General features: G+C 37.6%; 1 protein-coding gene across 2 annotated transcripts; it reads right to left on the bottom strand.

The window, feature by feature from the left end:
* Positions 1-6,269: 6,269 nt before the first annotated feature.
* AGA (aspartylglucosaminidase) lies at positions 6,270-23,233 on the bottom strand. 2 transcript variants are annotated; one of them, XM_063402171.1, is made up of 9 exons: positions 23,041-23,232; positions 21,040-21,193; positions 19,772-19,884; positions 17,072-17,184; positions 16,164-16,275; positions 14,128-14,203; positions 13,303-13,410; positions 11,168-11,301; positions 6,270-10,352 (listed from the first exon to the last, which is right to left on the bottom strand). In XM_063402171.1, exons 1-9 carry the CDS (start codon positions 23,183-23,185, stop codon positions 10,252-10,254), a joined length of 1,056 nt encoding a protein of 351 aa, XP_063258241.1. In that variant the 5' UTR covers positions 23,186-23,232; the 3' UTR covers positions 6,270-10,251. The 2 variants fall into 2 exon arrangements, with proteins under 2 accessions (XP_063258241.1, XP_063258242.1); XM_063402172.1 differs by lacking the exons at positions 6,270-10,352; positions 11,168-11,301 and adding an exon at positions 10,378-11,147 and having other exon boundaries at positions 23,041-23,233.
* Between the last annotated feature and the right edge of the window lie 43,575 nt (positions 23,234-66,808).

The raw sequence follows: 66,808 nt of genomic DNA, 5'->3' as shown, positions 1-66,808 counted from the left end.
ATATTTTGACAATTATAATTTGTTTTTTGATAAACTAGAACAGGAATCATTTAGTTATAGATTGAAACAAGGAGGAAAGCAGTTATGGGACTGGTAGAATTCAGTAGAAAATAGAATAGAAGGTAGAATTCAGGTGAGGGGAATAAACTCCTGAAACTATAGTGTATATTAGGAGGTTCTCCTCCCCACACCCCCACCCTCCCCTCCCCCAAAAAACAAAACAAAACAAAAAACTGGCATGATTACTAACCTAAAACTTTATTTAGCAGATCTCAGGTGATGCTAGTTTGAATGTAATACATTAGGTACTACTGAATTCAGTCCCTGATAACAATTACCAGCTGCAATTCAAACAACTTTTGTTTCCTCCTCATTGCTCTACACAAGCTACATTTGGGTGCTACCTAGAACACATTACTTTCAAATTCACTTTGAAGCCTTAGTCATTGCACATGGTGGATTAACTTCATTTAATTTATTGTTATACCAACACATGAAGACATGAAAAAATTCAAGCACTTGCATTTTGTTCCCAAAATTTCTAGAAGCCAGATAAAGCCTACTTTTCATACATCCATTTAGCTGTATCTGTTGTGAAGTCCTAAAAATTGATACGGTATGCAGGACTGACAGCTTTAATGGTAATAAATATTGGATAAAACATTCCTGAGACAGCACTATTAATCAAGTTACATTCTCCTATATTGTCAAAAATATTAGTCATTGTGTTAATTGCAGTGTTTCAGGTGACAATCAGCTAGCAGGCTCTGCTGATTGAGATGAGTCTTTTAATGACAGTTTAGGTGATTATATTCACGCTATATTTAGAACTTGTTTGGGCTGCTTGATTGAAAAAGTAACAGAAAAAACCCCTTGTAACTGACGTTGGGATTGTTTCCTAGGAACAAGAATGACTGGGGGACACACAAAATCTGCAGCTCTTGGACTCTACTCCTTTAGTGGCAGAACTGCAGGCTCAGCCACCAACTGACAGGCTGCATCTGCTCACGATGAGTCAAGAACCAGCCATACTCAGTGTTAAGTGCTAAAAAAGCACAACCACATCAGCTTGGAAAATTAAAGTATACTCAACTGAAACCATGTATTTAAAATCAAGGGTATCTGTAATTACCTTGCTTTCTGAAAGCTGCTAAGTTAGAGAATACTGTACATACCCACTGAAAATATTGTTTCCTAGATATTGCAAATAATAAAAGGATTTTGCATTGCAAACAAAGAGTAAGGTCAAAAGAAATGACTTTCAATTGTTCTTTATGTCTATTCACATATAATTTTCCCACCATGATAAATACATTACAGGAATGGTAACTTATTCTATAATTTCTTTCCAGGCCTGCCAGATGGCCCTAACTCTCTTCTCTGGCACAAAAGCAAGTCCAACAATTTGTTTGGGTCATCAAGAACTATAATTTTTCCAGAAGTTTGGGATGACTTCAGAAAGGTGTGAGTTTGAAGCAGTCAAGATGCAGAGAAATATGTACTCAGATTGCAGAAGAAAATAAAACAATTCCCACTTACTCCCTGCAGAAAGAATGAATGAATAAAAGTAGCTGTTTCAGTTATAAAATATTCTGTAACATAAATTTCATGTGCTTGGCCATATGATTAAGACAGACGGCAGTCACAATCTCTTACCTAAATCAGTGGGCACTTTTCTCTTCAGGCTGTAACACTGCTTTACCAGATAGCTCACCCTGAAGCATCATTTCCAAACACGTTTCCATAACCCTGTTAAGTAAATATTCTTGGATGTAAGAAAGATTTACTGATCATTTATTAATTACTGAGATTAAAATGATATCTGCTAAATTGTTCTCCTGTGGACAGGTTGCTAACATTGCCAGAACATCATTACAGATACTGAAATTTGTCAACTGTAAATTCCACACACAGGGTGGCAGACCTGAAACTGCAACTGCATGAAGAAAAAATTGTGCCTAGGCTGGTAGTGTCACATATTTGGTTTGAGAATAAAATTTACTCATTCTATGAGAAAAGAATTACAAGCCTAGTTTGTACTTCTGAGACATGAGATATGTATGCTTGTATTAGTTGTTCACTAATAAGTCATAACATTATTGGGAACAGACACTTGTTAAAATGAAAATGTCACAAATGGGAAGTTAAAGAATCACACTGAAAACAAATTCTTGCTGTTAGAATTTTACCAGAAAGTTACCTTAGTGCCTTGTTAGTGAACCACTCAGGAACTTGGTCTGTTTTCTGAGTTCTGCTGGTATTCAAGGAATGCTTACCAGGTGCTTACCATACAGTACCTTTTGGGAGGAAAGGGTTAAAAACAGAGATGTGGTGAGGAGGAGGGAACAATTTTGCTCAAAGTGACCTTTGCAGCTAGAATTGCTAAAACTGTCAGCGGGGCAAAAATATGTTCATTTATTACGCCTAGTGTGGTTTATGCTCTGTTTTAAGTGGAATTCTTGTAAACATAACACACTCTCACAGACATGCACAAAGCCTTTTTCAGTAGTGAGGCAGGCAGAGACCCTCCTGGTGCCCACTAGGATGAGCTAAGCCCAAGGAGCCTGTGTCCCTGTGTGTCTCTGCTGCCGTGTGTTGTGAACAAGGTAATTAAATAAATCTACTCTGCATTTTAGCTGTGGCTTTGTGGTTGCCTTGGTTACCTGTATGTGGTGATTCACACATTACCTAACCAGCACTGACAGGAATAGAGATAGGTCAGGATGTGTATCCTTGTGGAATCTTCCATCTTCCTAAAGAAGCAAATCTTCACATGCTATATTCCTCATCATCTCACGTTTCTTACTGGAACTGTTCCACCTAGTATAAATGAATTGCTACTTATTAAAGGAAAATAGAAGATTCTTTGGCCTCAGCATTCTAGGATAATTAGGCAGGTTATTATTTGAACATGGATTTTCATGTTCCACACATAATAGCGCAGTCATTAGAAGAAATGCAACAAGCCAAAGATGCACAAACTCCCTGCCCGCTGAGCAGCACTCGGTGTGCCAGCAGGTCCATCCAACAAGGCCGTAGGGTTGAGCTTGAGGACCTTCTTACAAGCAGTGGGAGCTACTGGTTTTATGCAACCTCACTTACAAAATCACATACAGATGCGGGATACTTACAAAGACAGAAAGCAGCAGCTGCTACAAAGTACTGAGGGCTTCATAAAGCTTAAAATGTTGGACTCTGGTGTCTCTTTTGGAATTTCCCAAGAGAAGGCAACTTTTCCATTTTTGGAGCACTCTAATGCTGAGACTGAAGGCTTCAGTAGTAGTGTATTGTTCAGGAATTTGGTTATTTGCTGTGAGGCACTTATAAGAGATAGTCTACTGGATGACCACATTACCTCAACTTCCAGTATGCATCTGAAGTTTTTCCCAAATGCCAAACCTGGAAAAATCATAGGTACAAAGCAGAACATAATGGTTAAGTTCTACAATGATTGGCATATTATGAATAGCTGCCTGACCCAAGTGCAAAAAATGATAATTATAAACGACAGTTGGAATATTTATCTGGTATTAGCACTTCCATTTCTCATAGTGAGGCACTACATTATTGTTATAAAAGTACAACTTTATGCAAGATCAAACTTCTATTCTCAAGTCTGAAAGAGTCTTGATTTTTCAAATTAAGTTACAGGGTTATAGCTCTATTCTTGAGTGTGCCTGCAGATGCTATCTATCTTAGCTCCACTGAGCATACTGGTGATTGTCTCTTCCCTAAAACTCTTTGTTATTCAATAACCAGACATCCCTGTGACAGAACTCCCCAAGAATCCAATCTCATAGTCTGTCCAAACACAGTGGTGTTAACACAAAGCACATCTCACAGAGACTTTCAATTAAATAGCCAGTCAAGGAGACTGAATTCACAGCGCTCACATTTTCATAAAGCACTGTAGTAGCAGCGGCTGTTCTGGAGTTGTAAAGCTTCCTCAGTCAGCAGAAATTCAAATTCACATTTTAACAAAGAGAAGGTGATCCGAAAGTTATATGGTGAGTTCGTACTTTCCCATCCTAAAAACGGGAAACCTATGGTAGATAATTAAGTATTTACATGACAGAAGAGAGAATCCGGGAAACATTACAATAGCCTGTTGATAAAAAACCAAAAGAATAAAAGAATACTGGATGCCAATCCCGGTTCTTCATGTCTTTTACTGAATTTTATTCGGGGATGGGCTTCTAGCCTGAGGGTTGAATCATGAAACCTGCTGAGAGACAGGCACCTTACTTCAACATGCAGGAAAATTTAGAAGTCTTCTTTTGCCAAACTAAGAATGTGCTGTCATTAGCTGGATAGTTGCCCATGCTCCTCAGTGCCCTACCGCATATTCCTGCATTCTACCTTTTGGTGGTGTTAGCAACTGTGTGGCCCTAAAGTAAAACAGAACAGCTTGCTTACATTCTGAAAAAGAAAAAAGTTACTTATTTTTAGCCAGACCATTTTGTGGTCTGGCAAGCTGATCCATTTTGTGGAGCTGCACAATTACCAGAACCAACTGGCATAACTGAAGAGAGAACACATACTTCAGGATACGGGTAATACCACCCCTTTTGAGCAGCAAAATCTTTCTTCAGCTGAATCCATCCTTGAGAGATGGACAAAATATAACGTTGTCTTCAACCCTTCATTACTGATAACTGTTATTAACACTTAATTGTTCCTTGTCCAATACAGTTGCTTTTGGTGGATTTTATTAGCACTGCTGTAACTGTGATTCCTGGAGCTCAAATGCTTACAAGAATGATGATGGTATGATATTCATGCCTGATGCACACTCCCCCAGCAAGCCCTGCAGCCTTTCCTTGCAGCTCTTGGATCAGAAGTTATGAACCCCACAGCAGAGTCAATGGAATGGGGTGCAGGCAACTGCTGTTCTCAGTGCAAAGTGCAGAAGGAGGTCAGAGGCTAAACTGTTGGATCTGGAATGCAGCATGCACCAGACTGCCAGTCCAGGTACAGCAACAGTAACCTCCAGCCAAGAGCAGGCAGAGAGAAGTAACCCTGCAGAAATCAGTTAAAGGCTGGGAACACCCTTAAGCTCACATGGTAAAGTGATGTTACCCCTAAAGACCCATTTTGGAGGCCAACACTTTCACTGAGCAGAAACAAAAACTGTCATAACTCTAGCTGAGCAGTGAGATCACAGGACTGTTCATGTTGGCAGATTTGTAAGAATGGGTACAGATGCAATGTCAACAGCTACAGTTCATTAACACTGCAGCTACTCTAATGTAATTTATTTTCTACTCTGTAACATACAAATTAGTCTTCAGTAACAACCAGATTAGCGAAACACACTTGACTGCATATGAATTAAACTTGTTTATAACACCTTTTACATTCACCCTTTTAAACTATAATATTTTGCTATATCTGTTACTGTAAATCCTTCAGATAAAAACCCACATAGTTAAAGAAATGATTACACAAGGAAACTAAGAAACTGTCAGTTCTACATTGCTACTCAGTGCTCAGGAAAAATGCTGCAGATAAAAATATTAATTTATGGTAAGTTTCTGTTCCTTTGTACTTCTCTATGTATCAGCCTGCCAACTCAACCACAAATCTCACAGGTGATCCATGATAATCTGTCTTGGAATTTTTCTTGTAACAATGTCTATCCAGAAGCAGCGTCAAGCTAGGAGCACAATTGTTTTTTATTTTCAAAAAGCCCGTCACCCTGTATTTAATAAATAATCACATATGACATCAAGCATCTACTTATGACCAATAAGTGTTCATGATCTCACCAAGTATAATTCTAAACCAGTACTGCTGCAATACTGTAATCTACTGCTTCAGTAACTGTCCCACCTTTAAAAAGTCATATCATATAGAACTGAATCCTCCCTGCCAAATACTACACGACAAAATTATACGACACAGCCTACATCACGCGTGAAGTACACTTCCAAAATAAAATTAGCAACAGCTGAACCTGGATGGGTATAGCCAGAATGTGTCAAGAAAGCTGTTATGACAGGTCTTCTGACTATAAAGAAAGAAAAATTACTATAAAGAAAACATTTATAAACTGACAAATTACAGATCTGAAGAAAACACAAAGTGCCATTAATGGCAGAACAGGAAAAACACCACTGGGATTCTTCTGATTATAGGGGGAAAAGTCTTTCTCCTGTTTGGTAGGGTTAGGTCTATAACAATCTTTCTATACTTGTACTGGAAAAAATAACAAGTTTGGGTCTTCCCATCTGTACATAAGAATATTCAAATAAAACAAGGCCACAGGATTTCTCACTAAATTGAATTTATTTCTCTGATCTTTAAATGGTAAATGTTTAGAAATTAGAAGTATAAAATGCAACCCAACTTCAAACTACATTTAAGTGGCAAAGTCCACTGCTTTCAATATAATTACAAAACACCAGCAATCAAAATCATAACATAGCAACAAACAGAATTAGGTTCAAAATGTAATTCAGAGTCTGTCCGGCAAGTATGCAAAGGGTGAAAACATGAAACTTCCTGTTCATCTAACACAACAGTTTTTCTTTTATGCAGAGCACCAAAATCACCATTTCTAACCAATAAAACCTTATGGCATTTACAATACAATTGCTTTTGTAAAGCTCTACCTGGAAAAAGTATAATAAAAAACTTCTTGTCAAGTTTTTTCTCTATCTTATTAGCAAAAAGAAAAAAAAAGTCACCAGCAGCAGGGATTCCCTGAACTGGCAGCCTTTGAAGTTGCTGGTCCTTTTATTTCACAGACCACCATCTGTCACTGTAAAGATATGTGCTAATCACACCAAGAGAGCATTGCACCAGCAGCTGTATTTACTTACGTTGATTCCAACTGTCAGGGGAAAAAGGAAATGAAAACACAGCTAAGGCTGTTAAATGCACAAACATAAATATTTGCTTCTGACTCAGCAGCTTAAACAATAATGATAACAGTCACAAAATCGAGATTCAGTCATTTCTGCTCCATGAACATTTCAGTTTTTGCTGTAAATTTAACAGAATTTATGTAAAAGAATGAACAGACCCTCCAGTGAAAAGATTTGTACTTCAGTGCTTAATATATAACATACCTGCTCTATATTAGAGCTGGAGTAAATTTAACATGATGTTTCTTCATGCACACAGACTATAGATAATGGCACAGAAATCCTGCACACGTTCTGTGTTTCAAAACAAGAATGAACAGCACAGTTAATGAGTTACAACAGTCATGTGATAAATTCAAACAACAAATGCTGACAGATTCACTTCAGTTTAAAAAGTATTGCAGATTCCATCTAAAAATCAATCTCGAATTCTCTAAAACTCTGAATTATTCCTGACTGAGGCAGTTACAAATGAAAGAACATGTTTCAGTGGTAACCTACAAATGGTGAAATGACAGGGAAGTTCAGTAAGTGCATATGAAACATTGCTAGGGTACACATAGATTGCTTTATTAAGGAACAATTTGATGCCATGCAAAAACAGAGCATAGTTCACTTTTAGTCAGACTGTTGAGCAAAGATTCTTTTTCTGTCTTTAGAAAAAGAAAAAAAAGGCTATAAAGAAGCTAATGAACTTAAAAAAACCACAGAGCTCTAAAGACAGATGCATTCAATTGAACCACTAAATCACAAATCCTCACATTCTGTGTTGTAAAAATTGGATAGTAAAAACTGAAATCGAAAACAGTAAAATACTTTTTTGCAACCCCAACAGAAATTGTCGTAATTTTTGCGTACTTTTGACAGTTTGTACTTGATACTCTTTCCTAAGCTTAACAGAACACCATTAACAAGCTTTAAAGAAATTTTAAGGCAAAGTATCAAGTATGTTATTTTTCTAATTCTGAATTCTGTCCATAACATCAAATGGTACATTCTTAATATTATGATTTAATGTACTGCCAAATTAGTAATATATCAAAATAATTTACACAAACTAACCCTTTAATTTATAACTAATGCTTCACCACAAAGCAACCCACATTATCAAACCTCATGTATTAGTTTCTATGTCTCATGGAGATGAGTAATTTTCACAGAATAATAGAATCAATAAGGTTGGAAAAGATCTCCAGGATCACCAAGTCCAACCTCCCATCACCATGCCAATAAAACTATAACACAAAGTGCCATGTCCAGTCTTTTATGGAACACTTCCAGAGGCAGTGACTCCACCATCTCCCTGGGCAGCCGATTCCTATGCTTGACTACCCTCCTGATATCCAGCCTGAACTTCCCTTGGCACAACTTGAGGCCATTTCCCCTTGTCCTGTCACCGGTTGTGTGGGTAAAGAGCCTGCCTCCAACCTGGCTACACCCTCCCTTCAGGCAGTTGTAGGGAGCAATAGGGTCTCCCGTGAGCCTCCTTGTCTCCAGGCTAAACAACCCCAACTCCCTCAGCCACTCCTTACAAGACTTGTGTCCCGGACTCTTCACCAGCTCCGTTCCTTCTCTGGACTCACTCCAGACTCTCAATGTCCCCTGTGTTGGGAGGGGACCAGAACTGGATACAGCACTCAAAGTGTAGTTTCAGCAGTGTCAAGTACGCAGGGACAACCCCTGCCCTGCTCCTGCTGGCCACACTGTTGCTGGTACAGGCCAGGATGCCATTGCCTTCTTGGCCACCTGGGCACAGCTGGCTCACATTCAGCCGCTGTAAAGCAACACAGATAAGCTGACTATGTAGGAAGTTAGCACTGTAATGGTGAGTTCAAGGTACCCTGTTATAGGGCACTCATAAGCTCTCCTGGCATAGGCTAGCTAGTACAGAGTGACATAAGCACTCTAGAAAGCAAGCTATGGATGTTCCCAGATCTCTTTCAGAAATGAATCCTGGAGGATTCAGCTGCAGCAATTTGAGACATTACCATTCAGCTCCCAGTACTGAACCTTCTACGTTCATAATCTACAATGCAATCTTCCAAGTAGCAACTACCAGGGTTTTATTAATCTATTTGCACTTGACTGCTCAAGTTATCTGAAGATAGAGCAGCCATGGCAGAGGAACTGTAGGTAGCACAGGCAGAAAACTCATCTTAAGCCATGAGAGATGTGTTCAGTAGGAGTTTCTCTCAAAGAAGCTTTCTGTGGCCTGCAGTGAGTATTGCTACAACATGCTCTGAGGATCCAGTGACGGAAGTGAGTAAATCACTCTGTTGGATGAAGTTCAATAGCAGGCCATTAAAGACAGCCATTCTAGTTTGAATGGTTTATTCCCAGGTTTTAGAGATACCAGCTTGAAACAGAAAGCAACAATCAATCTAAGGCATAGTACACAAGCATCTAAACAACTTTACAAATACATTAAGGTGTGTTTTATTACCCAATGATTTAAGTAGACAGGGAATAATTATAAAATGACAAGACACACTCTTTTTACTCGCTGCCCTCTTTTGCCATTTCCTGGCTCAAATTTAGCAAAGATTCCATCAAATTATCAGCAGGTCACCAGCTTAAGAAAATGATCAAATATATCTTCAAATACCTGTGGAATAATCCTCATGATGCTGAAGTTCTATTACAAATGAATCCTGGTGTCTCTAGACACAGAAAGTGACCAAAACCAAAGCTGCAGGTAACTGTCACGCTCTAGTCATTCAACTGCTCCTTTGCAGAGGTTAATGTGCTGTAGGACAGCTGAGTGCACAGCGTATTACTGACAAGGAAATCACCTTGATTATGGTTCATAACTTAACTTGCACTACAAAAAACTGGTGACAGGATGACTTCCAATTGGCTTCACATCCAGTCAGTCAACCAAAATTCCCTGAAGGTTTGTACTACCAGGGATGCTTGCATGTACTCTCTATTCATATGCATTCTCAGCTGTTGTGGAACAAGTTAGAATGGTCCATAAGGCCTTTTTATCTCTTCATTAAAGCTTTGAAACAGTCTCCACTGCTCCTCAAGTCCCTTTCCTTGTGTGTCAGCATTTTCATAAAATTCTCTTTTCAAGAGAAAAGAAAATCTGGACTAAATCTTAGAAAGACAATTAAATATTCTCAACATAAATTTTATGTGTTGTGTCATAGTTCCACTTCCAGCTCATTATTCCAGATGTCTGACAAATACATTTTTAAATGGCAAGGCAAAGGGCCTGTTCACTTGGTTACTATTTATCATTTCTGGCAATTCAGTTCTTAGGAAAACAAGTAGATCATAATAGCCATTGAATGCTAGAAACAATCATTTTAAGAAGTAATAACTGGTGGAACTTGGCACTGTCCTCTTCTAAGTTGAGATGCTAATAGGACAAAAGTAATTAAATGCAGTCTACTACTTGCTCAGTTGGTCGACTTAGCAAAGGGCTTGAAACCATGAAGTGAAACTGAGTGAATCCTGGAATTTTATTACATGCAGCACCTAGGAAAAAAAGAAAAAAAAATCTAATTTGCTACATCTGGGATTAGTGTCTCTGTCATTGTATTTTATCATCTAAAGATCCAGTTATTAATTCTACTACAGTGGTATAATTATTCTTTCACAATCTGCTTAACCCAAGACATCTTAAAGTATTCAACTTTTAAGTTAAAATACAGTACTGCTGTAGCACAATTCATGCCCTTATACTACAATTCAAAACAGTAACACAAGTCAGGAAAATCTCTCTCTCTTTCAATCCTGATTAATTTAATGAGTTCCTTCCACACTAATCTCTTAAACACAGAACTATAGGAAGTAAGAGATCAAAGAATAAGCAAAGCAGTCTAACTAAATAATCCACACTGATTAGCAAATTGTACTTCCTACTGATCTAAGAGTTCACTAATGAGATGCCTGGCACAATGACTACTCTTAGATCACTTTGAAGCTATGCTTAACATGCATATTCTCCCTGCCTTATGCCATATCTAGGGAAGGCAAAGCAGTCTTTTTTAAAAAACCTTTGAATTTATCGTATACAGCCCAGGAAAACAAATGAAGGTTGTAAATATTTTTGAGTTTTGCTACAACTTCCATAAATTTTGTGAAAGTCTAAGACATCAAAACACACAAATTATCTCCAGTCTGCACTAGGACACAACTGCCCTGCCCACCAGCATTCCATACTGTGAATGGCCAGTACTGCTGCAGTCTTCAAAGAATAATTAAAGACTTCTTTTAAATCTACAGTCAGTTTTGTATATCTGTGACCTAGTTAGGGTCAAGCACCTTTGTCTACAAAACAAAATACATACCATAACTTCCAGTTGTATTGGCACAAATGATAGCACCAAAGAACTTTGGAGCATACTTCTGGATTCTGGAAATAACTTTCTGACAGGCTACTGTTGGATCTGTTCCCATCCTCATATATTCCACAGCTTGATAACTAAAAAAAAGCCAACCCCATACTCAGAAAATTAGCCATACTTGGGTTATATAATTTAAAATACCACAGAAGCGACCCTGGTTTCTTTGAATAACGGAAACACATGATAAATAATTTTTAGGCCAATTTCATATTGGCAATTATTACTCAAATTCTACATAAAAAACAGTTAAAAACCAGTAAAAGGGACTACAAAATGACATCTATACCATGTATCATTCTACGGCAGGCCAAGCCAAGAGAGAACTCTGATCATTTGCAGTAGAAGAGGCTAAGCAAAAGATCAGTTAAAGAACTGTAAGGCGCAGTGGCTTAGAAGACTTAGCGGCTTTTGTTTCTCATTACATGATTGACATTAGACATTGGAAGTAATTGCTAGTTTTCAGAAAGACTAATGTCAAGATAATTTTTTGAGGAAAACTAAATATTACATGACTGATAAATTATTGAGATCAGTAAGCATTAAAAAAATCTTTCAGAAAAAAATTAAGTGTCTGAAAACATCACAATTGACACATTTTCTTTATTTTAAGAATATGAAGGTACCATGATCAGGACTTTGAACCACTTTCAAACTTTTTGCAAAGTGATTAAAACCCCCTTATCCTATGAGTAATCAAAATTAATATCCTTTATATCTAAAGGAATTGCTTGAGATGAACCAGTTGCACTTCCAAAATGTCCTGAGGTAAAAAATTACTTATGTTGCCGTCTTCTTTCAGAACCTCAAGATTAAATGATAACTCATGGCATAATTTACAAGCAACATTTTTTCACTGTGATGAAAGATGCATATACCAACACCAACCTGTTACACTAAGACATCTATAGATTGCATTAATTACAGATGTTATCAAAGTACCACAGAAAAGAACAACTCTTGCATTTTGAGACTTCCTATTATCTTTGATTTCTTCTAACAATCAAATAGGTTCAAGTTATCTAAAGATAACTATCTGAATACAAAGCTGTATTTCACTGATCAAAAACTCAACAAGAAGCTACCATCTCAAGGAAGGCATAGAGAAAATATTAGCAATTTTGCCCTTTATTTGACACTTCCTTCACTTTAAGGAAGTTAATTCTTGTCTTTGTTTTCACGTGGGAATATCTAAATATCACAGAATTAGTAAAAATCTTTATCTGTAAGGAACCAGTAATTAACCACCTAGTCTGGCAGTTAACCCACTGGTGCCAACATGAAACACTTCAAGCTGTTTAAGTGCAATCTAAGCTTCTACTGACTAACCTTATCGTGGAGATCAACTCATGACTTATCTTGGTATCTCGTATGACAAGATAGATAATTCATGAAGTTGTCAACTGCCTTGTATTTGAAAGACTGACTCAGAACAGCTTGATATTCACTGACAAGATCTGTAAATATGTAACAGCTAGCAGGCTTTCTTGGCTGCTAGAGTTTCAGAAATATTGCCTGAGCAAAATGAAGGCCACTTCTATATTATCCTTCAAGCATCAGTGCCCATTATGTTCAGCATTGACTTCCATAATTGATTCCTGCTGAGACTGAGGAGAGTCTTATCTTACACAGTTTATGCAACCACAGTGACAACACTAAAACACCTCTTTCTGTTTCAGATTGCATGCAATTACAGAGGATTGCTGCAGTGATACTTTCTGAGGGAGCTGAGACCCACACCTCATCCTTTCTACAATTTATGACACTTTTCCACACAACGAAATGCTTTGGAGAAGAAAGCTAGCTTTTTAGCAGAACTACAGATTGGAAATATTACCCACTGCCTGTTTGCTCACAGCTTGGCAGTATTAAGGGATCTGTCATCAGGACATTTAAGTTCCTTCTTTTGAACCAGATCATAAGGGTAACTTGGTTCTGCTACTGTTCTTTTCCCTTCCACTCCTTCCTTTTCTCCCACTTCAGCAATGACTAAGTAAGACCATATTTTTAATCAGTTTTTTTCATTTGCTGAGTCCACATTTTTCAGCAGAACTCTAGCAAAGTCTGCCCTAAGGACAAACCTGGGTAAGAAGCGCATCATGATGTCTCCATCCCCAGTGGCTGCAGCTCCTCCAGCTGTACTATCCGCGTAGGATCCCGCTCCAGCTATCGGAGAATCTCCAACACGGCTGTAGTGAACAACAGAAAATAAAAACCAAACTTTGTCAGCCTTACTGCCTCCAGCTGACTTAGCACTAAACCCACAGGAGAACAGAACAAGAGGTCAATCCACTGCAGTCAAAAATCTTGTCTTAAAACTACCTGTAAAGTGAACTGTGATAACCTGACTGACCTGAGGCTTAATCCACCTTCAGTGCATAACAGTCTGGCATTATACTGACTATAGTTAAGCCAGTGAGGTTTAGCCTGTGGGCAACAGTAGGCAGCTGGGGACATTAATATGTTCAATAACTTGTTGCTAAATCCAGAAGTTGTCTGACTTGGTTGACAGACAATAATCCTAACTATGTAGACCAAGTATCTCAAAGACAAAACACAAGCCTGAGGCTCTGATTTTATGTACATTTCTTAGGAGACTGTGCGCCTCTCTAAACTGCTTATTTGTCTCTGGTGCTTTGCCTTACAAGTTGTCTCACAACTGTGCCAGTTGTTGGTGTCTTCATATGGTGAATTAAGCAAGCTGAAAAACAAGCATTCCCTCAAATAAACACACGTAGTCTTGCAACTGAATCAGTTTCTCAATATCAGGATTTATGGCAAGTGCACAAAAAAAAAGCAAAGCCATTTTGTGATCTAAAGGTTAATACTTTAAACCCCAATGACAAGTTTAGCATAGGAAACAAGACAGGGAAAAAAGCTTTATTTTTTAAATCAGAGATACTAACCCTGGAAGTTTGTGGATTGCACCATTAGTAGATGTCCCAGAAGCAACGGTTCCACTCACACCAATTACAACCATACCTAAGATTTTCAACAGGGACAAAACATATTCAGAAACACTACTAACATATTTGTTTAGTTGGTGCTACGCTATCAAACAGAACCACAACGCCCAGACTAATCTAATTACTGATGTTCTGAAATACAAGAGTTGTACTCTTTAGGAAAACAAGTTATTTTTAAAAAAAATTTGAAAATCTTTATGGTCTATTATAAGACCTCAAAAAAAGAGTGTGAAACGGAGACTGCCACACTGTTCAGAGCTATGTGTTACTGCTGCCCATGCAGCCACGGCCTCCTGATACACACCTTTGTTAACCAGTAGAGAGTACCTGGTGTCCCCAAATCAAGCACCAATACCATCAGAACAACAAAGTTTAGAAAGTATAAATGGTACTTGAAGGAAATTTAAAAAAAAAAGTCAGAAGCCTGAGCTTACACTTGGCAGAAGATGACATCCTCCCTACCAAAGTAACCAGAATTACATGACAGAAAACCAAATGTAGGGATGAGCCTACCCCTTGCTAATTTTGTGCTGGTAAGAAAGCCACTGCCTCATACTAATGAGGTTTAGATTGTCACTTGGAACTGGACTTGGGATCAGTTGCTTCTCCACAAAACAAGACGTTACCTCCACAGAGCAGGAGAGGGCATGAATTGCTGCTAGCATAAAATTCCAGTACAACCTGAGCGCCAAGAAGCAGAATTTGATGAGCTGAATTCTGTTTCTCTGACTTCACTAAGCAGTATTTTCTTCATAGAAAAGTTTCCTGACCAGTAGGAGCTGAAAACGTAGAGGCACAGACCAAATGGCCTCTGCAAAAAGACTGGAAGGGCATCAGTTCCTACCAATGTCCTAAATGCATGCTGATTGAAGACTCTTCTCAAAATGTGCTACTCACAGAGATATTTCATGGGGTAAAACAAAGGGGTGGGAAAACGTAAAATATTAATAGAAAATACGATCATTTACTACAAAACAGCTTAGGACTATTTAATGATAGATCAATTCTTGAATTGTATTTAGCAGATTCCTCTCTCCTGACACTCCACTGTTTCTAAGTTTTCCAGCACTTACTGAATTACCCAAGTAAGCTAGATACCAACTTAAGAAATTTGCAGGTTGCCTGACTTTTGCAGACTATTAATTGATTATTAGCAGGATGAACTAGAAACAGAGAAGAAAGATTCACACTTGAAACAACTTGTTAATTCATGATATTGTAAAGACCATCAGACAAAAAGTTCTGGATTGCTAAACTGAGAAAAATCCAAACTATACCAAAAAGTGCAAGCTTCAAGACTACAAAGTATAAAGATTTGAAAGACATGAATCTGTACATGCTCTAGTCCTTTGTCTGATCTGCTCATTAATCAACTTATAGGCTTAGCAATTAACAGTCCTCAATCAGTAAACTCTTAGAAGTTTTTGAGACTACTACTGCTAACCTGTTTTAATGTTAGTTTCTGTAGAAATCTACTGACTTAGAAAAAAGCCAAAATAGAAGAAAAAATGAAAGCAAACTTTATTTTATAAGCTTAAGGAGTGTGACAAACACTGCTTTTAGCTGGCAACAGGACTAATGGTATACTCATTTCTTCTACCACTGCAAGGCCTTTTAAGTTGGTCTGACACCACACCATAATCAAGATAATTATTCTTAACTTAGTCAGTTTTCTAAGCATCCACAGTTGCCCAAACAATTATGCCAAGGTATCTGTGGAAAAGCAGCAGGGCAATGAACAAGAGTTAATGGCAAAAAACAAAGCAAGTGTCTGTGCAGCCAGTGAACTGGAAAAAAAACAAAAACAAATTCTGCATTTAGGCACTCCATCCTAACATGCAAGTAACAGAATCTTGAAACCACTATAAACAGGAAATAATTCCTATATGAAATACTTTGCTTTAAATAAGTATGATTTAACCATTAGAGGAACGACAGAAAAAAAGACCAGCATCAGAGCTCCCAGAAGTTGTTACCTATAGTATCATGGTTACGAACACTTCTTTGTGAGCTGGTCTGTTCTTGATAAGTTACTTCTTCACGCCGTTTATATGGTCCACAGGATGTTGAAGAGTCTGGCACTACATTCTGTAATTAGTTTGTGATTTGCATGAATAATATAACACATTCAATACAGATAAATTAAAAAAACACTCCAATCAATACCTATAATCTACCATCAGGGCATTAGATGCCCAGTATTTAAACCACAGAGACGTACTAGGATCCCACAAATTGTTTTGCATAATGAATAATGACTGATTTCTGGTATTATACAGTAAAAAGACTGTCTTTGAAAAGTTACGTTGTTCAAATTAAAGACTCTCTTTTGCTCAACTGACTGGTCAAAAAACCCCCAAACCACTGTATAAACATGTAGAAATCTGTAACACCCAAAGCAAAAAAAAAAAAAAATCCTCATTCAAACAACAAGCCAAGCTCACCACAACAGGCAAGTTTAATGGACATCTGTACTAACCTGATGTATTCATAGGTCTGCATAAAGCCTCTCAACTAACTATTTAAAGACCTGAATTACTACTTTAAGGTTTTCTTCCAGAAATTTATACATGCATCAAAAAATACATGGACTGCTTTGTTTATTTTGGTAAGTCCTGTCCCAGTTAAGAACTCAAAAAAAACCTCCCACACCCAAACACTACTGCAGCAAGGACAAAGGCAGCAGGATCTAAGAAATAATAACTAGACACATACACTCCCAAGTCTAGCAAGTACTTAGTAATATCAAGTTTTTTCTGACTAATAAGCAAAACTTTTTTTTCTTCACATGCAAAGCATAAATTCAATATAAGCTGAAAGGAAGAGGCAATGCTGCACCACTGATTTTCTAAGTCCCCGCTTCACTGCCGTCACTGCACTGTACCTTCCAGTAGTTTGGCTGACAGCTTTGATTCAGCCACTCTGAATACAGCGAAAGGGATTTCTGGGTAGTTAGATCTTCATATGGAAACCCCATTCTTACAGCAAACAGGGAAGCTTGAAAAGCAAGAGCAAAATAAAAAAGAAACACTGATTTATTCACTCTTTTATGGGTTTTATGATAATGCATTCATGTTACATTCTTTTTAGAAATCAAGAAATTCTACATCCTTTCTGGAGATGAGAAATACATCTTCAGGGAGCAGTATCAGCCATTAGAAGGATGTACAACTGCAGTAGCCAGCTCTTGCTTCACAGGCAGTGACATAAAAGTTTTCCCATGAAGGAAACAAATTCAACTCTGTTAATCAACTGGACACAACTAAGAGTGTAGAGCAAGAATGGCCTAGACTGTGCAGGTCACAGAAATAAGTCATACAAGTATAAGTATATTTTCCTTAAAAAACCAAGGTTTTTTACCAAATATAAATAACAGAGTAGCACAACATTTGCCATTAAAACTGATACTTGAAGAAAGCAATCCACCAGCTTACATCACACTCTTTGCAGCTTTAAAAGTGACTGCTTCCTTGTTTTGAAAATATTTAATACAGTACAGGCAAGAGAGCAAAAGAAATACCAACACAAGCAATGAAAGAAAGCTACACTTCTAAGAATGACTTATCATTTGGCACAGGGAAAAGAAAAAAGATCAACACTTCCTTCAAATTTTAGTAGATACCTTTGACATTACCCAGTAACAGACACTGTTGCTGGGTTGAGATGCTTGAATTTATATTATCAATCCTTGGTAATAATATCACTGAAACACATAGCTGAACAAACTTATCCAGCCCAAGAATTAAGAGAGGCCTTCAATTATTTCTGGACTGCTTTTCTATGTTTTTCTTAAAAACTGACAAAAGGAAAGCATTAGCGCTCAGAGGAAAAGAAACCTGACAGCTTCAATTAAATAAATATTTTCTCACTTATAGAACAAACAGGCAGAATTCAGGGTTTTTTTGCTTGGTTTTTGTTGTAAGATAAAATTGTGCTTGTGTATGTTTGTGAGGAATTCTTTTATATTTTTTGAAACATTGTTTCTATTCCAGGCAGCAGAGTTTCTAATTTTGCATCTTGAATAAAAAATGCCTGCAGAGATTATATGCATTTATATGAAAAGGTTTTTACTGTTCTAGCTATCTTTTCTGTAAGGCAAGTATTTCTATTTTGAAAATAAACTTTGCTCTCTCAAATGCCAGTTTGAAGGTTCAAATGGGTTTTCTTTTTACTCATCTTCATCTGGTGAAGACATCCAGAGTTTCTCTTATTCAAGTTCCAATTCCCACAAAAAATACATTTCTTCAAACAAACACTCTTTCGCAATTTATCCACTGCTTTCATTAATTCATTAACATTAAACACCATTTCAAATCCTTTACTTAGATAAATCTTCAGCTTTCACATCTTTCTTTGCCATTACTGCTACACATTTTATTCTGAGCAAGCCATCACTGGGAGATGAGAAAGGGCTCAGCATAACAAACATGCCTCCATTAGGCAAAGAGTGATCTTCTTAGGTTGGAAGATGTACTTTAAATCAGCACTTTAGCCCTTCTATTTCTTCATTTTCCTTATCCTTTCTGCTCATTCTCCTGATTAAAATTTAAAAATTCTATGGTAACTAGCAATGAGGGGCAAATGAGTATTAGGAGTATTTCTCCCTCCATTTAATACCTGACCAATTTCTTTTTCTGCACTGCATGTGAAGTATCTCTTGGAAAAACCACTCATAATCATGGTCAATTGCCTTAAATTAAATAGAATCTACAGGTTTCTCTGTTCAAACCATCAGTCAAATTGTATCCTCACCTCCAAAAATTGTTCCATCTTACTCCATCAAAAATTTGCTCATGCACTTACTTCTGTACATGCTAATTCCTTCAAGAATATTTTATCTGTTCATTTCAAAGTGCACCTGAATCACTATTAATGCTCAGATGTCATTTTCCACACTTATCTCTCTCTTTCTAAGCAGGTACAGGCTCAGAGCAGGCTTCTTAAAAGCCACAAAATTTGTTCACCACTCACATACCTCCAGGGAATGAACATCTCTTTTTGAAACTGGTACTATTCTATCAGCAGCAGCCTGTATTTAAAAAGCTCAGCTAAGCCTCCAATTTGCTATTGCTCTTTTGTTGTGCCTGGGAGTACAGCCTTAATGAGCGTTTTTACATTTAGGTTCTCATTAATACTTTTAAACTATGAAATACACTAACCATATTCAATATATACCAAAATATTAGAATTTAACTCTAGTGTCTATTAATTCTGCCATTCATTACAAGAAGTTACTTCATAGTTTTAAATGCAACATTTACATCTAACAGTTTCTACAGTGTTTTTTAATAAACCATCTTTGGTAACTTGGATATCAGTGATATTAGCAAAGCCTTGGGATTAACAGTCAATATTTGCAGTTCAGATGATGAAAAAAAATCCATAAAACTATTTTTTCCTTCTAAAAATAAACCTATTTCATAGACACAGAATGAAAGAATAAACACTTTCGAACTATTTGAGTAGACTGATTTGATTGCCAAGGATTCTTCCACCTATATCACCAAGATGAAAACATGGCAATTTAATTAGGAAGTGTTTTGAGTTGAGGGTTTGACTTGGAAACAGTCAAAGGAGTAATTACCTGACTCTCCCACTAGCAGTGTATGCTTAGTGTATTGAATGACCTTTCGTGCTACACCAATTGCATTTTTCACATGCCTGAGATCCGCAACGGCCCCAACTTCCATGGTGTTGCTGGAAATAAGGAATATTTAAAGCTTATTAAAACGACAAGGATAATTGCACATTTTTTACTAGACAAAATCTGTTCTCATCTAAATCAAAAAACTTTCTTCTTTAACATAATGCTTTAATTGTTCTATGCCACAGACAGATGGCAGCACATCAGCAGGAAAAGAATTACTACATATATTGTTTCCTTTCACAGGCACGGAGATGTTGCTCAAGAAACAATACTTCAATCACAGTAATATTTTCAGTAGAGTAACTGTTTTATTACATAAATTCCTAAAATAAACTACACACTTGCAATTACTTTCTAATCAGGACAGCTTTAAACAGCAAATAAATTATTGAAGACAATTGCTCCAAAAGTGAAATATTTATGGACTGAATGAAAAGGGAAAGCTACCAATGCTACAAACCATCTGTTTCAACTGCTATACCTAGAACTGGATTAATACTCTACAAGTGAAGAGTCATTTCCTACTCTTCAACAATCAGGTATGGTATTTTTCCTTGTTCCACAAGCTTGTCCCATAGTCAGCCCCAATGCAACAAGATCTTACAATGATTCTTAAGTGTGCTAAAAATGGCAGGTGTGCGAAACACGTTAATGGAAGTTGGCTTTCGCTGGGTATTATATGAATATTATATTATTAATTGTATTGTTGATTAAATATTATGATGTCAATATTGAGATAGTGACACGTGTTGTGGAGTGGTTGATGTTGTTGCAGTGGCCAAGGTGTGAGGCTGGTTTTCGCGAGGATGGCTTTGAGTGTTGTGGCGTGGCTTTGTGAGTTTACACTGGATGGACTGATGCTAACCAAACCTTTGAGACACGATCTTAAAAGGAGCAGAACTTCATCTAGTGATGCCCCTGAGGACCACAGTGAGGAAACTGCGCTGGTGCTGAGGAGAGTGACATGGACTGAGACTAAGTAATATCAAAACAAATATGCATCAAGGTGATTCAACACCAGGGGTATAAAAGGCACTGCCACCATCTCGTGGATGAGACTCTGGGAACACACTCCCAAGCCCTGTCCCTTTTGCTTTGTGAACTTTTTTATTGTTCTCAATAAAACTTTAATAACTCATTCCCACTCAGGGTCTGAGTCGTTTATAACAGCAGAGATCATTCTTTTCTCCATACAGTTTCCTTACCCATCCATAATCATTGCATCCAGGGTTGTTTCTCCACTTTCATCTGGGCTTCCTCCGTATCCCACGCTCCCATCGCACTGATCGATTTCACACTGACCACAGCCTCTCTCAACTGCATCCAGCTCTGAACCTCCCGACTCCAATACCTTCCAGGCTGTAATCAACACAAGTAATTAAATGTCACTAGGAAAAAGTTTCCACTGCTGTCTAAAGATGGACATGATGCAGGTGCACTAGGTAAGTGGATGAAAATCAGTAAACTATAAATTACAAAGTCAAAATATAGCCAAAAGAATGTAAACCATCACTTTTCTAAATATTCTTTTTCTTGCATACCTGGTTAGTATTTCTAACTGAGAAACAGAGCTTTTCTTCTGACTGAGGTATTATTTATTAAAAATTATCACAAATTCTCTATATCAAATCCTATTCTCTGCCCAGAATCAATCATTACTTTATCACCACTTGTTTAAAGCTTTCTTCTGGGAGAAGAAAGAGGAAAAAGACATCTTTCAACCCAAAAAAAAAAAAAAGCCAAAAAAAGAGCTGCCCTCAAAAGCTTCATATGAGAATATTAAGTGTCCAACTGCAGAATAAAAAGGTATAAACCTACATCAGTAACTATGTAAGCAAAAAAGCAAAGTGAAAATTATACATAGGAAACTATGTCTCCACATTCTTCCGTTCAACCCTTGGTCTTCTATTCCTCAGGATCTAGATCATGGTGCAGCTTTGTAAGACATTACAGACGTGTCAAACAACATGACTTGAATACACTGAGCCTGAAGGCATTGCACGCAGGAGATTTCACAAGGATGGACCTCAGGCAAGAGGTGCTCGAGCTTGCTGCCACTGACAATCAATGACAGTCCTGCTTACTCCTATTTGTGCTGGCTATGGCGCTCTGTCCCCTGACAGACCCAGCACAGGGGAGGCAGCACTTGCACACAGGCCAGCTCTTTTTGCCAAAGTAAACCACCTCACAAGAAGCCTCATCGTCCAGGATGCTGCATGCCAACTACATGAAGTTACCTGCAGCAGGGAAAAAGTGAGACTTAAATAAACACCATGCATCCAACTCCACATATGCCTGCTTTTATAACAAACTTTAGTGTGAGGAGTATTCTCTGATTCCTATTACCTTTATTGTCATGAGTAGTCTTAGCACAGACTTTCAGAAGCTGCAAAGCAAGGGCCTTGCAATTTTCATGCGTGTATTTCACTTCTGACCATTACAAGGCTTTATTGGTAACTCGTTTCACAAGCAAGGGTTCTGTAGTAAGGGTATATTTACAATACGGCTGTAATAAAATAATCTGCAAGTCTTTTAAAATTACTATTCCCAGGTAATATGTGTTGCCATAGGAAAGCCTTCTTTGACAGTCAATAACACGTAACAAAAAAAACAGAGCTTCAAAGTAATAACTACCTAATTCTTTGAGGGTCAAGAAGGAATATCAAAAAAACCTCACCTTAAAAAAAAACTGCACGAGAGTGCAAACCACATTATTAGCAAAAGCATGTCTTTGATCTAGCTTTTCCGCAGTTCATCACTACCCTCTCTAGTTTTTGTAGGTTTTGGTAGGGTTTTTTTAGCGTTATTTCCCAACGTGAAAAGTGAAACCATCTGCTTGAAGGCTCCCAGCGGCAGAGAGAAGCAAGGGCAAGCTCCGGGGCTCGGCCCTTCTCGTAGGAAGGGTAACCCTTTCCAAGCCGGCCGAGGCCCCTCCGGCCGCCTCTCCGCGGGCAGCGGGGCTGCTCTGAGCCGGGGCGGGGCAGCGCGGGGAGCACGGCCGGGCCCTCCGCAGCCAGCGCCGCTTGGCAGCCGGGGCACAGCCCGCTCCTTCTGGCCGCACAGCAGCCCAGCCTCGCCTCAGAGAGACATTTTTCCTTACGCAGCACCAACACCCAGGTCCGCCCGGCGGCCCCTCAGCAAGAGGGCGCTCCCGAGGGGCACTGAGGGCGCGGCACAGCACCGCCCCACCCGCCCCACTCGGACACCTGTCTCTGCGGCAGTCCTAAACGCCCAGGTGTTGATGACTACAGGCAGAGCGGCATCCGAGGTGGAGCCCGCCGACCTCAGCACAGCGAGCAAGAGGAGCACGACCGCCACCCCCAGCCGGCACCCGCCGCGTCCCGCCGCCATCGCCGCCCGGCCCGGCCCGGCCCGGCCCCGCTCCGCCGCCTCCAACCAGGCGGCTCCGGCGGCGCAGGCGCGCACGGCCCGGCCGAGGCGGCGCTGCCCGCGGGCCCGCGTCGGGCTCTGCAGTCTCCGGAAACGGGGTCGTGGCACGAGAAAGCTAAACCCTCGGCAAAGGTCCACGCCGAAAGGTCCAGTTGAAATACAATTTGTATTTCACAGAATCATAGAATAATGTGGGTGGGAAGGGACCTTAAAGATCACCTGGTTCCAACCCCCCTGCCGTAGGCAAGGACCACATTCCAGTAGACGACATTGTTCAGAGCCCCATCCAACCTGGTCTCGAACTTCCAGGAATGAGGCATGCACAGCTTCCCTGAGCAGCCTGTTCCAGTCACTCACCACCCTCACAGTAATGAATTCTTTCCTAATATGTAATCTAAACCTACTCTCTTTCAATTTGAATCCATTCCTCTTGTTGCCAATAGTCTTGCCTCATCTTTCCATTTAAGTTCCCTTCAGGTACTCCGGTCACCCTGAAGCCTTCTCTTTTCCAGGCAGAACAACTCCAATTATCTCAGCTTTTCCTCACAGGAGAGGTGCTCCATCCTTCTGATCAGCCTGGTGTGGCCTTGCTCCACCAGGTCGATCTGCTTCCTGTGTTGGGCTCCCAGAGGTCTGGATGCAGTACCTGAGGTGGGATCTCACCAGAGCAGATTAGCGGGGCAGAATCACCTCCCTCGACCTGCTGCCCATGCTGCTTTTGATGCAGCTTTTTTACTGAGTCTGGGTATGTGTTACAGCCAGCCTGCTTGTGCAGAGCCCCCGCCTGCCGATGGAATTGCCAGTGGTGCTGGAGTGTGGGAGCTGAGCTGTGGTGGTGTGGGCTGCAGGGTGGGAGCAATCTCCCCCTGAGCTCATGAGATCCACGTGCAGCATCTTCATGTGCTAACATGGATGTCTTTGTCAAACGTGCCTTATGGCACAGAGACATTTCTGCAAAGGGCATGTTCTGGGACCTACTAAGCCAAATAATTTAGAGAAAAATTGTGAGAATCCTTGCTTTGCACAAATCATAAAACATATAAAAAGTAACTTCTTTGTTCTGCCCCTGCCATTCAAGCTTTTCATGATAAAAAATTAGCAATAGTTTAAAGCCATTTGACTTGTTGCTGTAGCACTCTTGATGGTTCCCAGGTCCAAAGGCTTACCTGCTGTAAGTGCAGTTCACTGGCTTGTGTTCAGGGCTGATTTGGTTCAAGGAGCTGCTGATCATCAACCAGCTATTATATCTGAACAACATGAAAAAAGGTGACTTTTGTTTCTATGTGGATATAAAATCTACTATTTTTTTTTTCAAATACTCTTTTGGCTTGTCCTCGTTACTTCTTTTCAATATATAATGGGCCAAACTCAATGACACTTTAGCAGCAATGTTGTTGGTCTTGTATTTTACTAAGAGGAGATACTTGGACCTCATGTGTGACAACCTGAGGTTTATAGGCATATATAAATTGTGTGCATCCAAGCAGGTTTAAGAAGCCCAAAACAATGTTACTTTTATTGTAATAAAATGTTCTACAGCCTTTTGAATTAAATGATTGCCACAAAAGAAATATATTATCCTTAAAACAGAAGTTGCAAAATAATAAAATACAGTATTGCGTTTGACTTCAGTGATAGTATGGCCTTGGTTTCAGCCATTTCCCAAAAGCAAAATAATAAGTAATCTAGAAAAATGTTTACTCAGGTAAATGCTATTAGCTGATTTTCTTCTGCTGTTACAATTCTTATTTTTGTCACATATTTCTGTGTAAAGCTGTTAGGCAAGGGAGATAGGCCAAAACACAGATCCAAATTAATATCAGATGAAGGGAAATAAAGCAAAATATTTTCAGGAAATAAATTCAGTAATAAGTAAAAAGAAAAATATAATCCAACACATTCATGAAGTGGATACATTAATGATATTTTTCAAATACAGTTTTCTTTTAGTGGGATAAAATGGATCGTTATGAAAGAAAACCACTTTAATATGGGTGTCATTCAAGTAAAAGTATTGACTATGATGGTTTCATCTGCAGGCTGAGCCTGCACAGCTGTGGAGAGAATGTTTTGTATGACTTGAAACAGCATAACTTTATGCTTTGAGGCCCATGCAGAAATTCAGTTGGTTTCATTTCTGTTGCATGCTTTTTAACTGGCACTCAAATGTGAATGACTTCTTGCTAAAAATAAATGTAATCTTGAATCCATGCTTTACAGTATACAATGCTATTTAATATATTTTTATACTCTGTGTGTGAACAAACAAAACAAACACTTCTTTCAGATACACTGTATAAAACCAAAAGCAAGGTCAATAAAAATTCTCTTTCTACATGCTGAAAGCTAAGGAGAATTTGAGCAGTGTCTGTCCAAAACAACTCTGCAAGTCTGTTCGGCTGCATCTATGGGCTGTTGATTTATGTTCTGTCTCTCACATGAAGTATTTTAAAGTTGGTCTTGGGATTTAAAAATTCTTTGTATTTTCTTAAAAATTACTTGTTGTTTTATATCGGTGGTGATGCTAATAAGCTTTTGTCTCTGCTGCTAAAAAGCAAATCAATGTTTCTACAAGGAGAATTTTTTGTTCAAATGTATAATATTGAAAGAATATTCTAGAGAAAGACTTGTATGGATAAGGGATTACTGAGAGGATCTACAGCAGATAACACTGACTGGATGGCACTGAGTAATTAATGAAAAACACAGGAGGAAATTCACCTTTTTCACTGAGAGGGTCTGCTCTACAGTGGCCAAATTCTGAACTCAATTATATCTGTGTGACCTAATCTAGCACCGTCTGTTAAAAAAAATGCATGTCTAGCTCCTTTTTGCTTTCTCAAATTTTCTGTAAGTGTGCTTTGAAAGCTAATTAAGTTTTGTAGCTATATAGTGTGGAGAGTTATATAATTTGTTTACATTTTTATCTTCATTTTAGTTACATTTTCTAATACTAACATAAACACATGAAAAACAAATATGAGAATAATTTCCTTAATAGAAGTAATCAAGTTTGATTAGCACTTACTAATTAAAATATATTTTTAAATAGCTGTGTGTTGTGGTTTTCTCTTTTGAGTAGATTTGTAGAAGCACTGTATTACTGGGTTTTGAAATTCTTTTTTTTTTTTCCTCTTCCAATCCTTTTTTGGCTTATAATACATATGTTCACTCATTCACAACAACACTGGAAAGAATGAACAGATTTATTTGAAATGAATGTCTCCATCAACTACCTCTCAAATCTACTAAATCTACTATGAAAGACCCTTATGCCTTTTCTCAAGCTTGGGATGAGCTATGTGTGAACATTTTCAAAGCCACTTAGTTATCCTCACCTGAATCCCCCATGAAACTCATCATCAGTGTGTGATCTGTCAAAGTGTATAAAATTTGAATCACATGATTATTCAGACCTCTGCCTCCCATGTGGAAGACATGTTTTCATGTCTTCCGTAACAATCTTTTTTCTATGTATTACATGTACTCTTCCACTTCTACTGTCAGGTCTTTTGGGTATGAGTTGTCATTCCATTATAAGTTTTTACAACAGATAGGACTGATGTGTGCTACCTTAGGACTCTCTGGTCTTTGGCAATATGTTAATAAGCATTAAAATGGATAATGAGGAAAAAATACAGCTGCTAATTATAAAAACCAAACTGCTATCAATAACAACTAAAAAGTAGTAGCAATGCTTCCATTGCTAAATTTCCTCTTGTTACCACTCCTTTTTTTTAAAAATCAAATTGTAAGCTATAGTAGTTTCTTTTTTTTCCCTTTGTAACCTCAAAATAATTATTCTTATGTCATGTCACAGAATAATATGGTCCTATAGTATCATTTCGGTCTGTTGTTGCATTCTTTCTCAAAACAAATTATAGGTAGTGTATATCCTTTTTGTAATTGCTGTACTGGACCACTGCTGTAATAAAGTTGTCATATGAAACATTTAATGGACCACGGTAGACTTTTGAAATTGTTTTTTTATTACAACTCTTTCTAACTTTCTGATGTCATCATAAATGTTATCCATGACAATAATAAACTTCTTGGACATCCAGATGGTTACTTGGGTGTTTGCTTCACCCAAGTCTGAAAGTTGTCTTGACATTGGTAAATGAGCATATTTAAAGTTTTCAGTGTTGGAAGGAAGCTGACCACAAACTTGTATTATACAAATATTAATACAGGGATATGCCAACCTATGATGTCTGTATCTGTTTCAAATGGTTTGAATATGCCTACTAAGATTTTTAACCAGGATTCTCACTGAGTTAGGGTTATCTAATACTAGAGTGTATATCAACACATGCAACACTGATATTTTCATGGTTAGACCATAGCAATAAGTAATTGCTTTAGGAGGTAATTTACAATGCCTAAGCCCCATCTTTGAAAAGAAAACTGTGTGTTGTCTCTGCATAGTGCTTTCTGCAAAGTGTTTATTTGTAGTCTTTGTTAGGACTAATATCACTAACTATCACACTATCATTCTGTGTTTTTTCCATGCGTTCCAATACTGACTTCCATGTCTCCTACTTCAGTTCAGCTATGTAAAGCTTGCTAAGGTATCATGTCCCCATAATGTTCAGTGTAAACTGAAACTTCAGTTCAACTACTGTGAAACTTTGAAGACAGGTTTTAAGAATGTGTCTGAGAAGTAGTAAAGAGCGAGTTCCTACTCCATGTCTGAACTGGATATATCTACAGGACTGAAGTATTTCTTAACCATTGAAGAGATGTACAAATCAGGTCAAGGTTGTTTTGACAATCTATTTCAGCAATGTACCAGCCATTCAATTACTGTCCTTTGGAAGTTCCACTGAAGTCTGATACCAATCAGAGGGGTTATTAAGTGGGAAATGAGTATTTTTTGACTTCAGACTGACACACTAGGGTCTTGAACAAAAATCCTCTTGGTAACATTTTACTAGCTGTATTTTAAGATAAGATGCCTGAGATACAAAGCACAGAAATACAAAGTTATGACCTACCAGTACATTTTTAAGTTCATTTTTGTGCCAGAAATTGATTTTCTCTACTGATTAAATCATAAGATATAATGTCTAGAGACAAGAGGGCAAGCCAGTGGTTAAGCAGCAGGTGTGAGTCTGAATTTACTTACTTTGTGAGGCTTTAGTCTGGTTATATGAGTATAATCTCAACCTTTTCTGGTCACACATCACCACAGAATGTAAAGGTGACTATGTAGGTTGGAACAAGAGCAGAATTTTGCTTCAGATTTTGTGTCTTCATTCTATATAAATGTTTCTCAAATTCTAGAAGCTTTTACTTGAGAGAAAGGAGTTGTTTCATGCATTTGCTGTCATCTTTGATTTTCACTTTTGGAATAGTGTTATAACTTAGACTCGTAACATATCCTACATAAATATCAATAAAATCTCTTCCTAGTTTTCTTCTCTCTAATTACTTTTTAGACTTTAAGAGAGAGGCTACATTGTTTTTGTAGCATAAATATGAATTCAGATTTGAATAAGTAACAGTTAAATTGACCTTTCAGACCCTTACTGCTGTTGGTGGCCCCACCGGCTTCATTGGAAAAGTATCTGGTAAATGACTTCTCCCTCAGCAGCAGCAGCTCTTGTTAAGCTACAAGGCACATAAGGCTCTTGCCTGGAGCTCTGTGCTGTGCAGGGACATGGCCATATGAGAAAAAAGGGATGCATATCTAACCTACTGACCTGCAACTCCCTTGATCTCTAACAACACGTGTAATGGTGTGTGAGACACCATTTCTGAATTCATGAATTACAATAGTCTCTGCTCATCTTTACATTGTCTTGACTTTCATGAAAACATTAACATACAACTTTACAGAAAAAAAATCCTAAAATAATAAACTGAAATATCACTAAACTAAAATTGCTAAATTTAATCAAGACCAGCATCTTTATTGTCTGATAATTTTCCCTATATTCTATACTCTTTATTTAGAAGAATTCTAGTTTTGTGCCAAAATTTAGCAACCTTGTCAATCACTATAGCAATACCAAAAAAATCACTTAGGCTTTACTTAAAAGGGCTGTAAGACTTGATTAGAAGGTGGATATATTGTACTGAAACTATGGTGTTACCATAGACTTCCATTCAAACAGGACTTGATTTTGAGCTGCTCTGGTACCAAACACCTCTTTTGTGACTTGATAAAAATGATCAAGCTTTTAAATAGAATTAATGTTGTTTGAATTTGGGGTGTAAAGAGAGTTTGCCAGAATTTTCACTTGAAATACATATGTTCATAAACACTAACATTTCTTATTAAGGTGAATTATGTTACTAGCTTTCCCTCTATTTATCTAAACACATTTGATGTACTGTATGTTCTACCATGTGCTCTTTTGTTCATGTATATGAGGGACAGCTGTGTAGCTTGGGGGAATATCTGTTGATCTGGCTCTAGCTGACTATATTTCACCTGGAGATTCAAATTCATAATCACAAATGTGGGGGTGTGTAATATTCTAATGGAACTAATCTATGAGCTTCATTATATGAAATCTATGTTAAGACTAGTAGATGTATTTTTGCTTGGATTAACATTTGTACTGACCAATTGATTCACCAGAAAATACCCAGGATTTTCATGCTTATGGTGTTTTACATAATAGCACTAATTTATCACGTCTGCTTCTCCTGTAAGCAGAATCACCAGAGATGTAGTGTGAAAAGACATAGTTTATATTTGCAAATATAGATTTGTACCTTATGACATTGCATATATATGACATATATATATTTGCAATGCATACATTGCAAATATATGACAGTTTGCAGTATAGTCATGGACTAAACCTAGATCCACAAAATTATTTTAAGCTCCTGACTCATGCTTTGGTTCCTGAGCTGCAAGCTGTGAGTAGGAAGAAGAACTCAAATTCCTTTGTAAGTGTGGACTGGCCTATGGCTAGTTTTAGAAAAACTTACTTAAATCAAAGATGTGCCTTTGAAATATTATCACCTGAACAGACAGCAGTGAACTAATTGATGTGGTTCTTATGGACATGAATCAGTGGTGGACTTGGCAGTGCTGGGTTAATTGTTGGACTTGCTGATTATAAGCGTCTTTTCCATCCTAAATAATTCTGTGCTCCTGTTAATCTAAAGAGAACACCCTGAACTTAAACAGAGGACAGGCTGACACACTGTCTCTAGATCTGCGTCTTCTACATTTGAGACATGTGCAGAACAATCTGAACCCATGTATCTTTCATGTCAGTTATATCCATGCATAAGTACATTCAGAGGACTCTATCTCCTGGCATTCACCAGTGCCTGCACAGCCACAGAGCATCTCTAGGGAAGAAAAATGAAAACTTGAGATTTAGTGTGGCTGTGAGATCCACTAAGGAAGAGCAGCACACATTGGAGAAGAGAGAGGATGAAAGCGCTATCTAGAATGAGGTATTAAAGACCCAAGTACTTCCACCCTGCTTCTTAAGAGACTAGTATTCTTCATTTCTACCTATCAAAGTCACATTAAATGAACTTCCTTGAAATATTCTTCTCTTCTATTGTGCCTTTCTTTTCTATGTCTATTTTAAAATTATGATCTCAGTGAAAAAAATGTGTCTAAAAATACTTCATGCACCATTAAAGAATTGTATGCATATAATAATAATAATGATAATAATAATAATGATAATAATAATAATAATAATAGCAATAACACTTAACTAACAATAAAACATAGTTTCCTCAGAAAACAAAAACATATGACAGTTAGAATGTTTTTGAAAATGTACCCATTTAATGTATTTTCATCAAACCAGAAGTTACTGCATGTGTGGCAGCAGGGAGGAGAAGCGTGGAATCCTGAGGTATTGCCCTTGCCCCGTGTTATAAAAAATTGAAAAAAATGAGGCTGATTTTTCCATATAATTATTTTTTTTAATTTAGGTTTTGATTTAATCCATAAGTGGTGCATTATTTAATTAAATTTTGTCCAGAAGGCTTATCCCAGCAAATACTACTTAAAATGAAAGTACTTACAGACTTTGAGAGAAAATTTATTTAACAATGTCTTCTAACATTTGTTAATTTCAGTAATCCTTGTATTGGAATCATGATCATGTCTGAATATTGTACTACCAGGTGTCTACTTAAATGAGTAAAATCATTCTGGGGACAAAGATGGTTGTTGTCATATGAGTGCTGTCCCTTTTCTAAATCAGTTTCTAAAATTGTGTATTATGTTTTACTCGTTGTTATTACCAGAGTTTGCCCTGATCAAATGTGCATTCTAATAGTGCATCATTCCCTATCAGTATGAATTTTGTTTACTGTACACACACAAAAAAGTAGAGGGGACTGCCATTATTTTTTAATACCAGAAATACTCTCCAGTGCTTTGTTAAAAATGTCTCCATCACAGATGATAGGAATAAGCTGTTCTTTCAGATGTTTATTGAAAACAAAGGCTTCACCCCCTTTAAAAAATGACTGGTGTAATTTCAATTTATGATGTTTATCATCTCAGCAGTTTCAGTTTTCTTCATTGAACATTTTCACAGTTAAACTGCTACTGTTTTTATCACTGCAGTTTTTCTAAAGATGTGTAGACTGCTAAACTGTTGTATATTCTGTGTCTTCTGATATGTTCTGTGACATCTATTAAGTATGTATGGTAAGTAAGTATGTAAAATACCTAGAGACTAAGTTTGTACAGTAATTTGATAAAAAAATCTGGAATATTAATCAGGCATGAAGTAGATCAAATAATGTGTAGTAAGTCTGTAGTTTTAGAAGTCTGACCTTTTTTTCCCTGCAATTAAATTTTGTTTGTTAAGAGATATACCAACAAAAGTGTCATCTTTGACTAGTGTTTACTCCCAGAACTATACAAGCTTTAGTTATAAGCAATCCTCTGCTTGTGTTTAAAGAACTTATGTTCATTATCTTTGCATATATTTGGCTTTGAAGTAGCAAATATAGACTCCTGCTCATCTACAGATAGTATGAAATTATGATTCCATCAACAGTCTGCAAGAACTAGCAGATGAAAGGGCATTTTATTTCAGTGCCTCACTCATAAAACCAGGTTTCAGTCAAGGAGAAAAACAGATTACAGATCAATCCATGTAATAAACATAATACATAGAAGCTGAAAAATATATCTAAAATTTATAATAAACTCTCTTGGAAACCAGATGGGCTATGGAACTTCCTCTCCATTTGGCATTTTAAGATATGTATGGACTTCTAAATTGGATTCTTCATTGTTTAACTTGAGAAACAGAAGCAGCATCTTGTTCTCTACACTGCATGTATTTGACTATGTTCTGATTATTTTATAAAAAGAATGAATCCAGATTAGAAGGTATGCCTCTGAAAATGACTCTTGATCAGCAAATTGCTTAGTAATTAGGTGCACGGCTGGATCAGCTGCCTCTGGCTCTATTGTCCTCTACTGCTTGAGAGGACAATTAAGATTGGAAATACATACATGCATGCAGACGAACAGGCTTTGAGGACAAAACATTATAAATTGTATCTTAACATTTAATTGCTCCCTGATGCTTGTATATATCCACTTAAAATGGAGGGTATAATTGCAAGGAACTTCTTCCATTTCCAGCTGCTAGTGAAGCATACTTTGCTTTTTTACTACTCCAGTGATGTGAAATCCTAATTTCCTAATCCTCAGCAGTACTAGGAAAACATCTGGGCTCACATATATGCCACCAGTAATTTACACTTGTTTCATGCTTATTAGGCATTGTATTTTTGTATGGATGTATCATTCTGTATAGACACAATTACAAATTATGCCAACAGCTTTTTTTCTGTAACAATGCAGAGTTTTCCAAACAGGCAATCTCTGTCATGTGAGTAATTTTGTCATCTTTTGTTTAGGAACAGAATGTTTCCTGCTAGAAAAAGTAATGACAAACTGGTCCTTGAACTTTTCAAGTCATGACCTTGCCTGCTTGGTGGAGAGCGCTGGTGGGGAAGATGGTTTCTGAAACAAGTCTGTTGGCAGTCATGGTGATGAAGTATGTTTAAAAATTTTCAGCACAGCAATGACTTGTGCCTTCATAATTTCTGATTAGCACATTTTCATATAGTCTCCTTTTGTCAGACATTGCTGTGTCCCAGTGTAAGTTCTGAAAGAGCCTGTCATGGGTTGGCACTGGCCAGATGTTAATGCACCCATGAATATATGTTTTTTCTCTAACAACTCCTGTGGGATGTGATCAGGAACAGAGCAGAGCAGGCTTAAATCTTGAAAACAAAAAAAACCCCACCAAAACTTTATTAATTACATAAGAACAGGGACAGAAATACTCTTAAACACACACAGAGACAGAAATAAAAACTTCTTAGAACATTTCTTCTCCCAGTTTCTACCTCCCCACCCATCACTTTTCACAGACCAACCTTTGGGTTTTAGATCAAACAATCACCACTCAAAAAAAACTAATCTTCAATTCAGCAAGGGAGAGAGGAGTCTCTCTGGCACCACAGACTGTTCTCCAGAACACACAGGTCTACTCCTTATGTGTTCCCATGTCACCCGTGGCACCGCCCAGAGAAGTCTGCCAGGGTGACTCTCTCTTTTTCCTATGTCCAGCGCTCTCACCGCTGTCTCATAGGCCAAAACTACATACAGGGCTTTTTAAGGATGCTGCATGCCGAGCTCTCCCCCTTTTTACCCAGGGGCCGGGGTTCCAGGAGCAGGTCTGCCCTGAGGGCAGAGGGCGCCACCTCACCCTCCCCCTCTTTTCTCTGCTTGCTCCACTCTTCAAGTGCCAGTCACTGTAGCAAAAGCAAGGGCAGCTGCATCTACCCAAAAATGCAGTTTATGTTCAAAAGAGACTTAAGGTCAGTCCATGGCTGACATTATGCAAGAGAAGTCCAGCTCAGAAGGCTACTCCTCTCATTCTTCCATTGGGTTCCTTCCAATCATGCTTTATCATCTCAGTCTCAGGCCGCTTCCCTCTCTCCGAAACCACCAGTCATGAGAATCAATGTCTAAGAAAAGTTTCTTTCTGCTACACAAGGGTTAACAGTTTTTTTTTTCTCGGCAGGGTGCAGGCTCAGGCACTCCCAGGCTCCACAACTCCCACGTGGCTGGGCACCTTCTCCCGGAGTTTGGGGGGGGGGGGGGTGGGGTGAGCACACACGGAGGGCACTTCCACAGTTTTCCACCCCTCCATCCTGGACGGGGCAGCTCAGTTCCAGTCCTGTCCCCTCTCTTCTCCCCCCGGGGGCTCCGGCTTACCTGAGCCGACCACGTGTTTCCCCTCCCCCACCCAGCCTCGTGGCTGGGCAGGGAAAGGAGACCTGACACCTCTCTCTGCTGAAACCGGGATCTGAAAAGAGGCCAAACCCCCTTGGGGGTCCTGCTTTTAACTCTTTGTGTCCTCAGAGGCATGTCCAAACCTCCGAGTGACCAATCTAGGTGCCAGCAGAAAAGCTGATCACTGATTGGACTGCCTACATCCCCCTGGAAAAAATTCACCTCCCCCGCAACCACGACAGAGCCTTAAGCATGACATAAAAACTTATATGATGACTGTCAAGATGTCACTTGCGATTTGTCAGTCCAGGAGTTTTACCAAAGATTTTTTTATCCCTGCAATCTATCTTAGAAATCATGGAAAATCTTCTGGTAGACCAGCTTGTTGGCCGCAGAGTGCAAGTAAACGGCAAAGTCCAATGAGTACTATGTGTTCAAGCAGAATTTGGACTGCTTCGTCACTCTTAAGGAATCAGATTGAATGTTACCTTGGCATAGGTGGTTTGATGTCAATCATGGCAGACAGCACCACATAAAGGTTTCTCTACTTCCTTGATCCTGGTGGCAGTGCACAATTATTTTACATGGTAAAACTGATGTCCACCAATTATGCATATGTGCATAGTGATTAGGCAGGGCAATGCACAAATGCACAAACACACGCAGGCACGAGGGTTAACGTGATGAGTGAACACTTGATTATATGCCACATGACTATTAAAAGGGAGCTTTAGATGGCTATTTTTAAGGCTATCTGTATCATAAAACTGCTGCTGTATACTCCATTTTTTTTAAAGTTGAATTTCTGAATTTATTCACTAGGTGGCAATGTAGTATGTCATTTGTCCAAAATTTACAGCAGAGTGGAACTAATCAGAAATAACTGCACTACATGAATGTTTTACACTGGATTGCAATAAAGAAGTGCTCATTAATTCCTAGTCTATTTTAAAAAAATATGCTTGCAAAAATTTATACTTTATTTACAACCTAAGTAGAAAATACTTGAGGTTGTTATAGATTGCAAAGCCCAAAGTGTCACATGGACCCAGTGGACCCCTTCATCTCTAGCGCTTAGTTTGGAGGTGCCAGGGCAGGGGTGGAGTGTGATAAACAGGAGCACATGTGGCTCAGTTACCTCAAGGGAAAGAGTTAATGAGGGAAAGAGTTTCAGTCAGTGAGTGAAACCTGATTACAGACAGGAATTAGAAATGTTTTATTAGAATGAGTTGCTGAAGTATATCTGCTCTGATCATATCAGAGCTGTAAGCATCGATGTGAAAACTGATTCAAAGCAGCAGAAAAATGTGCATAGCTTTGTCTATGAGTTCCTTGGGTTTCTCTCTTGTAATACTGATGCTTTAGATAATGCCCAGAGGAACTCAAAGATGTGGTGTAGAGGTAGTAGCTGCACCAACCTAGTGACACTGGTAAGAGCTGTCTCCTGGAGACCTGTGGCAGAATGAGGTCTGCATTGTGCGTCCAGAAGAGGACACTGCAGAGCTGGAAACCACTCTTAGGGTCAGTTCCAATTCCTCTTTTAAGACTCACTGTGAGTGGAGTGGATAGGCTGCCTGGGGATAGGATAGCCTATGGCCCTGCCTGTGCAACTGATAGGCTTCACTTCAATATTAAATCTTTCTTGTATAGACATAAATGTGAAGAGTTAAAATAAAAACATTCTATTTTATAGAACCAAGTTGTTATTTTTCTCATTTGTCTTTTCTCATTTGTGAATTAATGAATACTTTATGTCAGTCAGATTCAATCTTTGTTGAATGCCCTCATTCAAGGCTGTTTGCCTTGTTCACTGTAGGTGGCCTTTTGCTTTCTCCAGTTTCATTATATGACTTGACCAGTTAATTTTTGTCTTTTAAGCTACCTGTACTTTTGACTAGTAAAATTGAAAAAGTTTATATTTAGAAGGTTTTGCTGCCATGATGCTTTATAACCCTGATAGTTTAGTCTGTATGACCCAAAAATCTTTTGTCCTGAGCACTTGCTCGAGTCAAATTGTCTCAATTATACCTCCATTTGTTTGATAGATTGTATTCCTGCTGTAATTACAAATAGACAGTAATTATTTAGGACGTTTAATTATTTTTGGATTAGGCCTGTCATATACCTCAGAATTTCCAGTGCTTTCGATTCGTGTATTTTATGGGACCAACTAAGAAATTATTTATTGTTAAAATATATGTTGCAAATTTAGGAGAATTTGGAAATTGGGCTATATTTTAGATTTCTTTTTGCTATCCATATTAAAAGTAAACAAATGCCCAAAATATCAGAAGTCTTTTGCAACCAAAGGTGGCTCTCATTTTGGGGATAGTGAGGCCCAACCCCACCAGAACATTATAAATCCTGCTAAAATCTTTCTTTGTCATTCTATTTTAATAGGGAAGTCCACTGGCAATATAATGCAGCAGAAATTTAAGAGCTAGATATGTTTTGAATTATTAGGGTATAACTGATGATTTGAGTTAAATGATTTTTTCTTCCTATTGTCCCTTGTTTTCAGTTATATTACTATGCCTGCTGTTAAGTTTACTGTCTGTTGTCACCTTCCTTTGCATTTCTTCTGTGCATGGGCAAAGTGGAGACACCAAACTACACTGTGGCATGATCAATCATTGCTGCATTGTGAGGCTTGCAATATTTGTTCCTTTTGAAAGCTCATTTTGTGAATCAATCCATCAAGAAAGAATCTTAGATTTCAGGTAAACAAAAATATAAAGCTTTATCTTCCTAGTAGGTGACAAATTTTGATCATATAACTTGAAAGGCTTTTAAAGACAGTACGCTAAAGATAAATATAAAATTAAAAAAAAAATTAAAGTGTATAAGAAAAACCTTCTGCTTTTGGCTCAGGGTGATTGCTGAATCCTGGACGTTCAGGAGACAAGGAAAAGAGATTTTAAGCAAAGGAAAAGCATTCAAAAATACCAGCAGGCAAAATTATCCTGTGCATTGTCGATTTCAATGAAGCTGCCTTTGCAGATAAGAAAACATCTGCTTTTTGGTAATAATAGAATTTGTGCCCTGCTTGAATATAATATATGGCCTTAGCCCTCCTAGGATATAGAAGCCAATAGTATTTACACTATGCATACTGGGGAATGAAACTGGTCAGAGGTTTCTTGCAGGATTCACAGGGCTTTTGAGCATTGATAGAAATTCTTGATGAAGTATGTAAATGGTAATAGCAAACAATTGCAACTGCTTGGGTTTTTATCCATTCAAATCAATATTTATTGAACTGAGCAGAACTGCTATTACCTTTAACCAGCTTTATAGCTTTACAGAATGGATGAATTAGAACAGAAAGAAACCCCAACCCTGACTTAAGTCAAAGATATTGAAGATAAAGGAAAGTTACAAAATTAACAGTTTTGACTTTATTTTTACTAGTTCTGTTAGAGGGAAGTATGTTACGCTAGATCTGACAGCTCAAGAAAGATAAGGTTCCTGTAGTGTCCCCAGGTCCAACAAGTAACAAGACTGAAAATGTTTTCCCAGTACAAGCACATAGAGCACCCGAATACACCACCTACCTCTGTATATACAGGGCCTGGCACCAAAAGTTTTTGTTTATTTTAATGCCAAACTTGAAGTGGTATTATATAGCATATTGGATTTCCTGGTGCATACCCCAGTAATGTAGGTACAGAACTGTTGAGTTTTTTAAAATAGCAGAGAGAACTTTCACTCTTCTGAATACTTAAGAAAACATGGCCCAATATGCTTGCAAAAAACTCTAAGCAGAGGTCCCAAGGGGTCAAATCTTGAGAACTCTAATCTGTTTTCATTTGGGCTTGACTCTGATAAAAGTCTTACTTGCTCCTGTGTGGGTTTTGCCTGAACAAGCACTGTGCAAGACTTACAATGCCAAGACTTAGCCCACAAAAATTATTAGCTCAGGTCACAGTCTAGGCTTTCGTATATAATTTATCTGTCACTTACTTATGTTATAAAAGTGCAGAGGTGATAAAAAAGTCATCTCTCAGGTCATATAGCAGTTTAAACTGCTGTGTCTCTGATGAAGCATTGTAGACAAAAGGGGATAATAAGATCCAGGGAAAGATAGAAGAGTAGAAGTAAAAAGCTTGCACAGCTATTGAAAAGAAGACTTACATTATTTTGCTACAGACTCCATAGGAGCATCTGATCCCCATTTCTTATGAAGTGTAGTTCTGACTGCCCCAAAATTGCTTTAAACATGAAAAAGATGAGACCACTGTGCTTAATAATGCTGCTAACACAACATCTGAAGATTTGTCCCTTCTCTGTACTGCACATAAATACTGCTTGGTCTTCATCTGTGCAAAATGTAGAGGTAAACTTTAATTGAGGGCTTTTCTTTGGGGATCATGTGCATTCAGGGGGAACAAAACTCCTATTATCAACTGAGAAATATAACACGTTTGAGAGCGTTGCCGCATAGAGATACTGAAACGTTAATTCATGCCTCTGTGACATCGTCTGGATTACTGTAATTCCCTGCCTGCAGGTCGCACTCAGCCCTCCTTTCACAAAATAAGAACTTGTACAATAATGTGACCACTGAGATTTCAGGCATATACAATACCTGGTCATCATATGTCTCTGTACTGATATCGCCGTGCTGCCTGCCATTAGGTACAGGATCGATTTGAAGGTCCTGGTGATGTGTTTTAAAACACCACATGTGTCCAAATGAGTTTTTGCTTCCCTATTGTCCAGGTCCAATTTTGCTGAAGTGTAAAAATGTTGTGCTTTCTTTTGTTCAGAGAATTACAAACCACTGTGTCCCATACCTTCTTCATGCAGCTGTGGAATGCACTTTGTCAGAGCAGATTTGGAGTGTCAGTCTTGTCATTGACTTGAGGTCAAGAGTGTGGTGGGTTGCTTAACTTTTCTTTCTTTCACAAGCATTTCTTCACCAGCATCTATTCATATTTAATAGAACATTCCAGGGTTTCCTTTTCTTAAAACTTTTTCAGAATTGAAGCATCTTTACCAGAGGACTTTTCAAGTGCCAGTAGGTACTGGCATTTATGGTGTTTTGAGAGGCACAAGAAAATTTTTAATACAAGGAAACTTATAAAAAGTAACTAAAATGTCTCTAATACAGATATTCTCTGTCAAAGGGATGCCCCTACCTTACCTACAGTTTTTGTATATCCCAGATAGGACATGAAAAACTTTAATTAAAACCTTTAGAAAGATCTTTAGTAATGCATTTGTGCTCTTTCTTCCTTCTATATTTTGGAATAGGATAAAAACCAGTTTGCTTATACTGATTGTGTACTTCACAGAAATGCCTACAGAATCTGCTGTGCAAACAAGATCTTTTTATCTAAAACAACCTATAAAATCAGTTTTCCTTTGAAAATTATTACATAGATCTATTGGCTGCAATAGTTTCATCTTTTTTCTATGCCCATATTTACCTTTTTTGGCCATTACATGTTGCTCATAGTAGACACTGACTAGCATTTGAAACATAATGTTTGTTCCTAAGCATGACTGCCAAGCAAGAGTAGTGGAAAATATCATCCCAGGGCAAGGCAAGGCAAGGCAAGGCAAGGCAAGGCAAGGCAAGGCAAGGCAAGGCAAGGCAAGGCAAGGCAAGGCAAGGCAAGGCAAGGCAAGGCAAGGCAAGGCAAGGCAAGGCAAGGCAAGGCAAGGCAAGGCAGGAATTTCCACTGAAATGCGTTCATATTAGCAGATGGACTCCTAAATAACCTTATGGATTGACCCCTAAGTATTTTATTATTCTACATCATCCTTGCTCATATCAAGATAGTGTATATTTTTTTGTAAATTACTTTTCTGTCATTTTATAACACTTAGCTTTCAACACAGGTATTCTATTACATGCATATGTAACATTTCTTTCAAAGCTAGGATATCTTTTTTTTTATTTAGCCCAGCATCTAGTTTCTTCTTGTCAGTTGCAGTTTTGATGGTTGGGACAGGATAAAAAGTGTTATCCTCCAACATGGTATATGTCATCTACAGTAGATGAAGAAAAGCCAGAGTATTAAGCTCCTGCACAAGTTCAATAGACTGGTAGCAGACTTGCTAAATTTTCCAAGTGTTGCAGCTTCCAAGTGTAAAAGTACTTAGTTTCTCGGTTAAGAAGCAAGGGTGTTGTGAAATTCTAGGCCATGTGTTATGTCCCAAAAGACTAACAAGCTCATGCTTCTATGGAAGTTTTTTATGACAAAAATATATCCTTATCATCATTATAGACTTAAAGGTTTTGTTTGTTCTGGATTTTTGTGCTTTACATCTCCAGTGGTACTAACTAGAGTTACATTTCACAAGGTGTTAGGTTCTGATGTCATTTGGACACATTTTACTGCTCATAGTCCTGTTCAGTCTTAAGTGGTTTGTGAAATGTTCTGTTCCACATAAAGTGTACTGATATTCTTGTTTGACCCTGAGTGTAAGGTAGGATGTATCATCTTCCTTGCTGTGCTTGTTCATTTCTGCACTTTTACATTTTAATTATCTCCAGCAGATAAACCTTTCTGTGTTTGCCCCTGTGTCTGTGTTCAAGGCCAAATTCAGATGCTGTGCATGTTACTCAGAGCAATTCAAAAGGTCCCTTTAGATTCTGCCAGATCTATTTATACCTCCTTTATCAAGGTATAAAATAATCTGCAATTTACATACCAAGGAATTACAAGAGCATTTCAATTTAAATAACAGAGACTCTTCTTCCATTTACACCTACTCATGAGCTCTTATTATGAAAGCTATAGCGAGTTGGATTGACATCTGATGAACAAAGGGCAATTGTTTTCAATGGAAAAGAAAAATAGTGCTCCAGTAGTTTTTTGAAACATCTTTTCACTCTTATCATTGTTATTTCTATCTTCCTGGGTTTGGTGAACACTTCCAGTGTTTCATCCAGTGAATTGATATTGATCCCTGCCAGTCAGTATTTTGCAGCTGTGCAGAGAAGGAGAAAAATATACTTTCTTTTCTTTTTATGCTTGTAATGTTGCCTGAATATATTTATGTCTGGTTGTTTTGTGGATTTTGAATGGGTTTTTGACTGTCTCTAGTTTAGTTGGTTCCATATTTTTCTCCTGCTAGTTTGCTTTGCTTGGTATAATGCTATGGTGAATACAGAAATATCCCTGGTCAGGGCAGCTCTGGGAGACTGGGAGTCAAGGTGTGTGAACATCCAACAAGCTTAGCCAGCTTGTAAGAATCATGACATGTATCTCACTTTGTAATTCAGAGATAGGATAAAACCTAACAAAATTTCTTTTAAGTCTTTGTGTGCTAAATATCTTTCATACTTCTTTTCAGATAAGATGTAATTGCATTACCTGTGTTTTATGCCAATCAGTCTAAGTGAATATCCCTTCTGACAGGCGAAGTATGAGGCAGTAGGTTTATGGGCTGAGGGAGATAGAGGGGATGGAGAAATGAAGAGAAAACTCAGATGATCTTGTTTCCTCTAGTCAACAGCTGGAAATCAGTACTAATAGTACGTTCTGTCTGTTCCTCACCTCCCAGATTATATGTGTGTGTTTGAACAGTTGTTTAAAGGGCAAGACCATCTGGCATTAGATCCTGTCAATTAGAGAGGAAAGGATTTTCACTCATTTCCCTCAGCTTTGTGGACTTCTGTCCTTCTTGCTGTACATTATACCACTTCTCATCTGAAGATTAGGTGTGTTAGAAAAATATTAGCGATCACAAATGTTGTCCTACTCTGGATGTTAAACAGAGCTGTTCTGATATTTGACTTAGCAATTTTCAGCTCTGTTCTGCTGACTCTGTTCTCTGACCTGAGAACAGATCTGTATTATGGCTGCTGAGAGAATTAAGGCTTCTCAGTAATGCAGGTAGGCTCTGGCTAACCAAAACATTTGTTCACATTTGTGGACTTGAGAGTGTCTATAAAGGAAAGAATTATAATTTTTTTTAGAATCCTTTATGCAGCTTCAAACTGTCAGTTTGTCTCAAAAATGTTAAAGTACTCATTTTGGTACTTTATCTTTTTAAAATAAGTATCTTGCTATTTTTTTTCTTGAAAGAACACAATCTTTATATCATATTGATGTTTCATGTCAGAAACTTGCATCCTGGAATTGAATGACATACTTTGGTTTCTCTGCTAGCTCTCTGAGTTTTAGATAGCTGTTAGCACTCTACATGCCCTCTATTATGCAAAACTGAATATTAAATATTCCTGTGAAATACTCTGTGAAAAGCCTAATCATAACAAAGATCCTTTGGAAAAGCTGCATATTCTTTTCAAACTTTACACTAGATGCTGAGGCAAAGGCAAAATGTTAAACATCTGTATTTCAGATGTTAAAAACAACTGCATTTTTTTGCAAGTTCAGGGAAGCTTGAGATACTAATGAGTTTTTTCCCCACGTCTACTTGTCTTACCAGGTTGATTGAATGGGCTTGCACTGCAGTGGCCATCCTGCTGCCTTGAACTGTGTATCTTCTGAGTTTATTAAATATATGGTTTCATATGCCACAAGAAAAGAATAAAGAAGGCGAATGCCTGATAAGTTCTTTTGTAATGTAGAAATAGATTTCTTGTGCAGAAATAGAGTTTGAATGTGTCTCAAAATACATACTGTCTTTTTAAATCACTCTGAGCCCAGATTTGCATCCTGCAGGGTGTCTTTTGCAGTATGCCAAACAAACTCACTGCCTGTTAGTTTTGAAGGGAGCTAAAAGCAGTTATTACCATGCAGGATCAGGTCCTTTATGTTTAGAAATAATAATAAAAAAATGTGTCTTACCTTCAGGGAAAGCCTTAAAAATGAAAGGGGTAAACTCACCATGAAGCTACTTTTATGCTCCTAATGACTGTGTAAAAAAGTTCCACAGGGATAAAAGGAAAATGAAGTAAATACAGCAGTGCCCCACCACATTTCAAAGCCAATATCAAATCATCCATAAAATTCTGTGAAAACAATATCCACCTAATCCACAAATGAAAGAGCTGAGATTATCTGTTGAAAAAAATGAATAAACCTGTGCTTATTTGGATGATAAGCATTAAAGATTTTCTCCAATCATTAAGAGTTGGAGGTTTGCTATACTCTTGGAACTAAACCTTTTAAATAACTTCCCAGTTTCCAGACTACTGAATCTTTGAAAAGTTAATTTTTTGTTATCTCCAAATACAGGAAGCTTAGCACAACAATGGCAGTTCAAAGTCTCCCAGGTAAAGAGCCTTCAAAGAGTAATTCGCAATACAAATTCATAAAAGTCAACAGTTTAGACTACTCAATTGCTTTTAAGATTTTCATCAAATGCATCTCAGCAGTTGAATCTTGCCACTGATGCCTCCCAACTGAGTTAAAGTCAGAAAACACAGACAATGTTACCTTTCTTTTTCTGTGGATTTTAAACAGTGAAAGATAGCAATTGAACTTTGCCTCAATTTACTTAGTATCTGATCTTTACAGATCTGACTGAAAAGAAATGCACATTATATTTCATGCTATTATTGAAGTTTTTAAATAATAATTAATAGCAAGTGAATTGTTGAAATCAGAGTACACAAATGTCTGCTCTGTATAATTAAAATTCTTTTAAATATAGACAGATGCTCTCAAAGTTCTTTTAAATTTAGTAGAGATATCTAGTCTAGAATCAAGTTTATTTTAGAAGACATTTAGCACTTTGGGGAACATTCTAGGCTTTCTGAAAAAGGTGAACAATCTCCTCATCAGTGTGACATTAGTATGATTTTTCCATAAAGTGTAGAAGAAATTTTCTTTTAAATGGTACAGAATTGCAGCTCAGTTTTACCGCTTCAGTATGCATTATTCTGGCAGAATCAAAAATAACTGGATTACCAGAGAAGTGAAATTTACTATGCTGTCTGGACTTCCTTCTCTGTCTTTTGGACAAGATTTTCAAAACAGAGGTTAGTGAGACAGCTTTAAGAGAATTTTTTTCTTAATTTGAAAAGTTAAAATATTATTTAATACTGACGCGTATTTCTCATCCCCATGGCAGTGATGTGGTTGCTGTCTCAGGAATTTTGTGCTGTATTAAAAACTGTATCCAAATACATTCATATGTATATTTGTATCTGAATGCTTATGACTGGAGAAACTTATAACTGCCTGAAATAAAAAGTTCTGAGTTAAGTCTTTATTGTTGTTTCAACATTTTCTGGTACTATGCTTTCAAACATATCCAAATATCTCAATAATTTGTACAACAACGTAATCTACCACTGCTGTGAGATGCTTAGACTTGCTAAGACCTCCATGCCTTAGAATATCAACATAATAATATGTATTAATTTAAATAGCTTCAGGGTGGTCATGAAATGAAAATAAGATAGCTTTATTTTCATTTCTGTTTGCAAAAGAGTAACAATATGAGTCTTTATTCAAGCCTTTGAATCCCTTGGTTATAGAAAACTACACTATGAGATTTTCTCATGAGCTCTTGTTTTCTTTCTCTCTTTCCATCAGAAAAAGAAGCCACCACAAATCTTTAAAATACTAGTTAAAAAAAAAAAAACAACAAGCCACAACTCCTTCTGGGTGAGTCAGATGTATAGTGTTATCATTAACAATCAGTCATGAGATTCAACTTGAGTTCTGGTGGTCTTCTGTTTAGTCTTTTGGAGAGAATAAATTTCATGTGTGGCTCCATAATCCACAGCAAAAGTGATGCAATGATGCGGAGGGGATCATTTACATGGAACTTTCTTCCACTTGTAGAAATAGCAATGAAGGTTTCTTTTCAGGTGTGATTCTTCCCAACACATTTCTAAATGAATAATGTTCCAGGGGTACCTTGGTGCATTGACTGGAAAAAGCTGATTTCCCCACTGGATAAAATATAGAGTATAATTACTATTTTGTGGTTATTGTTGGTTTCTTCGGTTGGTTGTGGGTTTTTTTGTGGAGGGGGAGTAGTGTGTTGATAAAAAGAGTTCTCATTATTATGTTTTGCTGGCCTCCCTGGCATCCACTTTCCTGCTGAACTGAACCTTTTTCTTGCTGGCTTATTGCAATTCCTTTGTCAAGTGAAATCTGTAGCTGCTGCTTCATCTTTTACAATATTCCAGATCCTGATGACTTTCATTGCTCAAACATTTTACCATAGGATTTTTACTAGAAAAAAACCCTAGCTCCTTGCACTTATATTTTTCAACCAGTATACCAGTTAAATAATAATATCTTTAATATTAGAAGCTAAATAATTTGCCAACCAAAAGTCCAACCCTAAAAACACACTGAAATGAGTCTTTGCCACTTGTATGGTTGGACCTGTAAAACTAATCAGAGTATTTGCATTAGCGTGGACAAAGCAAGATCCAGAGCTGGTCAAATAGTCATTAAAAGATAGAAATCATAATGAAATCACTTGAGGCTTGAGAGAGAGAAAGAAAGATGTAGAAAATAAATAAATAAACATAAGATTTCAATTAGGGTTTCAGCAGTCAGGAGTGAAAAGAACAATGTGCTAGGATATACAAAGGATTGGCTCTCAGGGATTCATGCTGAACTTATATAACACTATAGTAATGAAAAGCTGTATGTCAGAACATGAACTGACTTCCTGCCAGTCAAAATATTTCCTTTAGCTATCACTGCAAATAAAAGAGGAATTTGGTCTTCATATATGTTGTATTAAAATTCTTCAGAAGGTATCTATGCAAAGTCAAAACCAATATTGTTTTAGGATTTTTTTTTTTTTTTTTTTGGCTGGATTTTTCCCCTTTCCCAACCCCATCCCTTTAGTCACAGTATACACCCCACATATCACAGAGTCACAGAGTCACAGAGTGGGTCAGGTTGGAAGGGGCCACAGGGAGTCATCGGGTTCCATCTCCCTGCTCAAGCAGGATCATACTAGAACACTTTGCCCAGGGCTGTGTCCAGATGGTTCTTGAACCTTGCCAGTGAGAGGGCAGATTGCCCAACCTCTGTGGACAATCTGTTACAGTCACAATCAGTTCTGGACACTTACACAATAGAGAAATTCTTCTTCCTGTTCAGGTTGAACTTCCTGTGCCCCATTTTTGCCCATTGCTTCTTGTCCCATTTTTTGGCACCCCTGAGCAGATCCCAGATCCATCCTCTTGGCACCCTGCCTTCAGATACTGGCAGACATAGATGAAGTCTCCTCTCAGACATTTCTTCTCACGGCTGAAGAGGCACAGCCTTTTTCTGTAAGAGAGATACTCCAGTCCCCTAATCATTTTTGTTGCTATCAGCAGGACGTGCTCCAGGAGCTCCATGTCTCTCTTGTACTTGAGGAGCCCAGAACTGGATGCAACATTCCAGATGTGGCCTCAGTAGGGATTATTAAGGGGTAGAATCACCTCTCCCAACTCAGTTTGACTTGACCTGTGGCTTTATCAGTCTGGTAAAGAACCAGACTGTTTAATGCTCTAAACCAAAAAAGGTATATACCAGAAATTTTTCAGAATTGCCTTATTATTTTAGTGCTTGATGGGATTTCCTTGAAAAACAGAAGTTCCACTGGGCCCTCCTCTGAACCATTGGGTATGCAGATACTTCAAAGGTATGCTGCTTCTGAAGCTGATGTCCAAAACTGACTCAGGAATAAATGCACCACTTGAAAGTGTTGGAAAAATAAACCAATGGTATTGTAAGTGGGGAAGGCAGCAAGGCATAATGAGATGCTCTGAATTCAGATAGAAACTGGATTAAGTACATGAAAGGGAAAGAAAAACCCAAACCCCTTCTTTGTTGCAACTTCACTGCAGCCCTCCTTGCTTTTGCTATCAATGGTAAAAATCTTTCTCTTTCCTAAGGTTATTATTTAGGACAAATCGATCTCTTATTCCACACAATTACCTCTGAACATACCTGGTCTTTTTGACTCTGTTTCTGAGATTCATGTCTCTGAGACAATTGCTCCATTTATCCTGAGTACTTCTTCCCATTTCCTCAAAGCCTTGTCCCATGCTAGCTCTGCCTCCACTCCAGCTGTCTGCCTCTCTTATTTCTCTGGAGCACTGGCTAGCTAAGAAAAGGAGAAAAGAAGCCAATTATATCCTTTTTAGCCACAACTACAAAGTAAGCTCCACCTACATAAAAATATGTTCTCTGGTATTTCAAATATGATGGCATATAAGTCCTCTGTGCTGCTTCAAAACAGAAAATAAAATGTCTAACATCCAGAATTCAGAATGCTATTTTGCTATCCCAAGGATTTGAAGCAATGTGTGGAGTCAGGCATTAATTAAAAATTGAGATATCATTATAATAAATGATGTATACAAGACTTTGATTTCCAGACTTGCAGTAGAAAAACTTGTGTGTTCAGCATGCACTCTTTTATACTTTTATACTTTTTAATGTAAGTGCATACCCCATCTATGTAGATGCTGTTTTTCTTAGAAATCTATGTTTTCCAGCTACCACAACTTTGTTGCTATTCGAGAGAGTACGATTAAACAATGCATTTGGAGATACTCAGTGTTCTTGTCCTTGAGAGCCAAACATTTTCCATGTTCTACTCAAATGCATCCTTCTAAGCCTGACAAGGTCATGCACATTGTACAGAGACCCAAAACAAGAACTGCAAGATTAACAGTAGACAGTTTTAAATTATAGGAGAGTAATTTCTTTTTCCTGAATACCACTGTCACTTGCAATTAATTTTAACTCTGACCTCAGAAGAGTGTGTACGAGATACTTTGAAAATGAAAAGCTAAATCCAGCAGTAAGTAGGAGATGTTTTATCTACTTTTATATTCTCTACTAAATTAAATTATGTTATATAGGATTCTGAGTTTTCTAAATACTATATGTCACAGAAGCTAGATAGATTAGTATGCTAGAGGGATCCCTCTAGTAGATGCATTTTAACATTACTGTTCCTTATTACTTTGCTTTCACCATCATAAAAACTTTGTGTTTGTACCTGTTAAATACTGTAGAAAAGTTACTTTGTATGGTTCTTCAGCATTCATTTTTTAATACTTTCTTTCTCTGAGTCCTTTGATTGAAAATGATTTTCCTTACTGTATACTACTGAAGTAAGGACTGCATTTTTTTCCTGAATTCCTCCTTTTAAACATGTCTACCTTCCTCACCAGTTGTTCTCATTGAAGAGTTCTCTCAATTGTCAATTTCTTGAAGGCTAAAAACTAATAAACCAGCCATTTGTATGTTTTCAGGTGAATTGAAATCCTTGGGTGCATCTGGCTCTTCTGTATTCACTTACATCCTTCGAATATTCTCCATCTATTGCATTAAGGGCAGATGGACACATTTTTCTCTTTTGCCACCTGGTAAGCAAAGGTTAGAGTTCAACTTGTCCCAAATCAGCTTATCCTTCTACAGGGTAGTCAAAGCCCACTTACAAACACTCTAACGCAGTTTTACATTTTTGCCTCCCACCAGCATTCAAACCTGGGTAAATGTCTTTCTCTGTCAAAGCAGCAGTGGGAGGTGAAAATGAAAGTCCTTTTTTTCTTTCCCTGAGAAATTGGACTGTAAAAAGCTGTCAGTTTAAAAATGACATAGTGGCACAGCATTTCTATAAGGAGGCTCCTTTCATTTTTGACTCCTGCTGTCTCTCTGACAGTTGAAGTTGCAGCAGGAGGTAAAAACTAAAATGAGCACTGCTGGCATTTGCCCTCGAGCACAGAATTAATAATGGAAGGAACAGGGCGACATCCAAAACCACCTCATATCAGATGTCAGCCAATGAGGTTTCAACACTTCCATCATACAGTGACCACAATGATGCCCATTATTCCAAATATGATCTTATTCTCTATTACTTTCCTAGTGCTGGATCTATTTTCTCCATTTTAGATTTGATTTCCTGCTTTGGGGATTATAGAATAATTTAAATTCTATTAAGCTGTATGCTATGGCTTTATAAGTTTTCCCCCTCTGCGGTGTAACTGTGGTCAAAATTTTATGGATGTTGTCTTTTCTTGAGCTTTATATCTTTCAACCTTTCTATATGAATGTTTCACTTCTAAATCACTATTTAAATTATCTTACTATGTCCTGTCCTTAAATATGAACAAAACTCACAACGTATTAAATGGATAGCTTTTAGTTTAAACAACCACAGGATAAAGAAGCTGAGATGGTTTTTGTTCATGTAAACTCAAGAGCAGAAGGCTTTCTGCCAAAATGAAGAAAAAAATGAGTCACAATTACGTGGCTGAGAGATGTGGAGCCCAAAATTCTTCCAACAGGGCAGGGGTCTTTTCTCTCTCTTGAAAGACTCAGTGGTATGTCCAAGTTTTACCAAAATTATTATAGGTAAGCACAAAAACTCTGTTAGAAACAGAGTACAAGTGTGGTTCTTTCTTTCTGCCACATTTCAACCATTTTCTGATTTTAGCACCATTTTGGTGGTATTTAGTATCTTGCTTTTGATTATTCAGGACAGGTAAAATGTCAGGGTTCACGTACTGGTCTGTTGCAGTCTTACACCACACCAGCTATTCAATTCTTCTGCCAAGCTTACCTTTGAGCATAATCAGTGCCAAACTTTTCTCAACATAATTTTTTACACTGTTCTGTATCATATGAATTTGCTGCAATCTTCTCAGTTCCACCTTTGCTATTGCTTTTATTGGCATATACTTATGTTTTGCAGAGATGAAGGAGGAAAACTCAGCAAACCAGTGATGTAGATAATTCTCAAGTGCTGACAAATACACAAAAAAAGGACATTGTAAAAGAAAGCATTTTATTTCTTTATGTGCTATTGCTTTCAGGCTTTACAGCAGTCATCTAGCTCACAGCTTAAAACATTTTCTTGTCTTTTATAGGAGAATAAGAGTGACTCAAAGGCTTCAGCTGAACCCATTGATCTCATTGATTTCAACATGTGTTAATGACAAAGAGAATTTGGACTGGATAAACACCTGTAGTTTGTTACAATTACATTTAGTAATGTCTTCTTCAACTTCTAGAAAATCTTGTGTTGTATGTTTTAACCCCTTCTGCAATTTAACTTTCATTCTTTTCTTCTGATTTTTTTCCTTGAGTCTCATTTGCAGACTTTATTCTATAATCCTCCTTTAGCAAACTGAATTCTATAATCCTTCTTTAGGATTTTTTTTGATTCTCAGTAATTTTTGTGCTTGCTTGCTCGTCAGTTTAGTTTTCTCTAAAACTTCACCCACTGTGGGGAGAGCCACACAGCGTTTGAGCATACATTTATTTTCCATTCTCAGTTCTCCCCACTGTAGCTCCGTACTCTATGGCTTTATCCCCTCCACTTGCCCTCGTGTTTCCATGTACCTCCAAGATTTATTCTGATTAGTTATAATCTATGTCCACCTATATATGTCCACAATCCTACTTTCAGATATAGTTTATGATTACTATTGTTTATCTCCTCCTCCACCTTTGCTCTACATCCTTAAGCATGTCTCTGCTTTTCAAAATACAAGAATGCATTCTCCCCTCCCCAGTTTCTTCTTTCCTGGTTTGTGTGTATTGTATTACTCTTTTAATATTTTATCCCAGTTAGTTTTCCTGTACTTTGCCTTCTGTTTAACGTTGTCCACTTCAGGAACTGGGTAGCTACTTGACATCTTAATTGCCAGGAAGGATTTTCCTTTTTAACAACTTATGTTTTTTAAAATGTTGTAGTTGTTTTAAAAACATGTATTTTATATCGCCCTATCTTTTTACTTGTCTGTTGTCTTCCTTTTTCAAAACTGAATTTCAGGCCATCATTTTGCATACAGATATAATCCTTTTTCTCTCTTGCATCATTGTTCACTTGAATTCCTCATTTCAGATCTCAGTTTGTATCCCTGGGATGGATGCTGGAAAAACATAGGACTACCATTTTAGATCAAATTGTTGTAGCTCTGTTAATATAGTTTCCTTCACCTTAATGTTGAACTTGGGTAAAAAAATCTGATTTTGTTCTCTATCATGATGTACAATTACTCTTTGCTTTATTTGCTTTTGTTTAAACTGGTAATTAACCACAGAATACTTCTGTCTTTTGTCAAATTTGGAATTAATCCACTACCTAAATATTCCCTTTTCCTATATACATCCATAGTTCAAGTTTTTGAGAACTATGCAATTCTTTTGCACATATCTTGAAATGTTCATCCTCTGGACTTATTCCAATGTAGCAGTTTGCTTCTGTAGAAGTAGGAGGTGTTTCCAAAGTTTCTGCTGTCAGCTTTCATAGAGTTTGTGGAAATATTTTATCAGTATGTAAAGTAAATTGTTTCCCTGAATTTGATGTAAAAGAAACAAGCTAATTAGAAAAGATGTATCCTTTTCCGTTTCTCCTGAATTCACTTCTTTTTTCTTTATTGGTGCAACATTCATGTGTATAGGGCTCTATTGTCTTCTTTACTATTTTTAATTGTTTTAGTATTACTTTGTATCACATGATAGGCATTTGGAATGCAGTGAGGGGGATTATCCCATGTAAGCTCTGATGGATGATAACACTGCTGAGCCTTTTAGACCATGTATTGTCAGGGGTCTGCCAAGAGCAAATCTACCTTTTCTCCCTGTTCTGCAATGTTGGCTTCTAGCACATTTTTTCTTTCTTTTTTACTGTATGACATAGGGAAGGAAAATGATGTGATGCAAAGGGAGCTGGGAGTTGATCTCCTTTCTGTGGTTCAAAGTCTGTGGTTTTTTGAGCACTGTCTGTGCCTTTTCCCAACTGGTGTGTTGTTGGTAGACACAACAGTTCCTTGTGGATAAGAGAGTTGAGGGATGGTGTTCCTCTCCTCTCCTTGTGGATCTCTAAAGGGCAGAGAATGCCGCTGTCCATCGGGAACCTGCCCATCTCCTCAAATTGCAGAGCTCCTCGACCTGTATAATCCTGTTTGGATGGATGGGCTGCTGGTGCCTTGTTCTCAAGAGCAAATAGAGAGAACCTCAGTGAAAGATGAGATAGACTCTCCCAACAATAAAGAGAGATGTTTAGTTCATAGGTCTCGTAAGTGCAGAACATCTGTGAAGGAGACTGACTTTCTTCCTCTTGGAGCTCTGTTTCCCTGACAACTCTGCAGAGGTACAGACACAATGAAACCAGCTGGTTGATTATTTCTCTGGAAAAGCAGCTCAAATTCAATGAGTTATGCTTCAGAGTCTGACAATTCAATACCCAGTTTACAGGGTAGGAAACAGAACTGGTGCTCATCAGCAGTGAAATATACTGATTTAATGTAATTGGATTTTAATGCAAGCCCCACATTACTTTTCCCTGTTGTACCTTCTTTGCTTGCCAGTAACTCATGTACACACTTTAAAAATCCCCAATGTACAGTTATGCCAGATCCCTCAACAGGCCTGAAACACAAACAGCAGGGCACCAACTCCATTTATAGCAAATGATCAATTAGCTGAGGTTTTCCCCAAGTGATTAATAACACTGGAGTCTGAAATGCCTGTCCAGCAAGACTTTAAAAATAATGTCTCCCCTGAATATCTGGAAAACTGAAGTACCTAGAATAATTTCTGAAGTTATTTCTGAAAAATCCTGCCCCATTTTCATGTTAGGTATACAAAATACACTGTGAATCCCCATTTGCTTTTAACGAGGAACTGTAACATAGAATAAACAGCTGTTGGCTGAGAAGACAGCCGATAGCAGCAGTTTCTCGAAAACAATTATATTTACAATAAATATTAAATTACTTGTAAACTCTAAATTTTTGAATAAATGTATCTATGAATACATTTTAAATTATTATTGTATTCTAAAAAAACCACCAAAAACATAAAAGACTTCTGTGGGGAGAATAATGGACTATGGTACATCATAAAAACTGATGCCCTGGAAGTTCCCCCTTACATGAGTTGGCTGCCATGCTTCTTGAACTGTCTTGTTGAATAACAAGCCTAGGTATGTTAAGTATTACTCATAATTCTGAGTCTACCCAAATGCTGGTCTTAATTTTCCTGTTGCCAGACTCTTTCAAAGTTACCATCACAAAACCCCAAATACATCGGTAATGTTCCATTAGCAATCCCCTGGTTTCAGATCATTATTATTCCTGGTTGATAACGCATTTTTCAGGGGTATACTTAACACTAGTCGAACATAATTACTGTGTGAAAAACTTTCATAGATGTGTATGCTTTAATGGGGTGCTATATAAAACTAATTGTATTTTCAAGTACAGACTTTCTCATAGGGCATTGCAAAAATTTTGCATGTCATAGGACATTGCAAAAATTTTCTTCAGTGGAGAATTATGGGATGATAACATCTAAAATAAGTGTGGGGTTTTTTACATAGTAGGTTGTTTTTTACTTAGGAAAGGTTGAAAGGCTAGTTAGTAGTTTTTTAAAAAAGGACAAAGATATTTCTGAACTTTAAAAAAGTGGTACTATATTTGAGCTTACCGAATCAGTCACTTTGCAGATTCAGGGCATCAAAGTATTCACACTGAAAGAAGTGAAAGAAGTGAATCTTAAGAAGTGGCTGTTACACTTCACCTTAAGAGAGATGCACTTTCTTGTTGGCAATTATAATACATGTATTTGGAAGGAAGCTCGTGTACTTCTTGATATTGCTAAAAGAATATTTCAAAATAAACCTCACATTGAACTGAACAGCTGTAGTAATCCCATTCTTGAGGACTTTGTAACACTTCTTTTTTCCTCTCTTGAATGGCACTTTTTTTGATCTTTGTTGCAAATGGATGACAGGTAGGTTATATGATTTCATCTCATAGACTTTCTCTTCTTTCTTTCTATTCTTAATTTGAAGTTTGGAAGATTTTGTTTTGGTTTTTTGTTTGTTTGTTTGTTTGTTTCCCCTTCAGACTCTACAATGCTACAGTCCTTGAGCATAATTTAAGCACTCTGCCACTAGTTTCAATTTTAACAGCTTGTAACAAAACCCCACAGATTTCTTAGGCAAGATGGAGCTCTTAAGTACAAGTAGTTACCTGGTGAAGTGTTAGGTGTGACAAAGCTCTGTCAGGCCATCTTTCATCTTGGTGCCTGAAGGCAGAGTAGCCTGGTGCTCTGGCTCTCCCTCTGCTTGACAGACTGCTCACCTCCATCTGTGAGACTGAAACATGCTTCAGGAAAGGGATGGCCACAGGAAGGAAAGTCACTACTGAAGGACATATATTTGACAGATTCTCTAGTATTTGTTAAAGCAATATAATTTCAGCTGCCGGTTATTGTTACTGAGAAGAGAGGAGAGAAGGGACAAAGTAAAAAGCAAAAGTGTGTAACACGAAGAGCATGATGAAGTGCTCCACAGTGAGGGCTGCCTGTGCCTCCATCCCCTTTTCTCCTGAAATTTCTGAATCTAGAGTAAGGCCCAGGACTTGGGAGGGATTCATATTGTGTAATTTCTCATCCCCTGCCAGCAGCTGGAGAGAGCTGCAGTTATCCGAAAGCTTCAAGTATCAGGACTCAGCTTCTGAGATGCATACTTTGAGATCCTGATATCTAGGATTTAAACTCTGAATATGCCTTTGAAGACACTCTGCTGTCAAAACCCCACAGTGCAGAACAAAGCCTTCTGCAGAGAGGCTGTATTCACCCAGCCAAGCCATGGCAATAGCAGCTATGATGGAGCAAGCTGTCTGCTGTCTTCCTTTTGGCACACGGCAGCTGCGTTTGAGGTGGTGAGAGCTAGGATGAAATGAAACACAAAAGGAACCACCCTTTGGTTCTAGCTGATGTCTGAAGAAATTGGAAACTTCAGATCTGGTACTGAGCAAGCTGGACAATCAATAACTGCCCTGAGCAGTTCTTCATCCATTCCGCTCAGGCTGTCTAACTTCATTTTGTGATTTCAAGAGGTCTTTTTCCTTTCTCATTAAAAAATGTGGTATAGACACTACAATTCTGCAAACTTTGGTGTCTGGACAGATTGAGGTTGCTGTGCCCTTCTGTCATGGGCAACATAAACCAAAAAGTTACCATATGCACTTCAGCTGGTGGTAGGTGGATTCTCTGCAGATTATCTGAGGCAAAATTGGAAAAGAGTGTGTCTGTTAATATTCCTAATAGTGGAACTGAAGGAAGTTATTTCAAGAACAATAGCCCAGTAATTACTTTTTTGTTGATGTTGTTAAATGCAGTGTATACCTTAGATCAATAAGTTCTGTCATGATGTAGGAATTGGTGAAATTCTGTGGTTTGTGCAAATAAACGAGGCTGAAGTAACTAGATGATAATTATAGTCGATTCTGACCTTATCATTTATGCACTTAGGAAACCTCCTTTCCAGCCTGAGATATAAAAATATGTATTTTTAAGAAGAAACTCTAAGGCTGTGTATGCAGTTCTGAAAGCATCTTGTCATTTTTAATTTTCTCCCTGTTAGACAGGCTGATTGTAATTCCATTATGATTTCTGCTTTGTTACTATTAATGTTAAGAGTCTGATTTGGTGTATTAGATACATTGGTCTATTATGTTTTATATATAGCTGTGTGCCTGTCAAACCCCAAGTGTAACAGGCAAAACTACACTCAGAGAAAAGATTAAAAGTAAAGGAAGTAAAGTGAAGAAAAAAGTCATGTCCTTTCTTGCGTTATTCCTGGTAACATCGAAGGGTATTTTTGAGACTCAGAAACCTAAAATAGACCTTCTTTACAGATTGCTCTGCTCATTTTTTTCTGGATTCCCCAGCAACTTGGTTCAGTAGGCTTTCTTCCACTTATTTGTTACTCTTTGAATCAGCCCCATACTACATTATATGACTGCCAGGTATTTAAAGTTGGGGTACACTGTGGTCCAAGGGAACAGTGAAGTGTTCAAATAGGTCTTACAAATGGGCCCCAAAAAAGGAAGAAAAGTAAAATCTTGCTTCAGAGAATAAGGGTAGTAAGACTGCCTCCCTTTTGTGGCTTAGTACCTAGCAGTTTATAAATTCACTTACATCAGCCATGTACAGCACAAAGCATAGGGCACAGAAGAGCAGCTATTATGTACAGTAGCCACTTCACTGATTGCAATCAATGTCACAAATTAGAGTGATTTCCTGGCTTGAGATATGTCAGAGCTAAACTTTGTATCATGAGTCATGCTGTCTGGACACCCAGCTTTGGGGCACTGTCTCACCCTAAGGAATTTTCAATTTATGTCTTTTGTGTTATTGCCACTGGATCTGTGCTCACTTTTTAGTAGGTAAGTTTGAGTTGCTCAAAGACGCATTCAAATGGCATTCAATTTTAAAAAGAAGATCCCATTATGGCTTCTATAATTTATTATTGAAATATATCCCCTTTTTTCAGTGTCAGAATGTCTGTTTAGAAATGGCAGATTTTTGTCAATATTATCTAGGATTTTGATCTGAAATTTTAACACTTCCTTGTGCTTTTGTCTTGTTGCCTTATTCCCTTTTCAAATGCCTGATGATGGCTTTTTCTTTCAAGTCAAATGCTGTTCTAATATTCATGCTGTACTCTGAACACCCATTCTGGTCCATCCATGTGATTAAATCCAGTTGCAAAAACCATGTTTTACACACTGTTTCACATATATTTTTTTTAATTTTGTCAGGTGGGACTTCAGTATACATAAGGACAAACACATTTCTCTCTGCAACAAAGAAGTGTGATGTAATTAGAAACAGTCTACACAGGGAGATTAGTAGGGAGCTGTTTTCTTGTACCTTGCAGCGATGCACTGTTTCAGTGGATTAAGAGCATCCACATCCATAGCGTTAATTAAGAGTACCTGGTACAGTGCTTTCATGCTTCAGCCGACCTGTTTCTCAGTATTTTGTGGAGACACAGGACATTGCCTACTGGGCAACAATTAAAGGAATGGCTACTTAACCTTCACATCAACAGGCAACAAAGGGAAATTTAGCACAATTATTGCTATGAATGAAAGGGTCAGGACTTCAGTGCTGGATTAACTGTTACCGGAGTAAAGGAAGATTGGAAAGATAGCTAAACTATGTAATTAATTTCCTAATTATTTATGAATTGTTAGGTGTGGGTTTGTCTGCACTGCAGTTAAGTTGAATGCTTGATTGTTTTAGCTTTTCTCTCAGAGTAACTTCTTCCACTTTTAAGGATGTTTGGAGTAGTGCATAGGGAAGTTTCCTTGGCATCTTCTGCCATGCTTTTTTTTTTAGATTACTTTACTAAGAACTGTAGTCAAGTATAATGAGAACTTACAATCATAATGTGGCTCCTATGAGGTGTGCATTTACCCAAGCATCAACAATATTTCTAGCTTGAATTCTGTGTTAGGAAATCAGAGACCACACAGGGAAAAATATTTCACAGTGGGAGCAGTAGCCAAACAGAAGCAAGTATTTAAACAAGGAAAAGACGTGCCCCAATTCAAAGGGAAATCACAGTTTTATACAAAAAAGATTGGAAAGTGTGGTGAAAAGGAAAAACATTTCTAATTTACTTTGTGATGACAGATGAAAGCGATGTTATATGATATAAGACCATAAAGACAGCATGACTTTATACCCCCAATGGAGTTCATAGACAGTTCTGTGCTTTAAAATATGCAGCCTGGGTCTGCCCATCTTATTTCTGACTGCAGTGGGATAGCTTTGATTTCTTTTGTATTGCCATTTTAGTTTGCTTTCCCTTTTTGTTTCAGTCACTTGTATTTAAATTATTGCTGAAAGATATTCTGGCACAAAATCTCCATTTATTTAGTGTTGGCAGACATAATAATTTCTATAAAAATCTCAGGAATACAAGTCCTGTTTTGTTTTGATCTTTGCCTCATTCTTTCTGCTTAATATTGATATGTAGATATATATAAAAATACGATTTTTCTCTGATCCATTTAGTGAATAAAGTGAGCATTCTCTTGTATCAGAGGAACATTTTTGACTTTAAGAATTGTGAAATTAGAAGAATCTAGGTAAATATAGCATGTAAATATAATGAATAATACTTCAGTGAGTTAGTGAATATCTTTATGTCTTTCACATCTCTATCAAGAAAATTCCACACTTAGGTCATGACAGAAATGTTCACAAACACAGAATCTGTAGTGCTCATAGGTTTTTTAATACCTACTTCAGATCTCAGCCGTGTGTTTGGTTTAGAAACATACTGGGATTTATTTAAAGGGATGTAATCCACTTGAAAATAATAGTGCTGTCTAAAAATTTCTTTCTGAATGTAATTATAAGTAACAACAAAGACTATTATAAATGAAAAAAGGCAATGAAATAAATCTCTACTTTTTGGTTGGTTTACTTTTTGTGCTTGACAATTCTGTGAAATAATTCTAATACCTACCTTTTATGCAGTACTTTTCATTAGTAGACTGCAGCAGTTTAACTAAAATATGGTCCATTTTGCTCTATGTATAGATAGCTTCACTGCTTCTTCCAACCTCAGTCAATTTCTTCTTGTCTGAAAGTCTTTTATAAACATCAGCTCAGAATCAATAAAAGATCCAAAGTATGTGAAATGACACATCTACTATTTCAGAAAAGATCACTATCAGCTGGATTTAATTAGCCACATTATAAAGAAAAGGTTGAAAATATCTTTCAGATTGTAAAATTGGAACAAGAAGTTGATCATTAATGTCTTAATAATTTAAGATCTGTCTCAGATTTTGGATGTTCTAAAGTTATTTTCTGAATTCCATTAAACTCATTTAGCCTTGTATTAGGCATTCAAGAAGAGAACACCACAAAATATTACCAAAATTATCATATGCTTATTAGAAATGAACAGTCTGGGCATCCTTTATGCTTGTAAAGATGATGCCTAGAAGCAAAGTCTTTTCTTTCCCTATTTCATGAAAACCAGTATTTTCTCTCTTCTTTATCAACTTATTTCCTAATTTAGAGTCCTGAGTTCTTGACTGTTGGCTGTTATTGAGTTCATAACCTTGTATTTCTAACTGCAGTGAGAAAGTGCCTTGACTCTTGAATGTGAAGTTTGTGAAGAATGTTGCCTTTGTGGAAGAATGTACATTAGGTGCCTCTGAGCTGCTCAAGTGGTGAAATAAATATGTGGAACAATGTTTGGTACCTTTTGCTTTTCAAAAGACCTTAGATCTCATAACTATACCCTCTTAAAAGCTTTTGCCATACACTCAGCAGCATGTTCTGCTTTTTTGTTAGATTCATCTTTTGGCCTACTTTTCAAACTATGTTTTAACTGGAACTCAAACTCTTTTCCCTTTCCTACTATTTGCTGAGGCTAGCAATCCCATGCTGAGTAAATAATCTATAGTACATGGTCTACTATCCTATCAGCCTTGTTATCCTGGCTCCAAACCCCAAAATGTTGGATATCTAGCTGGTAAGTATTCCCAGGAAGGCTTCCTAATGACCTTCCCCACTGGTTACTATCATCATTGCTTATACACGGATAGAACTACCTTGTAATACACTGACTATATTTGGAAAAATTAATTGGGAGTTCTTATGGTGTTTTTGTTAGGAAAAGTGACATTTTTGAAGTTAAGAAAAATATCCCAATTCATGTCTTTCATTAGGTATAACAAAACATTGCTAGAGAAAATATATTCCTAGATCTAATGGTACTTCATTCTCCTGCAATAAAAGCAGCTTTGGATCCAAATCAATCAGCATTTGAGACTATTGCAGTAATTTGGCTGCCCTGCCATTTAAAAAGTGGTTTTGACTGCATTTATAAAATATTTAATATATAATTAAAGGTAGCACAAACATACAATTACTTATGAAATTACAGAATGTAATAAAAAAGGTTTAAAAATCAAGATGATGAAAATAACTATACAACTGATAAAGTTTTATTTCATCTCAGCTAGGAAATCTCCATATAAAATTTACACCTTAGCAATCTTATTGTCAGAAATTGCAAAGGCTTGAAAGAAAGAGCCTTTTTCTGCACTAGCTAGAAGAGTTTATGATTTGGCCACTAAGAGTTTAACAAAATGTCTTTCTTCAAGTACAAACATGGGTAGTGCAATTGTTTTAGTATAGTGTCTTGTCTCTGGATAAATGCAAAATCAACAAGACCCTTAATATGGAGGAGAACAGATAGAAAAGCAAATTGTTTTTCATTGCTGACTGTCCACACATGCACGTGCAGGCAATGTCTTTCCATCTGTATGTCTTTGAAACTGAGCCTTCCAAAATGAGTGCACACTTATGTCTAGGTCAGTCATAAGGCAGGAGCTTAGGTGTGACTTTAAGGATGAACAGGATTCAAGTGTGGTGTCTGGCTTTTATGAAAAGTTCATATTTTTTTTACTCCTCTGAAAAGAAATATTTCAGCAGCTTCTGTTGTCATTTATCAGGTTGTCCTTTCACGGAAGCCAGAAGGACAAAAAACACTAAAATGGTCTTTTATACTCAAATTGTCTAACTAATTCCACTGCCAACTATGCAACCATGGCAAGTAATTGATTTTACCTGAAAGTTATGAATTCCATGTTTAAAACTGGAAACTGTGATAGATGAAAACCTAAGGAAAGGTAAACATCTCAGTATAATTTGCTGAAATGAATCCCCAAAAGGGATACTCTGGTACACTGGTAGGAGTTTCCTGAGTGCCAGAACTAAGGTTGAAGTGGCACACTGAGGTGCCATCAAGCAGGCTTCACTTGCAATGTGGGTGCTGCCTCCCCTGGCAATGAGCTTTTCACACGTGTGATGGATGCTTCAGATCATGAAATGCTGCAGCTCTAGGAGTGACAAAAACGCAATGTGCACGTGTGGTTGTAGAATAACCACATCTCTGCAAATTAGATGGCTGCCCTTCCCTCTTTGCACTGCCTTGTTCCACAGTTTGAGAACTCGTTGTCTCATGGGGGAGAATGGCAAAAAAATCCTGACCACACCAACATCTATCTGTCTTTGACTCTTTCAGACATGTATCCTTTATGGAAGTACAAGAAAGGAACAAGAACTGAGCCACTAGTGAAGCTGGACGGACTTTCTTTGTTCAAGACTCTTGTGGTAAGAAGTCAATAATCCTCTTGTACAGGAAAGCTGATCAGGATATGACCATAACCTTGACCTCACCTGGGAGAAGTGCAATGCTGAGGACAATACATGAGGCTCAGCAATCAACTCGGTCAGACTAGACCTATAAAATAAATGTTATAATCAATAGGGAAACACGTCCTTGTGAAATACTTCTTTTGTAATGCTGGACTGAAATGAGCTGCAATTATTTTGGCAGGATATTCAGAGGAATCCTTTCAAAGGAATGATTTGCTGAATATGATGAGATTTTTTAAGAGAGCTCTTCAGATTTTTTTTTAAGTCCTGAAAGACACACTGAAGCAAATGAATAATTGGCAGAACATGGAATATGTAACATGCTGTGTGAAAACTGTATTCTTTCAAATCATCACTTGTCAGAAATTAATTCCTGTTCTAGGGGCCTTACTATTGAGAATGTAATGACTTTAATCTAACTGGGTGAACTTGGGATCTCTATGCTATGTAGCTGAGGAGAAATGGCACATTTTAAGTTATTCAGTTTCTCAGATGAGCTTTCATTTGTTCTGATTTAAGTGTTCTTAGGTAGCTGTCATGTACTGAGGTTGTAAATATGATTTGAGGTACTGTGTGTTTTCAGGGCTAGTCTCCAAGGTTATCACCCTTTCGACTCTTGTCTAAGAATTCAAGGAGCTCAGAATGATAACTTAAGGAAAACTGCTAACCTCTTCTGGAAAAACAGCGTATGAGATAAGTAAAAATAGCTACATGCCATTAAAGTAATTGCCGAATTGTAATCATGTATAGTGGAATGTTTTCAGACAGTTTGTTCTTAATAGAAATTATGCCTGATCACAGCCTTCTAAGAGCTACTGCAAAACTTATTCTTTTAAACTGACAAAACTGATTTCCAAACTAAGTTCTCTTATAAAAGAGTTGGTGTTGCAGAGGAGAACAAAACTCAGCGTATGGGGGCTCTATTGCCTTGCGGCTGGTGAACACAAAAGGCAGATGAAATTCTACAGGTCAGGGTAGTATCAATTCACAGTCTCTTTACATGGGATTTTGTTACTTCTCTAGGTTAGAGACACCAGAAAATCTGCTTTTCTCTCAGTCTTCATTCTTTGTTTTTGCTTCACAAAGGTTTTTGTTTTCAGGCCTGAATACAAAGCCCAGATAAGGACTTTTTTTTTTACCCTGGGATTATTTTCATCTGAAAGAATATTGATTCCAATTTATGATTTCTGATTCTCAAAAGAGGGAATATGACTTTACTGCTATCTTTATATGTCTGAAATGGACAGCATCTGCAGATAACAGACTTGTACACATATATATTTGGAAAACAGAATTGTGAGATTTTGTTTTTCTCAAATATATTACAAATAGAAGAATTTTTTTTTTGTCTCTGAGAAATAAGTAAATTGTCTGTTTGATCTCATTGCCTTGTAGAGATACTTTGATAATTTGAAGTTTGGTGTTAATATGCACTTTTGTGTTCTGCCCTCTACTTACTCTTGCAAAGCCTTTCATAATATTTAATCTTTATTTCATGTATAAGATACACTTCTACCATAGATGCAATCATGACTACCATTAATATTGACAAGAATAGTTGGAAATAATAATTCTGTACAAGATTTTCATTGTATTTAGATGAAAATAAAAATATATTTCTATCTGAAAGAACTATAGCTACATATTTGATGCAATTCATTTGATAATCACGAAAGCCTAATGTAAGAAAAAAAAAAAAGGTGAAACTGCAGCTAAATGATATCTTTCAGTAAAATAGTTTTGGTCCATAAAAAAGGAAAGAAGAATTTAATCTTTTACCTCAAAGTGCCATTCTTTCACATTCACCATTTAGTATTCATGCATCTAGCTTCAGGATCATCTATTTTAAAAGGTTTTCCTAGCTTATCTTCTGATAGGCAAACCTTTACATTTTCAAGAGATGAGTAGGGGAAGTATTGTAGTGATCTACAATACATTTTCCTACTTTATTTTCTTGCTTTCTAGGGTGTAAATTCCTCCAAGATTTTCCTTTATCTTACTGTTCAGAAAATAATGTACCTACCTGGAGTATATGTGTTTCTATGCACGGAGAAAGTATGACAACAGGACAGCAGAAAGTAGGGGTTGCAAATTTTACTAGTTTTAGAATTAGTAATTATTTCAATAGGGTGTGAACTATGTTTCCTGTGTTTGACTTGGATGTAATGCATATGAAAGAAAGTTCTGTGGGAAGTTTTTGCCATCAGTGTGCATAAGCTGTCAATGTTCTCAGAGTTATAAAAAACAAATCAGTATAATAAATCAAAAAGCAATAGCTGGTGAATGGTGACAGTGAGTAATGTGTGGATATTTTGATTAATAGAATCTCAGTCTGTGTACACATGCTCTTACACACACTCGTGCACTTTTCAGGCATGAGAAATGTTTTCCCGTCTTTGCTCTCAGCCTGAACCATTGTGCATATGTTATACAGTCATCTATTTTTACTCTCTCATCTATGGAGTTCATGAATGTTATGAATATGGGTAATAAAGTGAGGACTCCTTGTTTTAAGGTAACACTTGATGAGGGGTTTTAGCTGTTACTGATTGCATCCATCATGCAGATGAAGATGTCCATTATAAATGCATAATAATCAGATCTTAGATATCTAAACTGCTTGAATGTGTAGAAGACACACAACATTTTTTATAAAACTGGTTTTTTTAACAGCAGGGAATTATAATAAGTATGATGGCCAGCGTATGATCAGATAACGCATTTAGTGAATAGTGAAATTCATTAAACTTAGTTTAAATGAAACAGTTAAAGAAGGTACTGTATTTTCTGTGAGGAAACTGTAGACCAGTGATGTGTCAAGTGCAAAAGTTAGGCAACTTTAGAGATATTATTTCTAAAATTCATGGGTAAAGACACTTTACAGGACAGCAAATAAAGGGATAATAGTAGTAGTAGTAGTAGTGATAGTAACAATAATAATAATAATGCTATAAAAAATAAATGAGAGAGAGTCCAGTTGCTCACCATCTGCCAACCAATGGCCAGATAGTTCTTGAGTGGTGTCCAGACAGCTTTCCTCTGAATTTTGTGTTACAGATGCAAAGAATAAGAAGGACTTCTACAGGTAAGTACACCAAAAAAGAACATCGAAGAAGATGTACCCCTTCAGATAAATAATGCTGATAAACTGGTAACAATAAATAAGGAGAAGGCTGAGGTATTCAAAAACTTATTTGCCTCAGTCTTTAATGGCAGCCTCTCTTCCCACACCTCTGGAATGGATGGACAGCAGGATGGGGCCTGGAGGAGCAAAGTGCTTCCTAAGGAAAGATCAAGTTTGTGACCACCTGAGGAATCTGAACATACATATGATGTATGTGGGACCTGATGAGATTCATCCCAGAATCCTGAGGGAGTTGGCTGATGTAGTTGCTAAGGCAATCTTCAAGACATGTGAAAAGTCAGGTGAAGTCCCAGGTGACTGGAAAAAGAGAAAAATTCTACCTCTCTTTAAAAAGGGTAGAAAGAAGGATCCTAGGAACCAATGACCTGTCAGATTCACCTCTGTGCCTGGAGAAATCATTGAACAGATCCTCCTAGAAGCTCTGCTAAGGCACATGGAGACAGGGAAGTGACTTGAAACAGCCATCACAGCTTTGAAACATCACATCACCAAAGGCAAGTCCTGCCTGACCAGCCAAGTGGTCTTCTATGATCAGGTGGCTTCATCATTGGACAAGCGAAGGGCTACAGCTGTCATTGATCTGGATTTCTGTAAAGCCCTTGACAGTCCCTCTAAATTGGAGAGAGGTGGATCCCATGGTTGGAGTGTTAGGTGGATATGGAATTGTTTGGATGGTGGCATCTAGAGGGTAGTGGTCAATGGCTCAAATGTCAATGGATGTCAGTGACAAGTGTTGTCCCTCAGGAGTCTGTACTGGGACCAGTACTAGTCAATGTCTTCATTACTGACATATACAAAGGGATTGAGTGCACCCTCAGCAAATGTGCAGATGACACCAACAGTGGTGCTGTTGACACACCTGAAGGACACAGTGCCATCCCGAGGGACCTGGACAAGCTCCGGAAGTGGGCCCATGGGAAACTCAGAGGTGTAACAAGACCAAATGCAAGCTGCTGCACCTGGGTTGGGAAAACCCCTGGTATCAAAACAGGCTGGGGGATGGAGAGATTTAGGGCAGCCCTGCTGAGAAGGACTTGGGGGTGATGTGGATGAGAGACTGGACATGAGAGAGCAAATGTATCCTGCTTGAAGTGCAATACAAATTGTATTAGTAGAATTCAATTCAGAAGACCTAAATTTTTGTGTTGCAATAAGCTTTTTGTCTTATAAACTTTAAAGCACTCTTGGTCATTTGGTAGTAAAAGGATGACAAAACATGACTCAGCTACATGACTCTTCCCAGTGCAACCTATGCGAGGTAACCAGCAGCCTAGAGAGACAGATGTGAGTTCAGACAATCACTCAGGTCTTTGCAGACAAACCACTTCTTGAGGAAATCCACTATAGATTCTGTAATTCTGGGTGGGTGGTGGGGTTTTTCGGTTGGTTGGTTGGTGTTTTTTCTTTTTTTTTTTTTTTTTCTCCTGTATATCTCCTTGTGCTGCATAAGATGAAATCCATGTCATGCCATAATTTTGTTGTCATGTGATAACTCCACTCTCAATTTAGTGGTTTCTTCTTAATTTCTTGCTTTGTTAGTCTTTATTAAGAAATTAGCACATTTTTTTCCTCATTAAGCGGGGATGAGGCTTACAGAGTCTGTGCCCTCCTCAGGAGGAATAAAACTTGTCTGGCAAGGAAGGACACGTGTTTCACATTGGCACGTGAGAGAGCCAGGAAAGTGCAATATCAGTGCAGTTAAATGCAGATAGTTAGTGGTAGTTCATTCACAATATCAATTTGTTAGAGTAAAATTAATTTGGATTCTGTGCATTTCCTCTCTGTTCAGATAAGACCCTAATCTTCAGTTACACCAGATCCTGCTGTATTCATACCTCCCATTCATATGGACCCTGTTAACTTAATTCACACCAATTTGCACAGGAGCAACAGGCAATCCTGCATCTTCAGAATCACCAAAGCTGTGCTGAATTTTAAGGCAGAGGTTATTCATAGTCCTTGCTCCTCTGTGAGAAGGAAAATCTCCCTGCTCTAGTCAAGATGCCTTTAGAAATATATTTTGCCAAAATCACATTCGCTTCTGTCAAGACTTGTTGATACAGGCATTAAAGAGTGAACACAAGTCAAAACCAACAGAAAACAAGCTTCAGCTCTATTCCATACAGTATGCCACTGAAGAATCAGGTCAGGATAAAATTGAAGTCTTTCACCAAAAGAGTGTGGTGTGATGTCATTTTCCATGGTGCTCAGTGCTGTAAAAACAAAAAATAAAAAGCAAAAAGCAAAAGTTGCAGCATAAGTCCCATGAAGCAACTAAC

This window comes from Prinia subflava, chromosome 7 (genome assembly GCF_021018805.1).
Source record: "Prinia subflava isolate CZ2003 ecotype Zambia chromosome 7, Cam_Psub_1.2, whole genome shotgun sequence".
Taxonomy (NCBI): Eukaryota; Metazoa; Chordata; class Aves; order Passeriformes; family Cisticolidae; genus Prinia; species Prinia subflava.
The sequence above is the reverse complement of the archived record's forward strand: the minus strand, read 5'-3'. Positions and strand labels throughout refer to the sequence as shown.

Excerpts from the sequence above, each read along its gene's own strand:
- AGA (XM_063402171.1), bottom strand. The coding sequence starts at position 23,185 with ATGGCGGCGGGACGCGGCGGGTGCCGGCTGGGGGTGGCGGTCGTGCTC. Across the intron at positions 17,185-19,771 it reads ACTGCTAGTGGGAGAGTCAG|CTTCCCTGTTTGCTGTAAGA; the intron begins GTAATTACTCCT and ends TTGCTTTTCAAG. Across the intron at positions 13,411-14,127 it reads GCAATCCACAAACTTCCAGG|CCGTGTTGGAGATTCTCCGA; the intron begins GTTAGTATCTCT and ends TGTTCACTACAG.